This window comes from Gordionus sp. m RMFG-2023, chromosome 1 (genome assembly GCF_954871325.1).
Source record: "Gordionus sp. m RMFG-2023 chromosome 1, tfGorSpeb1-WG-v2, whole genome shotgun sequence".
Classification (NCBI taxonomy): domain Eukaryota; kingdom Metazoa; phylum Nematomorpha; class Gordioida; order Chordodea; family Parachordodidae; genus Gordionus; species Gordionus sp. m RMFG-2023.
The window spans coordinates 22,471,165-22,543,253 of record NC_088775.1 but is presented as its reverse complement, the minus strand read 5'-3'; the positions used below and the strand labels follow the sequence as shown (position 1 = coordinate 22,543,253).

The window sequence follows — 72,089 nt, the reverse complement described above, 5'->3', positions numbered from 1 at the left end:
AAAGATATATATAGAGATTGTTTTTGTTAAAAAAGGGAGCATAGAAAAAATGTAATTCATCTTTTTTTTGAGAAAATAAAAATGTAATTAGAATGAAAATTTAAATTATTATAAGAAAATAAAATAAAATTATAACTTATATAAAATGATTTTCAAATAATAATTTGGATATGAACTCAATTAAAAAAAACATAAAAAGCGTCCTGATTTTCTTATGCTACTGGTGGCAGTGTCTACGTAACCGGGAGGGGGGATAGAGACAAATGGGGGGGGGGGGGGTAAGTATTAATTTTTATGGTAGATATTGAAGGATGGGGGGGGGTGGTAGTTTTTGACTTGATTTATAACCTTTTTAAATCAATTGATACGATCATGATTATCGTTGATCTTATTGATAAATCTAAATTAAACAGATCTGTTATTTAATAAATAATAATAAACTAGAAATAATTATTTTTACCATTAAATTAATATTTTACAATTTCACAAGTAAAGTATTATATTGTTTTTATTTGGTAATTTCCTAAAAGTATAGAGATTAACATATATTATTAATTTTAATAATAAATTTCTATATTTTTTTAGAAGAATAAATTTTAATATTTAAATAAATATACAATTGTTTCTATCACTATTTACACATTTTACTAGTATAGAGGCATTTTTTAGGAGAATAATATTTTACACTGTTATATTTTATAAATAATACATATATAAAACTTATAAATGCAAGTCACGCATAAAAACTTATCTCTCAAAATATTAGGCATGAAAAATGATAAGAAACATAATATTATGTAATAAGTATATATTAATATTTATTTCAATCTAGATGCCAAATAACAGGACCTTATTTAAAGTATGTAAGCATATTAATTGAAAACCAAAATAAGGAAGAGAGCCATCAAAAAAGATAATGATAATTTGGTATTAAATAAAGATATTCAATACAATATCCCAAATGAAGTTTAGACCCAGTTGTAGTAATATTAACTACTATTTATAAACAATACGACTACTAATTTATATTTCAATTTATTTCAAACATCAAATTTTTATTTATTAATTTTCGAATATTCTATTCTATTTTTATATATAATATCTATACATTTCCTTCAAACATTTTAAAGTTAGATTTCTTCAGTAAACCTCTTTGTATGTATACGGTTTCTTGATGAACAACGTAATGTGGTATTTGTATTTGTGTTTGTATTAGCTTCATTCACTGGCACAACCATTTATGTAACTTCCAAAGAATTTTCATGATTTGGGATAACTAAACGATTTCTTAACTGATCTGCATGCTTCCGTAATGTTTTCCCGGAAGATTCAACAATATAAGAATAAAGTCCTATTCTTTCTTTAATTACTCCCTCTCTCCAACCATTGGTATTTCATTATTTAACCATATAGGTTGTGAGATTTCAAATTCTCTTTCCTTTGAATGAAAATCATGATGAAGGCTTTGTCTATCATTGGCCCTTACTATTTCGTGTTCGGCATTTGGTCGGATCCAATCCAGACTTGTTTTTAATTGCCTCCCAAATAGGCCTACAAAAAAACGAATCGAATAATTGCGCTATTCGTATTCGTACGAATAATAAAATCATTATTCGTTTCGATTCGTCGAATATTCGATTCGATTCGAAAATTTTTCTAAAGCTTATAAAATATTTTGCAAAAAAAATTTTACAGATGTTTAAAGATGACATTTTTAAGGATTCTCTAAACTAATTGTCATTTTTGCATATAAAATATAACAAAATTTTAGAAAGTATTTCATTATAGATTTTATTTATTAAAAATACTTTAGTAGCATAAATTTCCTTTATTTAATTATTAATATAATTTTTAGAGGTGATTATGACAATATAATAGAGGATGAAGATATTATAATGCACTATCTGAATTAGATTGTCTTTAAAATTTGCCAAAAATAAGGTTACTAAATGGGAAAAGGATTTTCCTAATCAAATAATAAGAACTAGTCAAAAAATTTAGTTATTTATCTGCCAGGAGCTCGAGAATATGGGAAAGAGGCACACTCTATAAAAATGTTTTGACTTGTTCATAACATCAAAAATGATTAAAGAGAAACAATCAAAATAAAATAATTATATTTTACTTTGAAGCTTTTCCTTTTCTTCCATTAAACTTTTTCAGCAAATATAACTTGTTATGATTTGATATTTGATAATAGGAAATAAAATAAAACGAAATGATATCCACTAGAAAAATTTAATTACTTCTTTTTATTTTACTTGAAATAAAATATTTGCGAATAATTATGAATATTTATATATAAATAATTTCGAATAATACGAATAATTTTCCTCATTATTCATATTCGATTCGAAATTTCGAATCGAATCGAATATCAAATAATTCGTTTTAGGCCTACTCCCAAACATAATTTTAGCAGGAGATCTCCCTGTGGAGCTATGCTCTCCCAATCGGTAGGTTGTTAAAACCTGTGTCCTCTCGTCGCATAATACTGACCTTTCAAAGTTCGTACTGTACGTTCAGCTAATCCATTAGTTTTTGGATGATAGGGTGCCGAACGTATATGACGTATGTTATTTAAATCACAATACCTACGGAATTGCCCAGATAAGAATTGTGGTCCTTTGACTGACACAATGTACTTGGGTATTCCAAGCCTAGCAAACCATTTATTTAGTCGTTTTATCATAGCATCAGCAGAGGTATTCTGCATTAGATCAACTTCTAACCATGGTCTATTTTTCTGGAATCCAGAACATATTTTGATAAAATTTTCTATATCAACATCACATCTGGGCCACCAGCAATACAATCTAAATTAGATTTCATTACATTTTCCCCAGGATGTCCCCGATGAATCATTCCTAACACTGCATTTCTTAATTTATTAGGAATAACCAATCTCCCATTCCATTCTATAATATCACGATCGACAGAAAGCTCTTCCCGTCGATTATAAAAATTAACTATTTCTTTATCTTTATGACGATCAAAGTTTCGCCAACTTTGCTGAATATGTATTGCTACTTTTTTTAATATTAAATATTGCATCGACTCTTTTCGTAGAATATTATCTGACAATTGCATATCATCCAAATTAATACTTCGAATATCCAAAGCATGTTTAGAATCTTGATTCTCTTCCGAAATTTCTTGGTGTTTATTAATCAAATCTTGAATTCTAGAATCTAGTGTTATGCAACATTTTTCTTTTTCAATATTGTTGACCAAATTGCCTACTTGTTTAATCATAACCTGACGAGGCATTTCTAAATTGAATGCTATAATCCATGGTTATCCGAAAAGAGGCATCCCAGTTGTATTCATTATTACCACTGATAGAGTCCTTGTCTGTGATCCAATCCTAACATTGACTTGGGTCTCGCCCTTAACGTCTAACGGATGATTGCAGTCAATGGACTGGTTGGCCTAATTTTTGGTCTCCCAATACTTGTCCATATATCAATTCCTATCAATGACGCTTGTGCACCAGTGTCAAAATCAAATTCAACATCTAACCCATTTATCTCTGCAGTTAGTTTTGCTCGATTCTCTCGATTTTGTTGAATCTTCCAAATATTATGAATAGAATCACTTGATGATACTCTTATATAATTTAAATTCTTTGATTTACAGCAAACTGCAAAATGACCAATTTTTTTACATTTTTACATGCCACATTTGTAGCTGGACATCTCACTTCTCGGTTATAAATAAAACCACATTTATAACATTTAAGTTTATTATAATCTTTATCATTATTATATTTGTATTTATTATTCTCTTTATCAAATTTATTATTATACTTGACTTTATTATAGCCTTTATCAAATGTAGTCGTCGTTTTAATTGATTGTATATAATTATTATAATTATCATTTCTTTTGTTATTATCATTTATCTTATTAACAACAGGCATATTTTTATTTGTATTTCTTTATCTGCTCGCTCAGAAGCTAATGCCAGATCAAGAATAAATTGAAAAGTCAGTACATTATTATCTCTATCAAGACCGTCGGGATATAGAGCTCTAAGATCTCTTTCCAATCCCGGTATTTCCATGCCAACCATAAACTGATCACGTAAACGCTCGTCAATATCATTAAGATAATGACCACGCTTGCCAATTGTTCAAATTTTATCTGCAAATTCAGTTATGGTATCAGTTGTTCTCTGTAATCTAACGAAATCAAATCTAGAAGCAAAAGCTGTTGACGTCAGTTTAAATAGTTTAAAAAATATTAGCTTAATTTCCTTAAAAGATAAAGTTTCGATCGAATCAGGATAACAAAAACGGTCCACCAACTCAATATTCTTATTGCCAAAAAATGTTAAAAATATATCTTTATATTGACATTCAGATGGGCTTACGTTTTTTAATCGAAAACTGGCTTCCCATTGAGAAAAATATCTATGGATTGAAGTGTCCAACTCGAATTTATCAAATTTAATCGTTGCTAAATCCGCTATTTTTTTTGAATCTCCATTTATGGAATTATTTTCTCCATTTAAAGAATTATTATCTCCATTTAGGAATTATTTTCTCCATTTATCGTCGCCATTTGTAGTAATACCAACTAATATGCCATTTGTAGTAATACCGACTACTAATTTATAAACAATACGACTACTAATTTATAATTCAATTTATTTCAAACATCAAATTTTTATTTATTAATTTTCGATTATTCTATTCTATTTTTACATATAATATCTATAAATAATATTTTACTAATTTATTACACCAGTTATAAATAAATCAATAACATCTTACTTCCAAAAAGTATAATCTTTATTGTAATTATAGAAAATTACTATAATTGATATAATAAATCCTTTATTTAAAATTTTTGCAAAGTTGTGGAGACCGGGGTAAAATAATTGGTATTTTACATTTTTGCCATAAAATTTTAAATATAAAAAAACAGAGCAATTATAGATTATATGTAGCCAGTGGCGTAGCCAGGATTTATCCATGGGGGGGGGGGGGGGGTTAAAATTTTTTTGGAGGGCCAAGCCTTCAAACTCTACTTTTAAATATTAGCAATATTATGTGCTTTATTAGTGTCTAATCACTATAGTAACAAGCATGAATAAAAAAAATATTAGTAACAATTTTGGCTAAATTAATGATTAATAAGCGACTGAACACTGAAAACATTATTCTAAAAATTTAATCTATGTTTAGTCAATTGTAAATTAATCCATATAGTTTAGAAAGAAAAAAATTTGCTCCCCGAACCTTACATTTTTTAAGATCACTCAATATACCTGATTGAGTTTTAAAAATAATTCTTTTTTAAATTTTAGATATAGATTTTATTTATTATTAAAATACTTTAGTATAAATAAAATCTCTTTATTTAACTATGCGTTTATTTTAATGATAATATACAATAAAATAAATTTCAAAATATAGAAATTTTTATGTAGATTATTATATTAAAAATTTATTGTAAATAACTATATTTAAAAAATATATTCAATAAAATATAAGTAATTCTTGTACAGTATTTTAAAAAATATAATTTAATAAACAAAATAATCTATAAATATTTCTTATTGCAAAAGCAATACTTTTATTAAAAATACATAAATATTATGACTAAGAATTCACTATAATTAAGTTTTGCATATAAAAATTTTATGACTAAGAAAATATGATAATCATAGATTTGAATTTATAAAGAGAGGTCTACTTTTCTCTGAGATTTGGCTAATTCATCTAGAATCAAATTTTTATCTAGAATAATCTCCTTATAAATATTTAAAAGGGCTAATCCATTTAAACGGTTTTCACCGGTGCTATTACTTAAATAGGTTTTTAACCTTTTCAAAGTTGAAAAAGACCTTTCATTGGTGCAGGTACTAATCGGTAAAGTAGCTAAAATAAAAAGTAATGTTTTGAAATTTGGCAGGGAATCTAAAATGCAATTACACATGGAAAGAGCCTGCAAAGCATTTTTAGGTCTCAAAGAGTACTCTATTCTGTCGAGATTTTTATACCAAAATTCGACATCACAAAGTAACTTATCATACGATCCTGATAAATCATCAGAATAAAACTCTGAGATTTTCTTAATATCCTCTCGCGTTTCATGTGTAATCAACAATTCAGACTCAACCGGCAGAAGAAAATAAAAACTTTTTAAAATAAAATTATGACTAATAAATCTTTCTTTTAATTGAAATAAAAATGTGTTAATAAGGGGAATAAAAATATTTATTTTATAAAAATCCTCAATCGAAGAGGCATCAATATTTAAGCGATTTGACTGTCTAGAAACTACTCTAGGTTTAAAAATTTCAATCCCAAACAAATTAGCGATCTACTTTACTTTCTTGTAAATATCATGAAATTTTTCATCCACATTTTCTCTGATATTTGTTAATATTTCAACAATATCCTTTGCCCTATTCATAACCTCTCTTAAATCCAAATTAATTTTTTGAAGTATTTTGCTAAAATCATAAGTATAATTAAATAAAAAATATACACATTGAATTGATATTAAAAATTGTGGCTTCGTAATCGCCTGTAAAAAATTTTCAGCATCTGAGGAATCCTTTTCTTTGCTGGATACATAGGATTCGAGTGCTGCAAAAATAACTTCATATAATTCTATAAAGAGTCTCACTGATTGTTGTCTTTCGATAAACCTAATTGGGCAAAATCGTTTTAGTTTTTTTTTTGGATTATTTGAATCAATATCATCAAATGTTCGGATAAATAACTGTCTCTTTTTGGGTGTTGTGAAAAAGTCACAAACCGACGATATTGTTTCTAAATTTTGAAAAATATATTAAATTATAAAAAGATATCTATAATACATAATAAAATCTAATAAATTCCAATTAAATTAAAAAAAATTTACGTAAACTGTTCCGGATGTCTCGAATTTCACATGCCTCGGATATCATCAAATTTAGGCAATGTGAGCTGCAGTGAACATATAAAGCGGTGCTATAAAGCTCTATAATTCTTGACTGCACTCCCTTAACATGTCCACTCATTGAGGGAGCTCCATCATATTCCTGGCCTCTCGTTAGATTTAAATTTAAATCTAGATCTTGAAGGGATGCTAAAATTTCTTTGGCTATCGTCTCTGATTTAGTGTCATGTAAATCAATAAATTGAACAAAGAGTTCCTTCATTTTATAATGACCTGATTCCATATCAATAAACTTATTGCTATGGATAATTGCTCTATGTTACCAACATCCGATGTCTCATCCGCCAGAACACTAGAAAATGGTGACACTTTTGTAGAAATTTCTTTCAATATAAACTTATTGCATATGGATATAATTTTTTGAATGCATGGACTAAGGTAGGTGGCATTTTTAGCCGAGCTTTCAAAAAGCTTTATATAATTATCATTATTGTTGCATAAAAGTTTCAGCAATTCCTTAAATTTCCCTTCATTATGAGAAGATGAAAGTGTTAAGGGGCCAGCTGATACTCTATGAGATATTAATGCTAAGCCCTGCCTCCCTAGCCAAATGATTGCATCAATTATTATAATTATTCTGGCTCTGTTGGTTGTAACAATATCAAATTTTTTTTTATTCAATACATTAGATATTGATATCTTTTGATTCATAGAGATGGCTTTTAAAGCGTCAGATATCTCACAAGAATTGAGATGATATTTATTTTGTTGATGATAATTAAAATTTCCAAGAGCATCTTTCCATCTTGTATATACTTGACTTACCAATGTTTTGAGTTTTTGTAACCCGGGTCCAGCATATCTTGGTGAAAAAATGACGCACACTTTACAAAAAGCTCCCTTTTCATTAGCTGAATAAGCGAGCCACTTATATTTGTTAAGCCACCATGTTGAAATGTTAAATCCAAAGATAACGGAAATATATAGCATTTGTCAGGTGCCCAAATATTTTCCACAGCCAACAATTTTTCATTATCATTTTTAAACTGAAACTTTAAGTATAATGAAATATCTTTTTGAGGACATTGATTTTCTATATTTTTTTTTAAATTTTAAAATATATATTTATTTAATTGTTATTTAATATTTTATTAGTTCATAAAAATATATTTCATTTTAATATCGTATATATTATTTATTTTATTTCTAAATTGAAACAGTTTTTTAAATAAAATTAAAAAAAAAGAAAAATTTTTTTTTTGATGGGTGATAGGGGGGTTTCAACCCCAAAATCCCCCCTTGTCTACGCCACTGTATGTAGCCAAATCCCTCATCTACAAAATAGAAAAATTTGTCTCTCCTTATAACTTTAGGAGTTGTGATTAATTATGCGAAATGTGCCATTTTGCCATTTTATCCCATACCCAGGGTAAAATAGCTAAGAATCAGGGTTATTAAATAGTTAAGATAAAATTGAACATAACTATATTGGTTAATTGAACAAAATATTGCAATTTTGGCATTTATTCATCACTTTGTAGAATAATCAATGCAATACTGGAGTGTAAAAAATTATATCAATAGCACATTTTTAGAGTGCTCATTTTAGGTACATTGTACATTTCAATTATTCTTTCCCTTTACGACTATTCTCTAAATTTTATTCCAAATATGATAAAACATTTAAAAATAATTTTCACTCAAAGACATCTTTTTATATGGTGTAGACGTTAATTTAAATTTTCTTTTTACATCTTAAAACAGGTGGAACATTTTAGCATTTTTCCTCATGATAACTTTACCTCAAGGTTATATATATTGTATAAATCGTCATTAGGTGACTACTAGTTAAGCTACTTCCGATAAATTTTATTTTATAACTAGACATAGATGCAAATTTTTAGTTATGAGCCTCAATACATTTTAATAAAAGCAAAATTAATTAGAGGGTAATTTTTATAATTTTTGGGCTAAAAATGGTTACTTGACAAAAAATGTCAAACAAGGAAAGTTTTTCAAAAGATGAAGATAGGTAAGTAACTAGATATAAAAATATATCCTCACATCAAATATAAAATAATTTTGTTCTGGAGTAAACTTTATGCCGGTCTCCTTTACTCTGAATATTATTAAAAATAAGATTTTCAATAGATAAACACATTTTAAATATGCCCTTTATCTAATAATAAGCAAATATCCAAAGTTATTGAAGATTCTCAATTTATATTCTCATCCAACAATTCCAGTGATATGTTGATGAGATAATTTAAATCAGATCTTTATAATAACTAGAATGAATTATGATGATAGGATATTGAAATATTGCCAACATTTGATAAAGTAATTTATATATTGCAGTTGAGAAAAAATTAAATATTTTTAAAATCCCAAAAATCTAAATATTTTTGACTAAACTGAGAATTGACATCATAACAGGGATGTAAGACAGGGGAAATTTCCCCTATAGTTTCCCCAATTTTTATAATAGGCTTTTTTGCCTAAATCAACATGATTTTTATAATATTAACAGTTTCCCAATTTTGAAAATGATCTTATGATAAAATAAATACGATTTTTATTAGATTTTATAAAATCATTTTTTCCTCGTGGTTCATATCATAAATTATAATTGTGTTTTGTTTTTGAATTATGTCAATTTCCCTATTTACATTTGCAAAATTTTAAGATACTTGTTAAAATTAAATAGCTAGTCTGAAAAGTATATTTATATTATAAATAAATACCAATGAAATTTATAAATAATATATGAAATTTTAAGTTATGTTAATAGAGAATATTTATAGTAATTTATTTCACAGTTTTTAAATTTAGTTGAAAATTTTTAGTATTAATTAATGTATTTACAGTCATCTTAGACAGTGAGTTTAAGAGGATTGAACATATAGTCAATGAAAAATTAAGCAAAAGTAAAAATTTGACTCTAATTAGTAGTGTTGTTAAACGGCTCGTTTTGAGCCGATTTTTAAAAACGGCTAACTCAATACCTCATCCAGAAAAATATTACCCAAGCCTGAAGATTTTGCTCATAGAAGGAACAAATGTCTAGACATACATTTTCGAAATCTTGAGGCTTAAGCAATATTTTTCTGGTTAAAATATTGAGTTAGCCGTTTTTAAAAATCGGCTCAAAACGAGCCTTTTAACAACACTACTTATTAGTGATGGATGGACAAATATAAAAGGGGAATCCATTATCAACTTTATTCTAGCAACCCCCTGTCCCATTTTTTATAAATCGATTCACACAGGATCTAACATGCACACAGGTGAATATATATCAAACGAAATTATTAAAGTAATTGAAGAAGTAGGAATTTTGAAAATCAACACCATAATAACTGACAATGCAAGCAATATGAAAAAAGCATGGGCCCTTGTAAAACTGAAATACCCAACTATTGAATGCATTGGATGTGCCGCTCATGGATTAAATCTACTTGTAAAGGAAGCTAAAAATATCATAAAATATTTAAAATCTAACAAAATTCTTTTATCAACGTTAAAAGAAAAACAACTCCTATGAAATAATAATAAAATTGTTTCCCTAAAGTTGCCTAGCCCAACTCGTTGGGCAGGCATAGTTTTGATGATAAATAGCTTGTTAAAAAATAAAGATATTTTACAGGAAATGGCTATTCTTGATATATTTACTGATCGAGATAAGAGACTTAGGTTTTTAAATGATCTAATGCAACTATATAATTTTATTAAAGTCATATTTACGCAAATAGAGATAGTGGAAGGAGATAAAGCCAATTTATCTGATGTCCCTCAAGCGTTTATTCATATCAGGGAGACATTTAACGCTTATAAAACAATATCAAATATATTGTCGCAGAGCGAGATTTTAGAAATAGAGCAGTTTATCAAAAGCCGAAAAAATTTTTGTTGTCGGGACATTCATTATGCTGCTCATATATTTGACCCAAGGTTTTGTGGATTTAATTTAAGAGACAATGAAGTTGCAAAGGGGTTGGATATTATTAACCGATTTTATGGATATCTAGATTTAGATATTGCAAGAGTAATAGGAAACCTATCCAAATTTCGTGCAAGGGAAGATTTTTAATATAGCAAGTCTTTGGCAAGGCGCATCATTTATAGATCCAGTGAGTTGGTGGAAAGGTTAAATACTTTTATATTTCTGTAAACAATAACTTAACTCTTTTTCTAATATTAAAATTGTGTTATTCAATATTTTATTAGGTCTATGTTGCAATCAATATATATCGACCCTAGCCATACAAATTTTATCACTACCACCAACAAGTGCAGCATCCGAAAGAATATGGTCCTCCTTTGGAAATATTCATTCTAAATCTAGAAATAGATAAAATGACAAAGTTCGCAAATTAGTTTATATAAGAGCCAATCTACATTTTATGGGAAAGGAAATTTCAGAAAAAACAAATTGCTGGATTCCAGAATTTCAAGCTCTGATCTGGAATCATTTTCAACTTCAAACGAAGATAATTAACTATTCAAAATTAATTGTTTAAATATTATTTAGTCTATATATAATATTTCAAATAAAACATGTAAAGTAATTGCAAATTAGTTGAAAATAATTTACATTTGTTTAATTATAATGTTTATAATCTATATATTTTCAATAAAACATAAAAAAAATCAATATTGACCTGTAAAGTATTATAAAAAAGATAGTTTCCCGTTATTTTCCTATTTTTCCATTATTTCCCGTTTTTTCCCCAAATTTCCCCGAAATATAGTTTCCCGGGAAATTTACATCCCTAATCATAACTCAAAAAATAATGATGGAAACTTAAAATTTTTTCCATTTTATGGTTATATAGCTTGTACCAAATAAATTAATCCAAAATAAAAAATTATGCTCCCCAAAAACTAAATTTTTAGTTTATTACGTCATCTAACGGGAATATATTTATGATTTTTTAAATTTATTATGGGTATTATATTTTTGTAACGTATCTGTTCTATACATATTTTAAATTTATGAACTACTCTTTGTCACAATGTGAATTTGACATTGGAAATCAAAACCTAAATATAAAAAGAAATATATATATATAAAAAAGAAATTAATAATAATTAGGAATCACGAAATCAATTTATCTCTTTATTCAAAATTATAACATTATCAAATTAACAAATTTATAAAAGTAAAAATAATAAAAAAGATTAATAAAAAATAAAATTAAAAAATAAAATACAAAAAGTTAATAATTATAAAAAAAGATCTTTTTGTATGGTAAAAATTGGCCTTTTTATACTCTTTTCAATCTTCTTATAACTAATATTCATAACTATTCAAATATAATATTTTTATCACGCGTTATAATAATAAAATAATAAATCCAAAAGAATTCTTTATGCAAATTAAATATAAAGTACAACAAAATCCAAAAGAATTCTTTATACAAATTAAATCTAACATTTACAACACCTCCCTACTTAAATTAGACCCAACATTCTGCGAATGATCTATCTTCTTTCGATCTCGACTTATTCTTCTTAATCTTTGCTGTCTTCTAAGTTCTAACGAAGGCTGACTCTTGTCTAGTATTCTTAGTTTCGAACGACCGTTTGTATCCGATTGTCGCTTGAAATTTTTGGATTCTATCTTCTGTCGCTTGTCACCCTGTGAAACGATCAGCTTTTTATAGGCCACTGACGAACTTGATACACGCCTGTTTTCTACTATCCACGATTGATGAACGATTATCGATGACATCCAGTTTCTTTTCCTCTCTTGTTTTTTGCTAGTCTGTCTTAATCTTTTTTACAATTTATCGTAGCTTGTTTCCTATCATTCTCTTGTAATTGATTGGTTGTTGCCTCTAATTCTTGTAATCGTATCTATCTTTTAGACTTCCGGGTCTTCTACGACAGTTTGCCCTTGCTGAGATATCGGGTAATCACATCTAATCTACTTCTACCTAAAATAATCTATTTAAATAACTTCTGAAATATTTTATCACTCTTTATATTTATTCTCAAATATAAACTATCTAATACAATTATACTAATAAAATATATAAATATACCAACTTCATCCTAATGTCTACATTTATCTCCTCTAATCTAATTCTGCCTTTAATAAATGGCGTAAATTATACTAAATCTTACATTTATAATACGTAACAAAAATATATATAATAAATTATAAAAATATATCAAATTCTATCACCCCTCTCCCCTTAATGAAGCCTAGACCCATATTTTCATTGAAAAATTTACTTGTACTCATCCTTTAGCTATTGATCCTCATCTTCTTTTCAGCCATGTCTATACTAAATTTATATCTAAAAATCCTATTCTAAAATATATATCAAAATCTATCTTTTAAAAAAATCATCATTGTGTATTTATTTCCTCATGTACTCTTTGACACTCAAGTCTTTAAAAAAAACTGCTGAAATATATAAATCTCTTTTCATACATACGTTGTTGAGAAATCAATGACATCTTATCATAAAAGTTTTCATACTAACGTTTATGAACAACCCTTTAACTCTAATCACTATGGTTTTCACCCCACGTCTTTGAAGAACTTATGAACTCTAATCATTATAATTTTTTGCACAACCGTTGTTAAAAACTGATATGTATATTTCTAAAGCATGTTTTTCTTTCTGTTATTATTAGAATAATGTTGCATAATTGATCTCAAATATTATTTATGATTCAAAAAAATAAAAATCCGATCTATAATTGAGCTCGATTGCGGTATAAATTTTCTAATGACGAAAGCCGTTTCTCTTTATGAAGATTTTTGGTTAATCTACAACCTAATATACTATATTCACATTAATCCTTAAGGCTGTTTTATCTCTCGCAGCCCTTAAAATAAAAGTTAAACGTAAATCTTCAATCAACTATTTCCTAACAATAAAGTTATATTCTAATCTTATTCACCGAATTTTTTAATTATTATATCTTAGCAAATTATTAGTTTAATATTAACTTTCGCAATTTATGTTACTTTTTCTTTGTCATAATTATTTCTAGTGATCAATTAATGATAATTCTAAAATCTAAAATATCATAGTCTTTATTAATTTCAAAATTCCAATGGTTTTAGTTTACCAGTAACTTCTAAATATAAAATTCCTAATTATCACATTTAAATAACTAAACACAAACTTCTTTATATCATATCTAATATGAATGTTACCTATATAATTCTTTGTTTTTAATTTTAGATTTTATATTCTACATAAACATAATCTTAACAACATAATTTTTCCTTTTCACCTTTATTTACATATTTTTCTTACGTTCTTCTGGAATTTTTTTTTGTATTAGAATACAGTTTGACACATCTCCTTGTTGTCCCACCGGTCACAATGTGTGATATGCATTAGACTGAAAGTTGTAAAGGGCCGGTCTCCTCCGCTCTCCAACACCATTGTCACAATGCGAATTTGACATTGGAAATCAAAACCTAAATATAAAAAGAAATATATATATAAAAAAGAAATTAATAATAATTAGGAATCACGAAATCATGAAATCAATTTATCTCTTTATTCAAAATTATAACATTATCAAATTAACAAATTTATAAAAGTAAAAATAATAAAAAACATTAATAAAAAATAAAATTAAAAAATAAAATACAAAAAGTTAATAATTATAAAAAAAAGATCTTTTTTATGGTAAAAATTGGCCTTTTTATACTCTTTTCAATCTTCTTATAACTAATATCATAACTATTCAAATATAATATTTTTATCACGCGTTATAATAATAAATCCAAAAGAATTCTTTATGCAAATTAAATATAAAGTACAACAAAATCCAAAAGAATTCTTTATGCAAATTAAATCTAACATTTACAACACTCTTTCTACCATATTCTATTTTATTTATTTAGATAATTTTAATTTTGAAAATAAATTTGATCTACATAATACATTATATTTTTAAAATATAATTGATAGGCCATAAATAAATTTATACCTGTCTATTCTCAAGTACCTGTCCATTCGCAGTTTACCTGTCAATTCTCAGTTTAGTTACACCCTATTAAAGGTATTGCAAATGATCAAACTACAGAAGAAAATATTAACAAGGAAAATATAAAACAAAAAAATGTCTAAAGTATTCATCTATATTACCACCGACATTTAAATAAATTAAATTCTTATTATAATTTAAATTTATTATATAAATATTTATTAACCCTTCCTTCTACTTCCTATTCAGCCGAGAGAGTTAAAATTTTAGTTAAATTTAGAATTAGGAGATTAGAACCGTTGTCAAATAAAGAAAAGTTAGAACTAAAATGATAGTAAATCTTTATTAAATACTTAAATATAAGGTGAAAACATAATCAAAATAAAAGAAAAATAAAATTAATATAAATTAAAATTAAAAATTAAGTTCGTAAAATCATGATCATTTTCTTATTCCCGATTATATATACTTTTCTTTCCCATTCATTTGCATCGTCTTTACTCAAATAATCTAATAAATCTTCGCTTTTCTGTTAAACAATCGATTTGAATATTACTTCTTTTGAATATTACTTCTTTTGAATATTACTTCTTTTGAATATTACTTCTTTTGAATATTATTTCTTTTGAATATTATTTCTTTTGAATATTACTTCTTTTGAATATTACTTCTTTTGAATATTACTTCTTTTGAATATTACTTCTTTTGAATATTACTTCTTTTGAATATTATTTCTTTTGAATATTACTTCTTTTGAATATTACTTCTTTTGAATATTACTTCTTTTGAATATTATTTCTTTTTTCTCTAATTTAATTCATTACAACAATGAACAGGAAAATAAACAAAACTCAAATGAGGAATAAAATTTCGTATCTTTTTTAGTAAATTTACTATTAATATCCAGTGAAATTGATGTATTTGAAAAATTTATGATTGATGATTTTATAACACACTTTTCCTTAACATCGTAATCCAAATTATTTATAAAATAAACAATTTAATTTTTTCGCAGCTCATATATACGCTTTTTTTAAAATGTAAATTTGATTTCATAATAATTTGTTATAATTAGTTACTTATAATTCCAGTATATACAGTACTAATTTTATTCTAATATTTTATATAATAGTTCTGTATCAAATTTTTCATTAATTAATATATAATATTATAGATTTTTAGAATTGAGCCAAATATACCTCTTTAAAACTATAGGGTGCGTCTAAATTCAAAAAATAACTCGCATATATACATTATGTGTCTAAACTTGAAAAAATAAAGTTTTTAACTCTTAGATCGCTCTTCAATAAAATATATTCATGTATTTAATACATTTATATTTATTTTTATAAAAATAAAGTGATTATCAACTAAATTATGAAAAGATTGCATTACCTTAAATATATGTAAGTTCGTGGCTTATTTTTAGAAACACATTAATTATCACCAGCAAATTTTTAATTGTTTTTTCTAGCCTAAATAGGCTTAAAAGATTTATAAATATAATTTTTTGTGAGGTTATAAATTTGGCGAGTATTGTGGCAGATTGTTAAGGAATCTTTCGTCGATATATCCAATTTATAAATAACCTCAGCCTTTTGTTTAAGTTTTAATGTTTTATATTTATTCTAATAATTATTAATAACATTTTAAGCATTAAATAATAATTCACTACTATCATTAATTCTTTATAATAATATTTATCATTGTCATATTCGAATCAAACTCTGATAAAGGTATATTTTTTATTTATATACCAATATCAATATCCATCCAAATCTTTTATTATACTAATATCATAACTTACTAAATCTCTTATACAAAAACAAAGGAAAATCAGGTGATATTAAATAATAATTAAAAAGAATATATTCCTCTTGAAAATATATTTACAAAACGTCAGAGTTGGGCAGGTCCTCCGAAAAAAGAATCTAGATATAGATACATATTCTTTGGGGAAAAATCAATCTTAGATACAGATACTGTATCTTTTTTAAAATATCAAAAAGATACAAGATAAAAGATACTTGTATATTTTGCCTAATTAGAGTACCTTGAATATAAAATACTTCTAAATTATCATTACCAATTAAATTAGAATAGTATAAAATACAGTTTTTATTATTTATTTATGAACATAACATAAGCATATAATAAGAATGGATATTTTAAAATATTTAATGATATGTTAATTATAATAATCTCGCATTATAATATTATTATCAGCCCATTCTTAGCAAAGATAGTGAAGAGTAACTAGTATATTTAATGAGAGTTGAAATATATTCGCAAAAGAGTATTTAAAATAGATTCATTATTTTATAAGATAATCAAATTTTCAAATAATTTATCATTAGATCTTTGCCGTTTCAGCGTACTTAACATTTTGCCAAATAAATAACCTTTCAATTGGAGCTGATCAAGGTATTACATTACAGTATTTTTAAAACATTTCCTTAATGGAAGGATAATAATTTAGCATTTATATGTATTTCTGCTTTCTTTAATATAATTTAAAACCTCCAGTTTAATGTTATTTGTATTATTGAACTCAGCAACATTTGTTTCACCAAAAGAAAAATAATCATCATTCTCTTTATTAGATGTTAAATCTACTAATGTAATCAGTTTGAGCCTGATTATATACTCTGGTAATAGATATAGGGCTTTTAATAATATATTTTAAAAGTATTTTTTCAACTCAATCCATAAGTTCTTAATCACAAAACCTCATTATATTCATATTATAGGAAAATATTTTATCAAAATCCTTTGCCCATACCATCTGGGGCATTAATAAAGGTAGACAATATTGTAAACTTAAATTTTTAAGATAACCTATGTCCCTTTTAACCATATATAAATAATATACTTTAATATGTTTAACAAAATTTGTAACCCTTTATCATTTTTTTGTTTATTCAGGTTTTACATCTAGCCTGATTGTCTTTTTTAACTTTTATTTTAAAAATTTCCATATAAAATCTTAAGATTTGGATTTGATTCACGGGAACTTATTTCTATAATTTAAATTTAATTACCTTCTCCTTCACTACTATATGTGTTAATCATCCTACAAATTAAAAAATATTACATAAAATATTGGTAATGATATTATATCGAGTTACATTTATATATAAAATATAATCTGTACTTATTTCGTTTAGGTGTTGTTAGTATTTATCTATTTAACCTTAATATGATTTGTAAATTTTCCATCTAATAGGGATTGTGATTGTCATCATATTTAAAATATGGCGGAAAAAAATAAGGAAATTTATACAAGATCTCGTAGAAAACAAGATATATACTATAATATGTTTTAACATGAATATTAAAAAGAATCTATATAGTATCTATCAAGAAAATGAAAATGAAAAGACATGAGATTCCTTTCAGAATAAAGGATCTTAGATACAAATATTAGTATCTTATTAATAATGTCAAAAACACTAAGTACAAGATACAAAAGGATCTTGTATCTTAGTTACAAGTATTCGCGGTACTGCCCAACTTTGCAAAACGTCCATAAATCAATTACAAATTTATAAGATACAACAGTTATCATTTTGTATTAAAATCATGTTTTAATAATAGAAGGTAAAATGTTATTCCAATGTTAAATTCAAAAATGATTTTAAAATTATTTAGAGATAATCTCCAGAGAGTCACTAGCCTTTATGATCTCAGGAAGCTCAAAATTTTTTTAAAAATAATATTAGCCAAGATTACCTTCTATTTTTTAAGCTAGATTATATAAATATATCTACTTTTTTTAGTTAGATTATCCACAATTACATCTTTTTTGCTAAAATTATCCATTTTTTTAGCTAAAATTATTTAAAATAACATTCTTTTTTAGCTAACATTATCCAAAATTACCTTTTTTTAGTGGTATAAAAAAATTTCAAAATTTTGAGAGGCTCATCAAATTTTTCAGAGCTCAAGACGCCTCTTTCCCCTAGTGACGCTACTACTAATCCCCAATTGAAAAATCGCCGCTTCGGACATTCTGATAAAAATAGCTTTGTTAACATACAAATGGGACTTAATAAATTTCGCATTTAACCGATTTGTATTTAAAAATATTTTTTAACATTATGCCATTGTAGATTTTAATAAATATCAGATATTTGCATTTGAATGTATTTGCAAATAAGCTATATACAACAATTCCTATTTTACTGTATTCTTTATTCAAAAATAAAATTGACCTAAAAATCTAGATGCGCTATTAAAGCAAATAAAGAATCTGCCAAAGATTCAAATTAAATAAGAAAAAAAAAAGTTTACTTGGCTTCTGCAATATATTAATTAAGTTCATAATGAAAATTTTTAAAAACCCCTTAAATATGGATTCTTTATCCTGAAATACTGCCGAGTGTGGGCTTTCATCATACGAATTCGATTAAAGACAATCGAGCTAGTTTAAGAGTAAATAAGTCAAATTTGATGTTCATAAATATTAATGGACCTTTGCCATCGGAGTATATTTCAGGCCCATTTCAGAATATAGAAAAGTAATCATACCGGGGCGAATGAATTTTTCAGAAAAATACCAAAAAATGAAAAAGTGAAGATTTATGGAAATTTTTTTAATGAATAGTTAATAAAGAATTTTTTCATAAACGTGGTCAAATCTGACAGGTGATGTGATTAAAAATGAATTCCTTGAGTTGATCCAAAATAACATCACAGTATTTATTATAAAGTTACATATTTTTTATTGATAATTTTAAAAAAATTATAAGGGAAGCAATGCTTCTCTTTTACTGGGGAAGTTTGTATATAAATAAATAAATAATTAAAATTTAAAATAAAAACACTCCGATTAATTTTTATAAAATTTGAATATGATATACCTCAATAAATGTCATGTTTTTAGGAACCAATTTGTGAAAAATCTATATATTTTTTTAATAATATGTTTCGAAGAATTTTACGACTTTTACGTTATCGTAAATTAATTATAACTTCTGCACTTGGCTATTCTGGATATAATATATATAATAATCACACATTTTTACCATCTTTTAAATATTTCAAAGATATTAGAGATTTTTTTGATTCTGATTATGACCAAATAATAAAGAGAATCCATGATCAAGAAAAAGTTTTAAAAGCAAATTTCAATAAAACTTTACAAAACTTTTATAAAAAATATGATGAATATTTGAATACTACTTTCGAACCTATTTCATATGATGGAGATATATATGAAGGTACTTAATTAATTATTATTGATATTATTGGTTTATTAGATTATTCATCTCTCAAAATGTCTCTCCTTCCTTTCAGTCTATACAATACATTTGGTAATGATAAGACTTTAGAAATGGATAAAAATGAAATAGTTGATATTCAAATGAAATATCAAAGAGAAATTGAAAAGCTAGAAGAAGAAAATAGGGAATTACGCAAACGACTTTTGATTTGCAATAAAGGCCATAAAAAAAATAAGGATAATAATATTAAATTACCTTTGATTGATTTATATTCTGAAATACTTGATGATTTAAATGATTGCCAACAATCAGAAAATCACATGCCAAAGTATTAATTAAATCTGTACTCACCTTATAATTTTTTTAACATTTTCAACTTATAATAATGTTTTTTTACATCCCTTTGTTTTACTGATCAGGAGAAGCTTTTATACCTATTTTAATATATGAGTCATTCCATTTCAAATGAGAAAGAAAATCAAGATTTTCCACAACCCCTTTCAATTTTGATAAAAAATTGTAGCCTAATTTTATATGTTCTAATTATATCAAAATAGCAAAATAATGCAGATTAAAGGTTCAACAATTCTTTTTTTAAAGAACCTTTTACAGATGTTATTAGTCTTATTAAAAGCTAAAATAGTTTAAATAATGAATATAACATTAATAACTTATTCAATAATTTACAGTTATTAGAGAAACATAAAATTAAATTTTTTAAACATTGATTTGAAGACTTAAAATTAATATTTCAAATATATTATGTGCTCTAATGTTTTGAATTTTTATTTTCAATAATTAGCATGGCTGGGTATTTATAAATGATGTGAATAATGAATTAAATATATATATGGTGCTATTTTGATACTATATAGGCTTTTTTATGTTTTAAAATCATTTTAAGGGCATTATAATAGATTTACGAATATTATGAATATTGAAGTAAAAAATTTTTAATAAAATTTATTTATTCATGACTAAAAAATATTTTTTTTTCTTTGCTTTAAAAAGATTTTAAACAATAAACAAAAGCATTTTATTGCTTTGAAATGTTCACATATAACTCCATCCTATACTTTATAGATTATTAGCAACATTTTTTTAAAATAATTACCTAGCTGCTCTAATTAAAATTTGAAAAATTGGAGCTCATTATATTTTTGAAATATTTAAGATGGAAATAAGTTGACCAATATTTAAAAAAAAATTATTTTGATGTTTCCTTCATAATTATTAACTAGTTATTAATATTAAATTCAATATTCGAAGTAAATACATATGCAAATATCAAACACAATTAATTTATAAAATGGTTGTAGAAAGAAATAGATAGGGATATGGGAAGAGCCTTAATTGACACTGGGAAAAATTTGGATATATATATTAAAAATGTGATGGCTGGAAAATTTGTACAAAAAAATCTAACATGTCAGGACAAACATTTTGTAAACTTTTAATGGGCTGGGTTGAGTATGACTTTCTGTAAAATTCTAATGGGCTTGAATTTGTGCAAAATTTTTAACAGGTTGTGCTATGTAGATATAATCCAAGATGCCTATAATTTTTAAGGGGGGGGGGCTGGTATTTATTTTTGATATAACTCATAAAAAAGCTCTGTTTAACATGTATTGGGCACTTTTTTTAGAAATACCACTAACAGTATTTTATATTTTGATACCTATGATATTTCATATCCATACTTTAAAATAGTAAAGTAATTTTTGTACATGGATTTTTAAAATAAATTCATAGCCTTATTATAAGCTAAAAAATTTAATATCATCTTTGAGTTTTATTGGTCAAAATAGAAAGTATTGGTTGATACCAATGACTTAAGATTTTTTGCAATAATTATACCAAATATTGTTATTGACACACCACTAAATAATTGCTGAAATATACTTTGTGTTGTGTTAATTAATAGTAAATTAAACTTCTTAGCTGAAAGCCTTGGTTATATGTTTTACCATTAATCAACCAAATATTTATTTTTTTACTAATTTTTTTGAATACAAATCATTAAATAAATCAATTCTCTCTTTTGTTTATAGTTTAATTTTTATAGTTTTCCTTTCAATAAAAACATTTAGTATGCCTCATTTTATTATATTAAGTTTTAATTAATTATTAAATTTTATTATTAGAAATGATTTTGAATGTTGTATTAATCCTGAAATTTTTTCCTTATAAATAATATACTCTTATAAAGTACTATCATAATGTCTAATTATTGCTACTCTGTTTGATAAATGATTCAATACTCTGTTTAAGGTTAATTTAGATGTAAATAGCTTGCAAATATTAATGAAAATAAAATAAAATAATACAAGTTTTCCAAATAATATTTTTGATTTTTGACATAATTCGCTAAAAAAATTTATGAATTCTTTCTTTGGTATTGTAGATGGATTGGGTAGTTGATTTGGCAAGTCAAAAATGATTATTCGATTCGATTCAATTCGAAAATTTTATTTAACCATAAATTAAAAAAGATAGAATATTAAATTTATTTTGTATGGATAAAAGACAAACAAATTTTATTAGTAAGATAGTATAGAAGCATATATATATAGTATTTTTGTATATAATGTAGTAAAAAGCATATATATATATAGTATTTTTATATATAATGTAGTAAAATTATATAATCATGTAGATGGAAAATATACCAACAACAAATTTTATAAACAAAAAGTTTTTGCAAAAATAAAATTTATGATTTCTCCATTACCAAACGACGGAGAAATATCTGGTTCGCTCGTCATTCTTGACGGGATAGTTACTAGATTATTATAATTGTATATGTGTTATAAATTGCATATAAAAATAAATACTTTCTTCGTCCATCATAAAACAATTTTCCGAAGTTAATTTTGTATTATGAAGTTATTCGAATAAAGACAGCCGTTAACAACAATTTTAGAAATATAAAATGTTTCTTCATTATTCCACTAGGAAATTTTATTAAATAGGAATCATTGCAAATAATTCCTACTAATAATATGATTATTTTTCAATATTTATTAATATAAATTATTTTAATCGAATAATTCGATCGAATAATAGATAAAAAATTATTCGACAAATAATATATTTTCCTTATTCCGAATCGAATAATTGTGATATTCGTATTCTTAAAATACGAATCAAATCGAATATCGAATAACAAATAATTCGTTTTAGGTATAGATATAAAATGGCAAAAAAATATATACATATATTAGACAGATTTAATTCTTATAAACCCCTTACAATTTTTCTGGATCCAAGGAAAAAATAAATTATTCTCGGTTTTCCTGGGCTTGGGAAATATTTTTCACAATTAATATGTACTTGGAAGGTGCATTTTTCAAAATTAATATAGTCTTAGATTTCTGAAAATTTTTTAATTTTAAATATGGGCTAGAAATTGGCCTGAAAATTTCTTTTGAAGACATGGCCAGGCCTGATCAAAAACCAAGGCCCATGCAACTTTCATATTCTGATTGTATTTTTAAATGCATTGTGACTTTTTATATATTTTATTTCAGTTCTCAACTCCCAAAATTATTATGGTCTTTGGCAGGTTTGAGAAAATTTTCCCAGGTGCTTGGACCTGGCTTGGGAATTTTTTTTAATATTAGGCATTGATATAATATTTAACACAGAATATCTATATGGCCCTCAGGTAAAAGCTAATTTAAATATATTTTTATTTAAAAAAATAGTATTTACTCTTAGTCTAAATGGGTTGGCCTTGCTTTGAAGTAGGTGTGAGCTGGGTTATAATAGAATAAAAAATAGATATGGTTTTTAGAGATTTACCTATCTCCAGGTTTGGGAAAAAATTTTGAAAATTACTATGGGTTGGCCAGGCTTGAGAAAATTTTTTATAAAATTATTTTGAGTTATCCAGGGCTTGGAAAATATTTTTATAAATTATATTGGGCTGGGCTTTGGAAAAATTTTTCAAAATTATTATGAGCTTGGACGTTTGATAATTTTTTTATTATTAACTATGGGTCAGACATTTGCCTAAAACAAGTTATTTTGCATGGGCTCGGCCTGATCAACCAAGGCCCATGAAAATCTGATTTTTATTGTATTTTTAAATTCATTATGATTATTTAAATATTTTAATTCAGTTCTCAACTACAAAAATTATTATGATCTTTCATTGGGCTTGGAAGTATTTTTCAAAATTATTATGGCTTTGTACTTTGCCTGGAAATTTTTTTTAATATTAAATATTAGGTATAAGTGATCAGTAATATTTAACAATAATATTGGTATTATCAAGTCAAAGCTTTAAATTTATTTTTACTCAAACCATAGTATTTACACTTAGTTTTAATAAATTAAACCTGGCCTGAAGGATGGAGGGAGTAAAAATAATAAAAATTGGATATTATTTTCAAATAACAGGTAACAACTAGCATAGAATAAGAAGAAAATTTTTATTCCCCGGCATTTTTGACGGGTTATCTACTAGTAATATATATAAAAGCCGTGTCACAGTCACAATTTCACTGTCTCAGTGTCACAATTTATAATATATTTTAAAAATTCACAATTTTTTAAAAGCGTCTGAGGCCTAATTGGCAAAAGCGTCGCTCACAAATGTGAAGGTCATGGGGTTCAAATCCCAGTAAAGATTTTTTTTTACTTAATCTGGCAAAATTAATTAAATAGAAAATAAAATAATCATATTCATATACGATTCAAAGTTTGTTGTTATTTTAAAATTCAAACTATTAAATAGGTATTCTTATATTTTTAAATTTTTCACAACGTAATAACCAATAGTATTCTTATAGCATCATACCATATCAAACACTTATTCATCAAAGCATCCATAAAAATATTGAATATAGCCAGAGAAAAAATATTTTTCTTAGACGAGACATACATAAATTTACATGTTGTACCTGTTTACGCCTGGGCACCATACAATGTTATGCCAACTGTTAAAGTCCCACCATCTAATGGTAAAAATTTAAGTATATTATGTACTATGGGAATCGAAGGTGTCATACTTTATCGCATCATCGAGGGAGCTTATAATAGTCTACTATTTCGAGAATATATGATAGAACTAATTAATATCATACCAAGGGATGCAGTTATTGTTATGGACAATGCATCCATCCTCATTGATAGTTTAAAGTGCGAGTAGAATTTTGCTCCCCTATTCGCCTCAACTTAATCCAATAGAGATTTTCTTTGGCGTATTATAAAACAAATATAGGTCAATGAATCCCCGACCAAATACAAGAAACGAAATCGTTCATAATGTAACATCAATTCTTAATGAATTTACTATTCCTTATGACTTTTCAAGTTATTATAATAAAATGCATCAATATTTGGAGAATGGTTATCGAGGACAACCATTGAATTAAGGTAAATTTATTAAAATATAATTTATATTAAAATATATTTTAAAGGAATATAGAAAATCGGAACACATAAAAAAAAACGAAAATTAAAATATCCAATTTTTTATATTTTAATGCATTTTTTAAACCTGTTTTGTCATACATTATATATTTGATCGTCATTTATTTTTTGAGTATTATATAAAAATAAAAAAACATATGGTTAAATCTTTAATTTTTTGCTTTTATTATATTAATTTACCATGTAATAATGAAAAAATTCTCAAGCGTCCAAGCTCATAATAATTTTGAAAAATTTTCCCCAATCCCAGCTCAATATAATTTATAAAAATATTTCCCAAGCCCAGCCCAACCCATAATAATTTTATAAAAAAAATTTCTGAAACCTGGCCAACCGATAGTAATAAATATTTTTTCCAAGCCTGGAGATAGGTAAATCTCTAAAAACCATTAGTCTATTTTAACCCAGCTCACCCCAACCAAGGCCAACCCATTAAGACTAAGAGTGAATACTATTTTTTTGAATAAAAATATATTTAAATTAGATTTTACCTGAGGGCTATATAAATATTCTGTGTTAAATATTACACCTATGCCTAATATTAAAAAAATTCCCAAATCAGGTCCTCACACTTGAATAATTTTGATAGTTAAGGACTGAAATAAAATATATAAAAAGTCACAATGCATTTAAAAATACAATCAGAATATGAAAGTTGCATGGGCCTTGGTTGATCAGGCCTTGCCATGTCTTCAAAAGAAATTTTCAGGCCAATTTCTAACCCATATTTAAAATTAACAAATTTACAGGAATCTTAGACTATAATAATTATGATATATGTTTCTCAAGCTATGTCCAAGTCCATATTAATTTTGAAAAATATTTCCCAAGCCCAGGAAAACCCAAATAATTTATTTTGATCTAGAAAAATAAGTCTGATGTAAGGGGTTTATAAGAATTAAATCTGTCTAATTTCAAAATTATCATCAAATGAAGGGTAAATATCTGATTTACCTATGATTCTACTGATGAGCTCCTGGTATTTATATGAAATACATGAATACATATCATTCTGAAAATATGTTCATCTTAATTTAAATTTTAAACAAACCAATTGATTTATTACCTATTTACAAAATATAAAATTAAATTTAAGAAATTGTTATTAAATTACAATAGAAGAAATAAAAAGATATGTCTAAGTTAACAAATAATAGGAGGTAAACTTCAATCATAGTCAAATTATATATAAGTAAAGGTTATACATTTAATCAAAAGTGTTATAATAAGTTATGAATAACATACATTCTACAATTATGAAGTTATGAGTAAATATACAAAATTTTCCTAACTTATGAGGTTTTATTTAAAAATTTATATTTATTTTGGGGTTATTCCACTATTTTTATAAAATATGTTAATGATTTATTTAGTAATTTTATTCATGTTATTTATTTGTATTTTTAATTTATAATCTAAAAATTTATTCTTGCTAGATAAGAGTTTTGTGTTACCAAAGTGTGCTTTGTCCCTTCCATATCTCTTATCTTTTCTGAAACCCCAATTATAAAATCCTAAATTATACATAAATTCAAGAATTAAAATAGTATTTAAATAAATCTCTTATTACTATTGAATGGGTACTTGCCATTTAAAGTTCTACCTTATTCCTATTAAATTGGTACTTGATGCATTTAAAGTTTTATTTACCCCTAAATATTCAGAAATATGTCAACTATTAATTAATTTATGAAAGTTGCATGGGACATGGTTTTTTGATCAGGTCTGGCTATGTCTGCAAAAAAAATTTCAGACCAATCTATAACCCATATTTAAAATTCAAAAATCTTAAAGCACCTCTATTTTAAATTTTATCCAATATGATTTCATTTTAAATTTTGATATTTCTAATACATGCTCACAGTATACATTGCAACAATTTTACCTCTTTTACTCTTAAATTTTAATATTTATATAAAATTTATTAATACAGTATATTTAATACCATACACACAAACTAAATAATTACCCTTCAACCCATGGTTTTTTGATCAGGCCTGGCTATGTCTGCAAAAAAAATTTCAGACCAATTTATAACCCATAATTAAAATTCAAAAATCTTAAAGCACCTCTATTTTAAATTTTATTCAATATGATTTCCATCACATTTTTAAATTTTGATATTTCTAATACATGCTCACAGTACATTGCACCAATTTTACCTCTTTTACTCTTTTACTCTTAAATTTTAATATTTATATAAAATTTATTAATAAAGTATATTTATTACCATACACACAAAACTAAATAATTACCCTTCAACATCTATATAATTAATATTTTAAATTTAATTATATTCAAGTTGGTGCATGCGTGAAACTGTAATATATATATAATTAATATTTTAAATTTATTTATATAGTTGGCGCAAAAAATTAACATTACACTATACAGTCTCCTTAAATTTAAAATATATTAGGGAGATACGAAAACGATCATGTTTTGATTATGGAGATAAAATTAACATTACACTATATAGTCTCCTTAAATTTAAAATACATTAGGGAGATACGAAAACGATCGTATTATGATTATGGAGATTATATATATTAGATGGGTAGATTGAAATAGTTATATAGATTTTACGGTATCTCTTTAAATTTAAACAATATTAAAATGATTTTTTATAAGAGTTTCTATATTAAGGAAATTTCACGATTAATCCAGTCTATAAAATCATTTTGATTATTAAATTTGATTTAAGCTTATATGCAAAATATAGTTAAATGAGGTATAATAAAATATGTTTTAAAAAAAGTAAATATTAAGATTCAAACAAAAAAATAAATGAATTAAATGGTGATTTTAAAATTGCGATTTTAATCAATTTGACATATCAACGCTATTTTCTAAACAAGTCAAAAATTAATTTTTAATACGAGATGCTCTCAAGCCTATTTGGAGTTCAAGTTTTTAAAGCGTAATCTTTCAAACTTTACTTGAATTGGTTAATGGTTAAATTAATTAGGCCTTTGGATCAATCCAAAAATGTGAATTGATTAATTTTTGAAATTAATTAATCATTTTTATAGCTTGGAATGGGCCTTTCAAAACTTGTTATTAGGGGCAAAAAATATTGATTTTAAGTATGATTTTCATAATTAATTGATTTACACATTAAGGCAAAGTTTCTTCAATCAATCAATTGTACCTTAAAATATTTAATGACATAGAATAGTTGTTGTGGGCGATCAAAGCTCAGGTAAAACGAGCGTCCTTGAAATGATAGCTCAATCGCGCATATTTCCTAGAGGGTCTGGCGAAATGATGACGCGTTCTCCAGTCAAGGTTACCTTGAGTGAAAGTCCTTACCATGTAGCTCAATTTAAAGGTTTTTTAAAATTTAAATTACCCCGTGGTCGAAATGTAAAATGTAACACAGATAGCGAAAAAGAATTCGATTTGGGTAAAGAGAAGGATCTAATAGCATTGCGGAAAGAAATCGAACTAAGAATGAAAAAAGGCATTAAAAATGGTAAAACCATATCGAATGACATTGTATCCCTTACTGTTAAAGGACCTGGCTTGCCAAGAATGATACTTATTGACCTACCAGGTTAAATGATAAATTAATAAATTTTATCGAATTAGTTTTATATATATTTAATATGGTTATTAATTATCAGAATTAAATCAGTAAGTTTTACTACTAGGCTATTGATTTTAAAAAAGGATCGATCCGTTGCTATTTTAAGAATATCGTTTATTGGCCCTATATAGTTAAATGGGTTGATCCGATTTATTCAAATGGCGGATAAAGAAATGATTTATGAGCATTTTTATAATTAAACAATTTTCTAAAAAAAAATTGTAATTTTTCTTTTTAACCCGAAATAATCTATTTGCTTTAAATTTATTGTTTTCGATATGCATCTTCCCAAAATGTTATTAAAATCCATATCAACTTTATAATCCGTAAAATTGGATTCAATCTGATCGGCCTATAAAAATCTGTATCCCTATACAATATATTTGCTACCCTATAAAATATAACCATCTTTACTATTAATGTATTGAAATCAACTTTAATTAAACATCTAGGCCTCATAACGTATCGAATAAAAAGTATTTTATTTTAGTTTAAGAAAAATTAAATTTTTGGGTGATTAAACGTGCCGACCAAACCTGCCACTGAACAAAATATAGAAACAATTTAATTAATAGATATAGTTTTTTTATTTACCAAAAAAGACGAGGCCCGTTAAAGTTCTACGAAAAGTTCGCCCCTGCCCGTTAAATTTTTCTGCACTAAATTTTTAGCCATCACATAATTATTTTTTTGCAAATGTCAATTAAGACTTTTAAATATTTCCTCTTTGGTTATCTACTTCTACAACAACCATTTTATAAATCAATTGTGTTTTTATCAGGGATGTGAACCCGGACCTGGACCCTCCTGAACCCTCGTATTTTGGCTGAACCCGGACCCCTTTTAAAGTGGAGGGTCCAAGGGTTCTAGGTGTCATAAAAAATTTTTAAAATAAAAATATTTTTTTAAAAATTAATATATATTTTCTTAACTTTTTTTTGTGGAATCATTGATTTTATTTTCGCGTATTTCTTTCAGTTTTCTTCCTGGACTTCCATTTTATTTAGAGATTGATATCATTAGTGTAGGCGATAATATTTTATTATGAAAATTTTTTAATAGGCTATGTTATAGAAATACTTTGATTATTTTTAAAGTGAATTGTGTAATAATATTTTAATTTAAATGATAATGCACAACACGTTGGTCCTCATTTTGTATGATGCTAGAACGATTATTAAGTTTTAAAGATTTCTGTAATGATTTTATTATAGGAGCATGTGAAGTCATTTTGTCGGAAGATGATTGGTGCCAAATAAATGACCTTACTAGTAGTGTATTAGTTCCTTTAAAAATAACAAAATTAAGATTACAATCAGAACAATTATGTTTATATGATTTTTATGGCATATGGATTAGATGCCGATTAGATTCAGAATTTACAGTCCATTTATAAGAAATATTAGAAAACATGAAAATTCGAGAGCAACAAAATTTGCAAAATAGTGTTGTATACGCTTCTATATATGTAGGCCCTCGATATCAAGTTTTATTGAGTATTGAACAAAAACAAATGGCTAAAGACCATCTTAAGGATATGGCATACGCATTCCATTATTTACAATATATTGGAGGCTACGACAATACCTACTGGTTGTAGTGATAATAATAATAATAATGGTAGCAACATTGATGATCTTAAAATTTTACTTTTGAAAAAAATATCAAATTATCATCAGATTGAAAGGAGGATCAAAAAATGCCTATTGCATCTTTAATAGTAAAGTTCTCTAAAGTTAAGAGAATAAATAAGGATATAAATATTTTAAAATTCTTGGAAGAAAATTCTTCAATATAATATACAGAATTTCGTTCATGACTGTACCGGCGACACAGTAACAATAATTTTATAAAGATAACTATCTATTTTAACCCATTAATGGTCAAGATTTTTCTAGTGGATAAAAATGCTCAATTTTTTCAAATTATATTGATTAATGCTCAAATATGATATTCTAAAAAAATCAGCCAAAAAAAATAATCCTAAATAGAAAATCTAGCCTGGTGCATATATGCACCGTTAACCATTAAGAGGTTAAAAAAGATAAAAATTATATAAAATACTATAAGATCAAAAAACAACAAATATCTTTATTCTTTTTTTGTAATTTATAATAAAAACGAGAAAATGTTTATATATTATGAAAATCCTTGAAACATTTAATATGGAGTGCGATTTGACATGTTTGGCACATATATCTTGAGTGCGTATGGCAATATCTGCATCTTCGTCTTTTTCCATCTATAATTTTGGATAAATAATGTCTAGATGAATCAATAGGGTTTTCACACTGTAATGCAAACTGGCTGGCGTGACCTGTACTTGAATTTTTTTCAATTTTTACTGGCGTTCGAAGGAGGTAGTTAGTAACTTCTCGTCTAAATGCAAGCAAACTCTTCTTGTCATCTCGATTCACGAATTTCCAGATTTTCCATGAATTTACCAAAGCTACATCAATAAAATTGGTGAAATTGGCCACCACCATTTTTTTCCTCTTATTTTTATTCTATATGTAGATATTAGATTATCACATAGATCAACTCTGTTTGTTATAAGAAGTTACCATATTTGGCTGAGGAATTTTTATTTTAGAAGATATTTTCTTAGAATACCTTGAAACATTAGATAGCAAAGAGATAGTGTGGCATGTCGATGCAACGGTCACCACCGAATTATCATTCCAACGAACTATAAATATTTCGTTTAATTTTTCAAACCTATAATCATAATATCCTCTTTCTTTTTTTGCTACAACCTTTATAGATTCAACTGGGCAATGCTCTATTCTATTGTCCCTCACAGTTCCAGTTGCAAAATATCCCATTTGTTATAAGTATGACAAGAGTTTAAATGATGTAAATAAATTATCAAAATATTTTTTATGATAATTTGGTTTTTGCAAAGCCTTTAATAATTTTATGATTACATTTCCACCATATCCATATTCATATTTATTTTCGCTTTTTCCTTGATATATATCAAATGAGAATACGTAACTGTCGGAAGAAGCCAATATCCAAGACTTGTATCCAAATCTAATTGGTTTTCCTTTTATGAACATTTTGCAAGAATGTCTTCCACGATATGGTATCATCTGTTCATCTATTGATAAATGATGTTTGAAAATTCCGAATTTCTGAAATTTATTATTCAATATATTAATGTAAGGCCTAACTTTATAAAATCTATCATGTATATCTATTTTAGTATTGTCTGCCAAATGGATATTATATTTCAAATTTCGAAATTGTAATTGGGTCATTGTATCCCGGATTATTGGAATAAATATCGCTATCATTAGACCAGTACATTCTTTCTTGTGGGAGAGAATGATATCCAGTAAATAATAGAATTCCAATAAATCTCTGAATATCTTGGATGGTTATGCATATGTTAGGTCTATTCATTTGTTTTGCATAAATATTACTTTGTTCTACAATTAGGGAATATAAGTCTTCGTCGAAAATTAAAGAAAATATATCTGATGGACTTTTACCATGTAAATCATTTTCAAGTTTTATTACATCTTCCTTTTCTCCATTGAAAGGGCTTGAAGAATATATTGCATCCGTTTTTCTCCATTTTAAATTGTGAGAAATTCGAGAATAGCTTCTTGTAGAATATGGTTCTGGAAGGTCGTCATCAACTGAATTATGAATCTCCAATTCTCCAGCTGTATCTGAAGGCAAAACTCCGACATTTGTTAAGTCATTTTCATCGAAATCTTCTTCATCACTAACTGCAGAGGGGTTTGGCGGAATTATAACCATATCTCTTTCTTCAATTGGTTCCTCTTCAAAAAGTTGAGCAAGCGCTTGTTCAATTGTTAGAAAACGTTTCATTAAAAAAATTTATTAAAAATTAAATATCTAGACAAATTATTTTCGTAGAATCTTGATTTTTTTATTAGTCATCTATTATTTTGATAATTTTGATTGAATTGACAAAACAGGTGCATAATATTTTATATAAATAAAATAAAATCTTCAGAAAGGAAGAGGCTAAAAATAATTTTAAACTTTTGAATATTTATGAACCTAATAATTTCATATAATTTGATCGGGATAAAAAATTATAATAGGAACAATATATTATTCGATTTAATCTCAGGGGGCTAAAAAAAATTTTTAAATTATTTTCAAAAGGTCTTTTTTTGGGTATAAAATTTTTAAAAAAAAATTCTTAGGGGGCTCGAGCTACCCACCCCTCCTCCCCCCAACCTTAGTGACGGTAGTGGTTTTAAGTATAATATAAAAAATTATAATTCATTATGTTAAATTTCATTTGTTTGAATTTTTTTAAATAATTTATACTGCTAGATGGTTAACGGTGCATATATGCACCTGTCAACTTTATGTGGTTACCTATTAAAATTTTAATTATTTAAAAATTCAAAAATGATTGATAAATATTGATATATCTATAAAGAATATATACACACTAGTTTTCATCGAAATAATTTTATAATATGCTTGTGAGATAACTTAGAAAATTTTGCATTTTAGACCTCATAAATTCGCAAAGTTTGAGGGTTTCTTAGGGACATAAAAAAATATTTTTTTCATATTTTTCTTTTCCAGTTTTGAAGTACAATGTCTGAACTATATAAAAATCTTTTTTATTATTTTATAAAATAAAAACTACTATGTTAAAATAAGGTATATAGGAGGTGGTGCATATATGCACCGTTAACCAGTAACGGGGGTAGAACGTGAATTTTCATCTTTGAAATATATATTGTCTACTTTACGTGGAAATCTCAAGGATGATATTTTAGAAGATATTATTATTGTGCGATTGAATAACATTTAAAATATAAATTATTTCATTTTAAAATTTTTCATTTGTAAATCACGAATATGTATATATTGAAGTTTAATAATAAATGAATGAAAAAAAATCTTATTTTGAGTCATTATTTTTATGGTCCCTGGACCCGGGTCATTTTCAAATTTATTCCCGAACTTGGACCTTTTTTTTTGTTGAAGGGTTCACATCCCGGGTTTTTATATTTAGTGTATTTTGCATTTTATAATTGGGTCCATCCATTGCAAATAAACCAATGTTTCTGACAACCATCTCAAAAAATGAATGAAACTTGGCATGTTAATTATTTATGTTGTATTTTAATAAAATCAAAATTTAGAGCACTAGCTCAACCAGATCAAAGATATATGTCTTTTAATTCGAAAATCACACAATGCGTGATTTCATTAAATCTTATTTAAATTTAAATACTTAGAGTTATAAATTATATTATTTTATAACCTTTAAAATTCTACATTGGAAAATATAAAAAATTCTAAGTTTTTCCTTATTTACGGTGAAAATAAAAAAATTAACAGTATTGGGAAGAGAATTATTTTGGGGTATGATATTCGCCAGGAATGTTTATTACCTTTATAGTTAACTGTTTAATAAAAGAATTGAGTTTCTGTTTTGCGTGATACGTGATTTCAGCGCTAGGCCCTATAGTGTTGACAAGCAACAGAGCTAAGCTAGGTTTTCCTTATTCAAATCAAACTGGATATTTAATTTATGGGGAAAGAAAAAATGAGGAGCCCTTCACACATTCGTAGGCAAGCCGCACATGATTATACGCTTAATAGTCTTGTAGCAATTACTTAAACGTCTGTGGGCTGATTGAAAAAGGGGGCTGGGCAATATTAATATTTAAAAAAATAAAAATATAAAATATAGATGGCGTTATTAAAAATTATTATAATATAATATATTTAATTAAAATATGTTTTGTATTGGTATTAAAAAAAATCTATTGAGTACAACCAATATGATATGAAGCGATATCTAACCCTGCATTTACAGTTAGCGTGAATTCGCAGCGGAGAATACAAAATTGCAGTGTATTTGTATATGAATGCTAACTAGGAATGAGGGATAAGCAAGCAGCCCATACGCATATGGTTATTATTAAATAGCTATATTTTATAGCTTTATAAACCAACTATTATTAAAAAATGTATTTATCGTATTCTATCTTACGTTTATTATTAGTTTCTTGCTTATGATCGTTATTATTCGATATTGGTGAGCCATATCTTTTCCTCAATTGTTGGGTAAAAGAAAAATGGTAAGGTGATGGTGCATTGAAAAAAAGAAATATTTATCTCTTCAGTTTCTATTTTTATTGATATTGTATTTTTTATTTATAAATTTAAAAAACGCTATACTTTTTTGGATTAATCAGTTAAATATAAACGTAATAAACATTCCTGGCCAACACCCATAAAATTCCCTTCTCAACAATGTTTTTTATTTTTACCGGAAATGGTCTTGTAATTCAAAAATTTTTTTTTGTATTTTTCAATGTAGAATTTAAAAATGATATGTAATTGTAACACTTTTTTATGCATTTTTAAAAAAATGTGATTTAATGAAATCATGCATTCCACGATTTTCGACTTTGAAGACGTATATCTTTAGATCTGATTGACTATCGCTCTAAATTTTGATTTTACTAAAATATACAACATAGATAACTATCTTGATAAGTTTCGTTCACTTTAGAAATGATTGTCAGAAAATTTCATTTTTTGGTCGATTTGACAAAAATATATCATATAAAAATTTTTATGAATTTAGTATATTATTTATTTAGTATTTTATTAAATATCTTTTAAAATAATACAAAGAAATTAGCATATTATAATTTATTTCCAAATAGTTTTAAAATAAATTTTAGTTCACGGCTGGTCTATTAAAATTTTACGAAAAATCGGAGATTTGTGAGGCTCTGCCTGATATTTTATATATAAATTAACCGGTACGGCCCGTTATATTTTTTGCCCGGCCTGTTATAACCCGGACTTTTAATCTTCATATCAAGTAATAATGAGATAAAATTAATCTGATTGCTATATTTTTTTAAATTATGTTACAATATTTTTTCGAAATCATCAATCTAAAAATGTAACTACCACCAAAAATAAAAGACTGACCCGGTATCAAAATATAATTAATAAACTTTCGTAACTTTAACAAAAAAAGAAAAAAAGCTATACTTAAATCATTTTTTCGAATTTACGAAAGTTTATTAATTTTTTAAAGTTAGAGAAATTATAAAATTTTATAAAGTTGGGAAATTAACAGGTTTATTAATCTGAAATATCTTAATCTCTAATTTTAAATCTTCACTAATATTTCACAATGATATCCATTAATTAATTTAAGATCCAAGTCTTGATATTTTTATAACAAAATTATTATACTATATCCAAGCAATTTAAAAAACTAACAATGACATTATCTTACTTAGGTATCATATCCACGGTTACGAATGACATGTCTCCAGATACAAAAGACAATATTACACAACTAGTCAAATCCTACATGGTCAACCCAAATTCTATTATAATGTGCATTCAAGTTATTAATTCTTTTAGTTTTTTATGTAGTCATGCTATTTATTAATTTCGAGGGAAGAACACCTAAGATTTTGTAGAGTTGAAAGTATCCTGATTATAACATCTTCTTCGTCATGTTAATCCCATATCTGGGTTTTTTAAAACGCATTCTATCCTTCCATATGGCTCAGCTTTAGGCCTTTCTTATCCAACATGTCCTTGGGATTTGAGAATCCTAGTCGTGGCCTGCCTTTAGTTCGTTGGCCCATAACCTCAAGATCTAGAACTTGCCGATTTACGTTAGTTAAAATAGCTTTTGCAGCTGTCCATACTATCTCAATCTGTTCTCTATTCTCTTTACCGATAAGAGAGTTACCCCATCTTCTTTCTTATGCTAACATTGCTCATATGATCCAGCTTAGTGTATCCTAAGTTCCAGCGGATCATTCACATTTCGGTTGCATCCAACATCGCTCACAGTGCCCAAGTTTCATACTCATATAACACAACCGGTTTGACGATAATACGATACACCTTACTTTTAAACCCCAGCAACATCTTACTGTCACAAATCACCCTTGATATGCTTCCCCATTCCATCCAACCCTTCTGTGAGCAAATGATATACTGTTCTGACGCGGTGGCCCTATTTCTCCAACCTAACGGCCCAAACACTGGACCGATGCTACTATCACTTCGGTTTCCTCGCATATCGGATGTCACCTGCATATAACATTGACCATGGTGGTGTGCCCTCTGCAAGTCTTCGGTTGACTATAAAGAGAAAGGTGCTTAACATTGACCCATGTAGCCTGAATTCTATTAGTCCCCAGGGATACCTCTTTTGCCCATACACCATACCAGATTTTTGGGTATGATATCGTATATAGGTTAATGAACACCATATTCAGCTTCTTCCTCATCTCTCAATATTTTTCTATCAGTTTTCGTAGGGCATAAAATCGGATCAATGGCCGAACAGCTTGCACAAATTTCCGAATACCTGCACCTCGGTAGTTTCCTATTTTTCTAAAATCTTCATAGTATGGCTTATCAACTTTATACCCCTATAATTCTACTATTCTTGCGGATCACCTTAACCTTTATAGATAGGTATGAAGATGCTATATTCCAATCCTAGTCTTCCATCATGATTTTACTAAACAATTGCGCCAAGATTTTACCCCTTCCCCTGCACCCAACCATGCTTCAACAAGTAGCCCATCTGCCATAGCTTTTTTTCTTCATCTTTTGGATTTCAGACTCTAATTCTTTGGCCGTAAAACAGTTGATCTTCGTTGTCATTAAAACAGCAGAAAATTTTAACAAACCTTGGGATTGGAACTAACTGATCCCTTAGATTTTCAACGTTGAAGACTTTGAAAGTACTGTCGCCACCTTTCGATAACCTCGTGCTGTCGATATAAACTTATGCCATCTTCCTCTTTGACGCTGCTCATGGTCCCTATCTACGGATATTTTTACCTCTGCATTTTGCCAATTTGCATTACTTTATTCCTTTTTTCAAGTTCAATTTCTAAGCCATTTCCTCATACTTCCTGCCCTTTGTCATCGCCACTTCTTTCTTTGCTACCCTTTTGCACTCTAAACTTTTCTATCTTTAGGGTCTAGAAAAATATACCATACCTTGTAACATATTTTCTTCTCGCTGATTCAATTTTGCACCCCTTTTCCGAAAAACGGCACTACCTTATTTTTCTGATGCCATCTTGCTCCAGGAATTGTTGCCAGTCCGTTTTTCCTAACAATACTCTTGCTGCCAACTTATCGTCCTTTAACCATCCGAATCTTCGGGGCTTAAACGATCTTCTTTTTGCGGTAAAACCATCTTTACATACTCTAACACTACTGTTAAGCTGTCTAGCGATTTCGCCCCCCTATATAACTTTGCAATCCTCAATCCTCCAAAGATCACTCATACTGTCGGAAGATAATCAACTTTACTTTGATGAAACCCACTTTTATGTTACCAAAGTGTTTGCCTTTTTTTAGAAAAAGGTGTTGCATACTGCCATATCATATGCCTGGACTAGTTACAACAGTTTTTTTTCTTCCTTATTCTGACTCTTGCCATGTCCACCATGATTTCCTTAAAATCGACTTTTCATCTCTCACATGTCAATTAATATCGACCTCCAGCATCAACTTTTCCTCTTTTGAAATCTTTTGCATCACCGCCTCCAGCTCTGTTAGAAAAGTTCCCTTCTCTACTCCCTGTCTGCGGAGCGTAGGCACTTATGATAAATCAGACCTTTATCATCTGCGAGCTTGACCCACATAATACTCATTTCATTCCTTTTTGCCGCCTTTCCATTGTAGTACAACTTATACCCCTCTCCAAGCTCTTTCGCCTTTGATACATATACCACATAATCTTCTATTCGTTATTGTGTTCCACCAACTTGATATTCTTGCCAATCAGTTTTCCCACATTCCAACGTACTACCCGCAATTTTTAACATTTTTCCCACAGCTAACTTCTTCTCCGCTGTGAAATAGGCGGAAGCCTTAATTCATTTTTCGTTTGCATGCGCGAATGCACTGTGCGTTGCTTGATGGATGGGTTCTAGTTTTCTTGTTTGAAATATATAGGACTTGTTTTTTGGCGGCAAGGGTTTTTACTTCAGACTATCAACCTGACGCAATCCTTCCTCTTTTCTCAATCGGGTTTAGAGCCAGCCAATATAACATATAGAAAAAATCATAAAAGTTAATTTAAGCTTCGGTTTTACTATAACTATTCAAGTTATTCCTTTTTTATGTTACAATATATGCAGGATGGATCTATTGATGCCGAAAGAAGTAATGTTACGGATTTAGTTAGTTGCATAGATCCTAATGGAGAAAGGACCATTTTTGTTTTGACAAAAATTGACATGGCCGAAAAAAATTCGTTTAACCCCGACAGATTAAAGAAGATTTTAGAGGGAAAACTGTTTCCAATGAAGGCTTTAGGTGAGGCAATCGTATACATATAATATAGTAAAACTCATTTCAAGAAATCGGACTTGAACATTTTTTTTTATAAAAAAATATTCGAACTGAACGATTTGACTTAAAAATAATAATTTCGGACTATTTTAAAAAAAAGATCGCATAAACTTCAGGAATAAATAAATCTGATAATATTCCGGATGAGCCGGACCGCTAAAAACAGGTCTGGTCTATGTATTTTTACTTTCAAATAATTAAAATCTAAAACTGTATATATACAATAGATGCAATCATTTTATTGTTAAAAGTACTACTTATATACTCGATGCGTGTATTCATTATGGTTAACAAAAAGTTTCTGCAAATAATAGAAAATTTATATAGGAATATAATATTTACAAAATTATTTTCTTATTTTCTTATATATAAAAAAATGCATATTAGGATATTTTGCAGTTATAACTGGTTCCGGCAAGGTTAACGAGAGCATAGAAGAGATTAAAAAATACGAAGAAGAATATTTCCTAAATTCTAAATTGTTTAAAGCTGGAGCTTTTAAGCCAAATCAAATGACGACCGCGAATATGAGTATAGCCGTGTCTAATTGCTTTTGGAATATGGTTTACAATATTTCACATTTATTTTGCCTTGATAATGATTTTGACAACTATTATATTTAATCGTTAATGTAAATATATAATAACAGTAAGAGATGCACTAATACTTGCGATATTGGTATTGGTGATACGTGGCAAATTCCCCAAAACTTTTACAATTATTTTTAAATTAATTTTTATAAAGATTCAAATATATTTTTTATAAATGTATATAAAAAGCATACGTATAAAATATATTTTATAAAAAGAACATTAAAATATTTCAAAAGAGAGAAAAAAAAATTTTTTTTAAAGAAAACAATAAAAAAGACCATAAATAAAATTGATTTATTAGATCATGCCACTCATTGAACCATTAAATGAATAAAGATGAGGTTGTATTTGCATATAGCTATGGATATTTGATAGACAAAAGTATTACTATTTTTGATAAGATGCTTCAGGCCAAAACTTTGAAAATTTTCTAGCTTCAGGACAAAAATTGCCTAAAATGGTCGTGACGAAAAGAATAAGAATGAAATTAGCTATTATAATAGTATTTATTTATTGTATCTTCATATCGCCGTTTGGATAATGGAATCCAGAAGGGAATTGATGGCAAAAATAGCAATTAATATATAAGCCCAAGATAATTTCCTGAATGATATAAATGTTATGCCGACTGGTCTCTTTTCATCTGCTGAATTAAGCCATAAGAATTCTAGGGTAGGTGATAGCCCTGCTTTATTGAACCTTACCTAATAATATATTAATTTTTATATCTCGGATGCCCCTCCCTACAAATCACAAATGAAAGGAAAACAATTTGGCATCTTAAACGTAAACCTACAGCCATGCACAGTTCTTCCGCACTTAGATAAAGTTCCAAAATCGCGCAAGTCACTCTTAGCCATTATCCAAGCTGGTTAACTTTAAATAAGGCTTCGTTTCAGAGAGAACTAGGCCAATGGCGCGTAATAAAAATGATATGGTATGCGCTATTTTGGAAAAACGTATCAGTGCATCTCCCTTATAAGAATTTATTTGATGATAATAATGATCCTGAATTATCTTTAAATTTTATATCAAATTTAGAACTCGCTTCTTGTTCTATTTTAATTAAACGACTTTTATTTTTAAGTTTGATTTTTTTTTTGTGATCTTATTTATAGGTTAAGGAGACTATAGAGCAGCAATCGGACGAGTTTAGGGCAATGAGATTTAATTTAGAAACTGAATGGAAAAATTCGTTTCCCAAATCTAGAGAATTAGATCGTGAAGAACTTTTTGAAAAAGCAAGAAGTTATTTATAATATACTATATATGGCAAAGCCTTCAAATGTTACCACTTCTTACCGTTCCTTGAAATACTAATTATTTTTAAAAAAAATTCTATAATTTGATCACTTCTATAATACTTACAATGAATAGTCTTGAGTGGTCATTATATGTAGGTTCTACTGTATATCATAAACATTTATAGAATCATTTTGACCCTGATATTTTAATTTCTATAGTTACAATTTTTTAAAAGTAACTTGTGTTAATTAATTTAATAAATATCCAATATTCTATATTACTATTTTTTTGACTTGATAGTTTAATATGATTCCTAAAAAAACTCCAGACTTATGAAAAAAAACCCCGGAAATTAAATTAAAAGCACGTATAGCCAATTTTTAATGAATTTTTAGTTTAAATTTCTTCGAGCACATTATTAATTTTATATAATAACTTAATTGTAAGTTAGTTAATATTTTTTTAAGTTCTCTATAATAAAGAAATATACTTTTCACATATTATAATTTTATAAAAAATATACATGGCATCTATATAAATTTCCGGTAGCTCTTCGCAATGTTCCAAACAATGTTTCCTTATAGCTTATGTTATTATCTTCCTAGATACCATATTAGACGAAATATCACGCGTGAACGGGATCACACCCAAACAATGGGAGGATTTTATAATGCATTCTTTGTGGAAGGATGTAAAAGATGACGTTATCCAAAATATCTACTTACCAATTTTCATCTCTTCAAAAATTAGAGATATACAGATTGTAAATACTTCAATTGATATTATGCTAAAAAAATGGGCCGATACGATTTTACCCCATAAAAGTGCTGACTGTGCCTGGAAGAGTCTTGTATTGTTCGTTCAAAATTTTCTGGATAAAGGTTGTTGATATCTTAAATTATAATTTATTTTACAACCTCACTAAGCCATTTAATGATAAAATAATCAATCGCTGCTTTAATTAAATAGAAATTATGAATAATGGCTATTTAAAATTAATCATTTTTTAATTAATTCTTTTTGGCTGTTATTTTTTTCCTTTAGTAGTTTTATTCGTAATTTAATATTTGAAAAAGTTTTTTTCTGTATAATAACAAAATTGTTCATTTTATCAATTTTATTACTATAAATATTAATTAATGTCAACATATTAAGGTTAAGTATAAATTTTTTCCATAAACATATATTTTTTATTTTAATAGATTTACCAGTAAATACATATATTTATTTTTCCCAATATTTTAATTGATGTTTGTAAATATATTTTTCCTCCATATTTTAAGTATATTAACAGTAACATTATTTAAATCAATTTACCAGTAAAATAAATAAATTATTTAGTTAATTATATCTAAATTTTGAGATTTTTGATGTGAAAATATAAATTACGATAACTATTAAATATTAATTTTTTGAAATTAACCAAAATTTATTAGCCTTTTGATCAGGAATCCAAACCGAACCTGAACCAAACCGTTAAAAACCGGTATTTTTTATTAAACCGAACCTAAACCGCTAAAAAATTCTAGCCGAACCTGAACCAAACCGCTAAAATGCCTCTGAACCGGTTCGAGCCTCATGATTTTATGTGTAAGTTATTACTAGTATATTGCAAAATTTTTAAATCAAATTGTTTCAAACATTATTATCAATCACATTTGATTGATTAGTGTCAGTCATAATTTTTATAAACTTTAGTATATTGCCATTTTACGGCATTTTTTAAATATTTTAAGCTTATAAATTATAATGCCTAGAGAAAATTAAATCCAATACCTAAATTATTTACATATAGTATTATAAATGACACATCAAAATGTAATATTACTGATTGTCAAATAAATATGAAAGGCCCTTATAAATCTTGAGCGTCACCTAAAAAAACCAACTTGGAAATCGATAAAATTAACAAAATATTACAACAAAAGCCTAATAAAATAAAAAGGGTTATGATGTCACTATGCCAACAGACGATAGAAAAAGCTTTAAAGGAACAAACAATATCAGTAAAACTAAATAAAATCAATAATAATCGATGCTTGTACTGAGTTGGTCACTTTTAATGGCAGATCATTCAAATTAATTAAAAAAATTCTTGATCCTATATTAGAAGACGTGGGTAATATTAAAATTAATTCTCAAATATTTTCTAATGCTGCAGAATAAGCCTTAAGTATTTGGCAAAATATAATCAAAGAAATAAATGGTAAGTTATTATCTCTAAAAATTGACTGTTACTCGTCTAGACAGGTCCGTTATTAGGATTAATCTTCATTATATTCAAAAAGCAAATATTTTGAGAATACTATAGCAATTAAATAAATTTTGAACGCCAACTGCAGAAAATTTACAAATACTTTAAATTTTATTTTTTCCTTTTAGCTTTCACCTTTTCTAGTGGTAAGCTCCTTTACTATCTATCTCCACTTTATTATTACTCATGCTATCTATTTTTATCTAATTTATATTTGTATATCTGATCAATTTCATTTGTATCGTTCACCGGTGTATCGCTATCGAAGCCAAAGTATCTTGATCTCCCATCGGTGTATCAAATCAATATCGACCAGATATCCCACCGGAATATTCCTCACACCGAATTATCAAATCGACAGATATCCCAATCCTGATCTCCCACTGGAGTATCAATCCCGATGGATCTCCCATCGGAGTATCGTTATCAAGTCCATTGTATTGGTAGATGTTGAGCTTAAGTCCCCGAGGTCACCATCATCCTAGCGCTGGCCAAGAAATCGTTATCATCTGACCCACGAATTTAGCTGGCCGTCTTTTTTGGTTTATTGGACAAGTATCCTAGCACCTGGCTGTCCAAGCCTGTCGGTGACCGGGGTGACATTTCTCGGCTCAGAAATTTATCATATGTCTAAAGCCATCCATCATCGAAGAAAAACCCGAAATTTTTTAGTTCCTTACCAGGATTGAACCTGGGACCTTCAGTTAACATGCATACATCTCAACACCACTGGATCACTCCAGCGATTATAGATACTTTTAATAAAAGTATTAAATGATTATGAAATCAAAAAATCACAAATATACACTACAACAACTGACAATGGGGCAATTTTTGGAGGATAGTGATGAAGACAATCAAATGTCAGAAAATGATGTAGAAGAACAAATACAAAATATAGATAATTTGAATGATGTTTCTACTAGTTTCACAAATGTATCTGATGAATTAACAATCAATCTTAATGATTATCAACATAATATTATAAATATAAGATGTGCATCTCATACCTTATAACTTGAAGTAGATCATGCATTAAAAAATTGCTCAGTTTCTAATATTATTATTAATGCTCGTTCTGCATCCAAGAAGCTAAGGAGACAAAATCGATCAAACTAAAAAAATTTAACTTAAAAAGATCTATATTGGATTATCATCGATTGTTATCAACCTATGGCATGCAAGAGAGATTTGAATTAAAAGATATGTGTGAGGAATTATCAGTATCATACATGAACTTTATTTTTCAGTTTTGGAGTGGGAAGCAATTATAAGGTTGATAAATATCCTAAAACCAATTAAAGTAGCTACCAAAAACTTACAACTTAGGCAGATAACCTTGGGGGATTTTTATGGCATATGTCTAAAAGTTAAAATAGACATTTATATTTTACTTAACCCTTTGCCGGTTCAATAATAGATGCTATGAATTTTAGAGAGAAACAACTTTTAAACAACAATGCCTTTTGTCATGCCTATATCTATATTTAAGCTATGTTTTAAAAATATATTATATCTTATATAAATTTAATTAATAATTTTATTTACCTTAATTCATAATTTTTCTATCTATTCATAAAAAATAATAAGATTTTTTTAATGATATTTTTATTATTATATATATATATCAAGTGCTTCCGACTAATAAGAAAAACCAAGTCTATGGCATTTGGAATTAAACTATGTTATAAGAGTGGAGGATTCTAGTAAAGGTGAATCAATGCCGGTTAATGTATCTTCATCTGAAGAGGATTTAGTAGAAAGTCTTTTTTTAAAAAAAGATGGTAACAAACAAAATCTGTTAAAAAATCGGAGAATATTAGAAATATTTTAGTTAATTTTTCTACAGAACCTAGGTCAAATAAAACTATGAATATTTTAAACTATTGGAGAAATCAGAGTAATCGATACCCAGAATTATGTAAATTGTTTCATGCTGGCAGTGCCAGCTACCCAAATTAATGTGGAAAGATGGTTTTCAACAATTAAATTTATACCATCTCTTTATAGATGTAATTTGAGTGAGACAAATCTTGAAAATATATTAATTGTGCTGCCTAATAAAAAATTTTTAAGTAAATAAAGTTAAATATTGTTCATATTAAAATTAATCATTGATATTTATTTGTATTATTTATAATTTAAATATTATTTTATAATGTGCATTAATAAAAATGAAAGTTTTATGTATGTGTTTTTTATTTTATGATGAAATAAAAAAAATATAACTTCCTATACATAATTCGAATGTAGATTTGAATACAAAAATGTTCAAACCGGTTTTTAGAAGTTCAAACCGAACCGATATTTTAATTTTTTACGAACCGAACTTGAACATTGAACCGTTATTTTTATCCGAACCTGAACCGAACCAATATTTGTTTTGGTTTGGATCCCTGCTTTTGATACTATCTTATATCATACATAATATTAGTTAATAATAAATGGCACATTGCTTATTAAATTATTAGATTAAATGAAATATAAATATTAATCGATATTACCATACAATTGAATATATCGTAGTTTTATTATGAAGACTTGTTTATAGCAGATATGCACTGATGCCGCAAATAATAACAAAACCATATTTTAAAAAAATTTGAAAAAGATTGCGCTATTGCCCTTAATTTATAAGAAAAATAATTTAAATACAAATTTTTAAACAGGTAAGAAAGAAAACGTTTAATTAAAATATTCCATCATAAAACCGATATTGATAATGAAGGCATTGCTAATTCTTTTGATATTTCTTCTTAATTTTAAAATTTTGATTGCAGAATTAACTTTATGACGAAGAATAAACACGCAAGTAAATAATTCATGACTAAAAGTTTCAAAAATATTTTTGGAGACTTGAAGACTGGGAAAAATCTTATAACATATCATTTTAAAATATCGGTAATGTACATCTCTGATTAAAATAATTAATAGAATATGTAAATAATTTTTGCCAGCAGAATTTGCAGTTTACCAACGGGTCTAATCTTATTTGCCCTTGTCTAGTCCAAGGTGAAGTCTTGATTTTTTTTCAATGATAGGGACAGATCTCTAATCCTCTGAGCATCAACCTACTAGGACATTTAATGACCTCTAAATTTTTTACATATCAAAAAAGACTGAACCAATCTAAAATTATACTGATGAAATTTTAATTTTTCACTGACAAAAATGAAAAATTTTATTGATCGAAAAATACTGAAAATTTTATAAAAAATATTGGAAGTTTTAATTATTCATCATTCCATTCTTTTTTTATCGTAAAAAATTAATTTGTTTTTTTAAGTCATCCACCTCATTTTCTAAGAAAAAGTATAAAATTTTGGATTGTTACAATAAATGTGAGATACTTTTATCATTAACACACATAATCATAATAAAAATATTATATATCTTAATAGATAACCTAAATCACGATGAATATTTATTCAAGGATTTAAAAAAGTCAGTGTTAAATAATGCAATAAATATACATGAATGGGACAAAAAATCCTTTGATATGCTACGTCTCTTACAAGTATACATATTTAATTAAAATACAATCTAGATCTATATATTAGATTAATGCCTTGGAGGATATATTAATTGATAATAAATCACAATGGGATACCGGTGTTAAATTTATGGAATCCGCTATTCAAGAAACAATTGATGACATTAAAATAAAATTAAAAGTTTACCGAATTTAAATAGCATGTTTAAATTGCTATCAATTAACATAAACATTAATTCCCTTTGTTAAATGGGTAGGTCTATGATATGTAACAAGAAATCACGCAAATTTTTAAGATAATTTTTTAATGTAATTATAGTACGATTTAAATTTGGAATTAGGCTTATTGAGCCGGACTTATGACATTAACAATAATCTATCATTTAAATAAGGACATTAACATAAATTTTAATCAATCTGATAAGATTCCTAAATAATAGAAGGATAGTTTTACAGTATTTTTTATTATCTACGGCTTTTCTAGGGAAATTATTTCTTCTAAATCATCCATTTTGTAAAAATTAATAAATAAAACATGTTAATTTTATATATTATTTTTATTCTCTATAATTAAAATGTTGATAATTATTATACGCTAAGTTAATTTTTGTATTATATAACATATGTTCTACATTAAATAAAAATAGGATTATCAAGGCAAAACATGGTTTGAAAAATGGGTAAATTGGAGTAATAACAATACAACTAAATATTCACGATATTTTACAATCATTCAAGAAGAAGTTGACCAGATATTGAAGTCTAGTGTTACTAATAAAGCTAAACTTAATGAAGATATGATGCTTGATAAGGTTAAATACAATCTTTCAAATCGTGGTATCGATTTTGGCGATGATAAAAACATCGATGAAAAATACATTTCAACAGTTGCCAATTATTTATTTAAGTTATAAATTTATCTTATAATTTATAATTTAATTTAATTAATTTAGAAAACATTTCTTACAAGAGTCATTACAAAATGCGAAGGAATGCAAAAAAGCGTTTTATTATTATCAACAGCAAAGCCTTAGCAAGAATATAGATAATAATAAATTAACAGTTTTTCATTGTGACGATGTCGTTTTATTTTGGCGTATCTATAAAATGCTGCAATCAACAACTCATTTTTTAAGACAACAAGTAAACCCCGACTACATTACTTTTTAATATTTTGTATGCTTATATATATTTAACATTGTATTGTAAGAACTTTTAAAATTGATAATTTGAAAAAATAAATGAACTATAAATATAAACAATTTTGGAGACCTGCAGAGATACGATTTTAAAGTCCAGGTTAAGAAAAATTCTTATCAAGGCCCATTTTTTAAATAAATATTTTTTTTGGCCCGCCTTCTATTCGAATTTTATAATGTAATTTTAAGTAATTTTGTAAATATTGCGGGCAATTGCAGGGGCGGACTGGCCATAATATCAGATGGGCATTTTGCCCACGAGGCCGCGAGAAAATGTTGATTTTTGAGGCCGATCAGAGGAAAATATCAAAAAAGAGGCCGATTTAAAAAAAAATTTATTATGTTCACATTATTTTTTCTTATCATTTATTTATTTTTAATAATATCGTTATTATTTGGATATCACATTCCTTTTAAATATCAATAACGTCGCTTGACGCTAAACATCATTACCACATGCTTTTTTTTGTTTTTTTTTAAATCAAGTTAAAACGCTTCCGTTTGAGTTTGAGTAGATTGAAAGCTAAATTTGATTAATATATTGATTTATTTTAGGAATAATATAGCCAACATTTGTGATTGTATTTCTTGTTCTTAATTCATTGAAATTAAATAAAACCCAGGTATAATAATTTTAATGAAATAATTTTTCATCAATTTGATTTTCTAATGTTTCTTTTTAATATTAATTAATTGATTGTTAATTTATGTTATATTATTACTAACTTAACGAACACAAATAGTTAAAATACCTAATGATTACAACAATTTACTTCTCATTTGCAAAAATTTTCAGTAAAATTTATTGTACAAACCAAATATAATAATCAACTTTATATAGCTATTTTTACACTTATTTATATAATAATTGAATTGAAATGTATGTAAAAAGTCAAAAGTAAACAACTTATTCATATTTCATAACCCATAAATAGTGATGTTTTTTTTATTATTACTGGTTGGTTCATCAGATTTTCATAAAAATATGCAATTGAAATATGTATTTTATTTGAATTTCCAGTTCACATCTTGAGATATTTTTTTAGCCTTAAGTTATAAATTAATAATAGTTAATTTTTTTTTATGCATCATCTTATGAAAGTATAACCTAACATTATGACTTTATTGTCTTATATTAAAATACAATTCTTTATAAATTATATTAAATTTAATTTTACCTTGTTTATATTTACCATGGGTAGTCTACACAATATATTATTTTTGGTTAAATTGATATATTTTTAAATATCATGCATGGAAATGCCAAAAGGAAATTTAAAGGTGGAGCTAAAAAATTTAGAGAAAAAAATGCTACTGGTCTCAAAGCAGCTGCTGATCCAAAACAACTTAAATTATCTTTCTTTGATAAATCAATACCAGATATTTCTAATACTATTACTTCATGTAACAAAACTATTTTTTTAGGAATATCAACAACTGCCTCCCGTTCGTATCTATCTGAAACAACTACATTTTCTGCAACATCTTCATTTATTATTGCATTAGTTTAATAATTGCCACACCCACTTAAAACTATATTATCCACCATTACAGCAGATAAATCATTCATACTCTAAAAATACATTATCTACAATTATAGCAATTCCATCCTTAATATCCTCACACTTGTTAGAAGCAACTACATCAATAATGTCTTCAGATATTACATAAAGTGGATTATTGATATCGGAAACAATTTCACCATGTATAGGATTATTTACGTTACATTCATCTGTAATAATTTCATCATCTTATCTTTTAAAGAGCTCCTTCCCAGATAAGCCAAAATCGATTCAGGGTATCTCTTTCAGAATTGGATACACATACACATAAAATTTTTAAGTTGCAATTAACAGCTATACCTTAAAAACTTACATTTTTAATCTAATATCCAATACAACCAATAAATAGTAATATGATAAATTATATTATGAGTGAAAAAATGCCTAGAAAATTACAATTAAACTAATATGCAATAAAGCCAAAACTGTTTACTGCTCAATCTACCTGGAATTTACAGTATGCGAAAACACTTTCACATCAGACTCAACAAATTTTCGACATATGCATTCTAATTAAAATACATGAAGATTCAAGAGTACATATTAGTACAGTCTAGGCCTACCTCAGAGCATCAAAAAACAAGTCATTTGATAATTCAAGTAGTGTTAAAATATTAAATGAAAAAAATCGACAAATTTATAACAATTTCCACATAATAAAACATATATACGAGATAATAAAGTTTTTAACCTACGGAGGATCAAATGCTACTTAAACACTTAGCCACTTTGAAGATAAAAATTTGAATCATGGGAATTTCTTAAAAAGATTCTTATTATATCAAAGAATGATCAAATACTCAGAGATCGTTTAGAGAAGGCTATTTTAAAGATCAAACATAGAAAAGAAAAGCTTAAACTCTCTGACAAATGAATATTGAAGGAAAGAAGTTCTCTCATAACCTTGTTAAAAACAACTGTTTACAAAGTTATTGATATTTTTCTTGATCAAATCAGGAATTTAATAAAAAAGGAGATTAGTAACAAACGGTTTAGTTTGCAAATGGATAGTACTCAAGACATTATTGTTTATGATCAAGAAACCATTTGCCTACGATACATATATAATGGCAAAACAACAGAAAGGCTTTTCGCAGTTGCAAAAGTTACAAAATCTTTTGGTAAAGGATTCTTTGATATCTTGAGTGAATGCTTTTTAAAACATGAAATTCAAATGACAAATATAATTGGAGAATCATTTGATGGTGCTGCAAATATGCGGGGTGAATTTGTTGGGTTGCATGCTCTTATTAGACTAGAGGCTCCAGGTAGTTTTTTATATTTGGTGTTAGTCACATATTAAATCTATGTATATGTGATTCATGCGATAATATTGAAGGCAAAAATTTATTTGGATTATTGAACAGACTAGCAACTTTCTTTAGTGAATCATATAAAAGGATGCATACTTGAGTGAAACAGAATAATTCATCTGGCCAAAATAAGTTGAGAAGGCTGCAAAAAATAGGTGAGACAAGGTGGTGGGCACGTGAAAAAGCCCTTAGATTGCTAAATGGTAATGAGAGCTTGCTATAGATAATAAATCATTTGAGACAAAAACCTCATCAGAAGCAGTCTTTAATCGATAATTTATATAAATTTAAGACTATGTACAGCTATAATAATAATATATTTGGAAATTTTTGAAATAATGGGGCCACTGTAATTATATCTTCAAACTAAAAATTTAGATATTTTGTCAGCATGGAAAATGATAGAAGATGCTAAGTCTTCTGTATTATCGATAACTATTACTTCGATTCAAAATAAAGCAATAAAAATGGCTTTTAATTTAAATGAAACACTTTCATATTTAAAGCTCCCTAAGAGTATCTGGGTACAGAATGCTCTGCCAAAAAATTGAATAGGACGAGTGAAGAAAATATATAGGAACGAAGGCATGAACGTCCTTAAGAATCGATTGATTTATAGAGTCGAAGCATTTCGTCCTGTAATTGATCAAATTATAAATAGCTTGTACGGTTTTATGCGAATAGAGAGCTTATTTTGAATGTGCAATATTTGCATCCAAAGCATTTTGATGAAATAAATAGTAAAGGTATTTCTGAAAAGGTTTTGGAAAAACTGGCACATTTGGCAAATATATTTAAATTACGTAACGAATTGTGTTCATTTGCCAGTGTATTCAAAGATTTAATAGCAGAATTAAGTGAAACGGACTATGATATCGTATGTACAAGTGAGAAGTTATATGAAGAAGTTGGAATATTACGATATGATAATAACTCAGAGTGTGATAATAAATGTAACAATTGTTTAATATGCCTGTATGAAATTCTTAAAAGATAGAATATGCATACAAGTAGTGTTGCGTAATCGGCTAAAAACTACGCCTAAGCCTAAAAATCAGCTAAGCCTAAAAATCGGCTAAGCCTATATAAATCTGCTAAAATTAAATTAGTCAAAATTCTGCAGTATTAATTATTATTTATTTATTTTAGTAAAATAATTTATTTTATTTATATTTAATGTAAATATTTAATTATTATCAACAAATAAACATGATATGATTTAATATTTTTTATTTATATTACTATATTTTGAAATGAAAATAAATTTATTTATTTGATGTTTTTTTAATAAAAAAAATAATATGCTGCTATTAGAGAACTGCAAAGTAATTTTTTCGCAACCCGAGCCCGACCCGAGCCCGAATTTAAAAAATTTTTTTGTCCGAGCCCGAGCACACATTTTTTAGTCCAACCCGACCCGAATAAAATTTTGCAATTTAAGTTTTAATATTATAATAACCAAAAAAAATTTATGTGTATTTATTCAGTTCAGCCACCTTAAATAAAAGTTTATTTGACGGCCATAATCTATTCAAGATATATATTAAGTTGCACTTTATTAAATTTGTAAAAAATATTATAAAACGATTAATATACAAGCGAATTTAAAAATTATAACGATTATATAAATACAATAAACATCATTTATGCAAATATAGATATGATATAATAATAAATATATAAAAAATATAATGAACATATTATATTATATTGACCTCATCAATATCATTATCAAAATTATCACAAAGTGAATAATTATGATATATAAATAAAGAGGTGTCCAGTTTATCTGGCTTTAAACGAGTCCTTCTCTCCTCAAAGACCCTACCAGCAGCTGAAAACGCCCTTTCACTGCTAGCCGGCGAAGCAGGGATAGCCAGGAATTTAAGAGCTAAAATACTTTTGGCAAAATATTGGCAACAATTAACAAAGCCTTCCCCATGAATTGTATCAAATGATCTCAAATCACGTCTACAAAACTTAGTAAGCACCTTTGTGCACTCTTTTTTCAATTTTGTACAACTTTTGAGTTTTTTCGGATCAGTACCAAAAAGACTATCAATTGTTAATTGTGTCTTTTTACTCTCTGCTGTTGTACTTGTATATACACATTTATGTCTTTTAAAGTTGATTTGTGCCTAAAATAATTTTATAAGATCATATTTTATGTATAAATATCTAACCTGTTGTTATTGAATTATATACATAAATAAATTTGCATATAATACAAATGACATAATTAAGTTTTTCTTTATTTTCATCATATATAAATGAAAATTTCTTCCATACATCGGATTTTCCATTAAGATTCTCCCTTACTTCATACTCTTTTGTCTTAATCTTTTCACCAATTCTTTTTAATTTTGCATCCATTGAGATAATTTTTTTTATATGGCTGTGTCTAAAATCTAAAAAAAATATTTAAAATGACTTTAATCAATTAGATTGAAATAAACAGAGTTGGGCAGTACTGTGAATACTTGTATCTAAGATACATGATACAAGATCCCTTTATATCTTGTACTCAGTATATTTTGACATTTTTAATAAGATACTAATATCTGTATCTAAGATCCTTAATTCTGAAAAGAATCTTGTATCCTTTATATTTTCTTGACAAAAGATACAGATACAGATTCTTTTTAATATTCATGTTTTAAATTTTACATATCACAGTATACATCTTATTTTCTTTGAGAATCTTGTATTAATTTCCTATTTTTTTTCTGCTATATTTTAAAATATTGACAACCAAAATTAGCTGGAAAATTTACAACTCATATTAAGGTAGATAGATAAAAAAATAATAATACCAAAACGAAATAAGTAAAGATTATATTTTATATATAAATGTAACTTAGAATATCATTACCAATTTTATATAATATTTTTTAATTTCTAAAACAAATGTTAAAAAAGACAATGTATAGGCTAGATAAATAATAAATAATGAATAAAACTTATCTTTAGTACATAAAATATGTCTTATCTTGTAATTCACGGGAAACACACAATTTAGTGATAAAATAGTTTGGTATCCGGTTGTTAGGTTTATAAAATAATAATTAATAATGACATGACATGTTAATATGATTGACATTTTAATCCTAAAATGTGATAAATATTAAATAATATGATTTTATAATTAATATTATAAATTATATTGACTATTTGAGATATTAATATTATTATTTATTTTCGGGTCGGACAGTTTGTACAACCCTACCCGAGCCCGAGTAATTATTTTTTTAATGTCGGACAGCCCGTGCAGTTCTCTAGCTGCTATATTGTAAAAATGTAATATTCTTTTTAATATAATTTATTAGTGATTTTAGCAATCTTCTTTGCAAATGCATCTTTTATTGAGGAATTATATTGTAAATTTTATTAGATAAATAAACAATCTTTTAGGTGAAATCTTTTATCATTTTTTTTATCATTTTTTTAAAATTATCTATTTATTATTAAATGAGGTGGATTTTATGAAACTTTTTTGAAGATTTTATATGATCTTTTTAAGGATAATATTTTAATGTGACAATTGTCATAATCGTTATTTTATAAGTTTTTTGAAGAAAATAGGTTAAAATAAGTATTAATAACATGTGTAAATATAAATTTAGTGAAGATGTACCAATGAAAAGTGACAATTGTCATAATCGTTATTTTTTTTGACTACAATATGTTAAAATAAGTATTAATAACATGTTTAAATAAAAATTTAGTGAAGATGTACCATAGAAAATTGACAATTGTCATAATCGTTATTTTATAAGTTTTTTGAATTTTTTTGAAGAAAATATGTTAAAATAAGTATTAATAAGATGTTTAAATAAAAATTTAGTGAAGATGTACCATAGAAAAGTGACAATTGTCATAATCGTTATTTTATAAGTTTTTTAAATTTTTTTGAAGAAAATATGTTAAAATAAGTATTAAAAACATGTTTAAATAAAAATTTAGTGAAGATGTACCATAGAAAAGTGACAATTGTCATAATTCTTATTTTATCAGTTTTTGAATTTTTTTGAAGAAAATATGTTAAATTAAGTATTAAAAACATGTTTAAATAAAAATTTAGTGAAGATGTACCATAGAAAAGTGACAATTGTCATAATTCTTATTTTATCAGTTTTTGAATTTTTTTGAAGAAAATATGTTAAATTAAGTATTAAAAACATGTTTAAATAAAAATTTAATTAAGATGTACCATAGAAAAGTGACAATTGTCATAATCGTTATTTTATAAGTTTTTTGAATTTTTTTGAAGAAAATATGTTAAATTAAGTATTAAACATGTTTAAATAAAAATTTAGTGAAGATGTATTATAGAAAAGTGACAATTGTCATAATCGTTATTTTATAAGTTTTTTGAATTTTTTGAAGAAAATATGTTAAAATAAGTATTAAAAACATGTTTAAATAAAAATTTAGTGAAGATGTACCATAGAAAAGTGACAATTGTCATAATCGTTATTTTATAAGTTTTTTGAATTTTTTTGAAGAAAACATATTAAAATAAGTATTAAAAACATGTTTAAATAAAAATTTAGTGAAGATGTACCATAGAAAAGTGACAATTGTCATAATCGTTATTTTATAAGTTTTTTGAATTTTTTTGAAGAAAATATATTAAAATAAGTATTAAAAACATGTTTAAATAAAAATTTAGTGAAGATGTACCATAGAAAAGTGACAATTGTCATAACCGTTATTTTATAAGTTTTTTGAATTTTTTTGAAGAAAATATGTTAAAATAAGTATTGATAACATGTTTAAATAAAATTTAGTGAAGATGTACCATAGAAAATTGACATTGTCATAATCGTTATTTTTAAAGTTATTTGAATTTTTTTGACGAAAATATGTTAAAATAAGTATTAAAAACATGTTTAAATAAAAATTTAGTGAAGATGTACCATAGAAAAGTGACAATTGTCATAATCGTTATTTTATAAGTTTTTTGAAGAAAATATGTTAAAATAAGTATTAAAAACATGTTTAAATAAAAATTTAGTGAAGATGTACCATAGAAAAGTGACAATTGTCATAACCGTTATTTTATAAGTTTTTGAATTTTTTTGACGACAAAATAAATATTAATAACATGTGTAAATAAAAATTTAGTGAAGATGTACCATAGAAAAGTGACAATTGTCATAATCGTTATTTTATAAGTTTTTTGAATTTTTTTGAAGAAAATATGTTAAAATAAGTATTAAAAACATGTTTAGTGAAAATGTACCATAGAAAAGTGACAATTGCCATAATCATTATTTTATAAGTTTTTTGAATTTTTTTGAAGAAAATATGTTAAAATAAGTATTGATAACATGTTTAAATAAAATTTAGTGAAGATGTACCATAGAAAATTGACATTGTCATAATGGTTATTTTTAAAGTTTTTTGAATTTTCTTAGCGAAAATATGTTAAAATAAGTATTAATAACATGTGTAAATATAAATTTAATGAAGACAATGAAAAGTGACAATTGTCATAATCGTTATTTTTAAAGTTTTTTGAATTTTTTTGACGAAAATATGTTAAAATAAGTATTAATAACATGTGTAAATATAAATTTAGTGAAGATGTACCAATGAAAAGTGACAATTGTCATAATCGTTATTCTTAAAGTTTTTTGAATTTTTTTGACGAAAATATAAGTATTGATAACATGTTTAAATAAAAATTTAGTGAAGATGTACTCTAGATAAGCGACAATTGTCATAATCATTATTTTTTAAGTTTTTGGATTTTTGTTGACGAAAATATGTTAAAATTAGTAATAATAACATGTTTAAATAAAAATTTAGTGAAGATGTACCATAGAAAAGTGACAATTGTCATAATCTTATTTTTAAAATTTCTTTGATGTAAATGGGTAAAAATATAGATTGTAAAATTAAAATTGCCTGAGTATATGCCATAGAAAAAACATATGGTAATAATAGATTCTTCCCCAAAAACAGGAGCAAATTGGCATTTTATTACATCCGTTCATCGGGTCAGAAATTAATATGCAAAATTTATATCATAATATCTAATCCTAAGTTAGAAATTATTATTTTTTTACAAATTTTCACCAGACAATCTTGTTTAAAATTTGGGTAAACTTTTTTTTCTATTTTAAAATCAATATCGATGCACGTCAAAAAAAATCAAAAAACTTTAAAAATAACGATTATTACAATTGTCGCTTATCTAGAGTACATCATCTTCACTAAATTTTTATTAAAACATGTTATCAATACTTATTTTAAAATATCTTTGTCAATAAAATTCAAAAAACTTTAAAAATAACGATTATGACAATTGTCACTTTTCATTGGTACATCTTCACTAAATTTATATTTACACATGTTATTAATACTTATTTAAACATATTTTCGTCAAAAAAATATAAAAAACTTTAAAAATAACGATTATGACAATTGTCACTTTTCATTGGTACATCTTCACTAAATTTATATTTACACATGTTATTAATACTTGTTTTAACATACTTTCTTCAAAAAAATTTAAAAAACTTATAAAAGAACGATTATGACAATTGTCACATTAAAATATTATCCTTAAAAAGATCATATAAAATAACATCAAAAAAGTTTCATAAAATCCACCTCATTTAATAATAATAGATAATTTAAAAAAAATGATAAAAGATTTCACCTAAAAGATTGTTTATTTATCTAATAAAATTTACAATATAATTCCTCAATAAAAGATGCATTTAGAAAGAAGATTGTGAAAATCACTAATAAATTATATTAAAAAGAATATTACATTTTTTCAATATAGCAGCATATTATTTTATTTATTAAAAAAATATTAAATCATATCATGTTTATTTGTTGATAATAATAAAATATTTACATTAAATATAAATAATAATAATTAATTCTAAGCATCGATGCAGAATTTTGACTAATTTATTTTAGCCAATTTTTAGGCTTAGCCCATTTTTAGGCTTAGCCAATTATTAGGCTTAGCCTTAAGCTTAGCCGATTTTTCCACCTAAAATCTCGGCTAAGCCGTTTTGTAGTCGGCTAAAATAAGCCGATTACGCAATACATACAAGTGCATACATTAATTTATTTTTGGCATATGAATTCTTTTTAACTTCGTCATTTATGCAAGTTAAATGCAAGAGAACATTTAGTAAATTAAAAATTATAAAAAATGTTGAGAGCTAATATAGGCCAAGAAAAATTAGAAGCGTTATTAACGATGCCAGTTGAACGAGAACTATTAGCGCAGATTGAACTAGAAGATATTCTTTTTTATTTAAGCAAAGGTTCAAAGTTATGAGAGATTTATTAACGTAAAAATTATATATTCTCTTAATTCTTTTATTTAAATCTTATTTATATCTATTTACAATATGATCGGTGCCTGTTTATAAGTGCAACAATTTTATTCTCTGTGCAATATTGTATAATTGCAGTAATTTTATATAGTGCAATATCTTTGTAAATCTAATATAAAATTTATATGTGCAATGAATATGATTTTAGATGTGCAATTTTTTAAAATAGAATAAATGATTATCGTTTCATAATATTATTTTTTTAATAAAAATGTAAATTGCTTGGACTTATTTTCTAAAATAAGAAGTAATAAAAATCATGTAATTCGAAGAAGCTATTTAAGGGAACCCAGCCGAAGGCCGGGCAAAAGCGGGCTGAAGGTCTCCAAAATGGGAGTATGGGACACGAAGTCCTCATAAGGAGGCCGCTATAAAAAAATTGCCCACGATGCTGGAGCTTCGCCAGTCCGCCCCTGGGCAATTGAAAATATGGAAGTCAATAAATTTTAAATAATCTACATCTTATTTTTGAATTGGTTAATTTAATTTAAATATTTTAAAAAATCGACCCGCATTATATATTTATTTAGATTCTCTTGACCACTTTAAATTATATCCATCGCCAGGTGTGTGGGTCTTTGATAATAATAAATCTGAAAGATAATAGGTAAAATAAAAAGAATTTTAAAACTCATTTATATCATTATCTGAATAAACATGGATTTTCCGTTATTAAATTGTTGAGCAATACTGACAATTCATAAGGCATCATTTGTTTATTATTTAATAATTTCATTTTTACACATGTGATATCATAATAATATTTCTGAATTCCAATTTACTTCATGTTATGTTTTTACGGCATGCTCTGAAGTGATTCATGGACGTTACAAATGCTGCAAAATTGCTTCATTTGAGTCAGTTTTAAAACGACTGACTCAGTATTTCATCTAGAAAAATATTACGCAAATCTAAAGATTTGCTCATAGATGACACTACGGTTTAATCATCTATTAACGAAATCTCGATACTTAGGCTTTTTCTAGCTAAAATATTGAGTTAGCCGTTTTTAAAAATCGGCTCAGTTGGAGCAATTTTGTATCAATAGATTAACATTCATTGATTTAGAATTTTTTACTGTTAATCAAGTATATTGACTCAACACTACATATATCTCTACGGATTATATCTTAATTTAATTCTTATGTTCTCATTTTAGTTTGACCTTCCTAATTTTTTATCTAGGATATTATCTTCCTTTTCCTTTGGGATTTGGAAAAACATAGAACCGTTGACAATAATCTCACCTGACCCCTTATACTTGCTTTTATTTTCATAAATCTTAAATATTTAAAACAATCTCCTTTTGAATTGGTTTTATGAGGATTTTACTAAAGTTTGTTTCCATATTTATTACAGTTACAGGATAATATATGATTTTTATAATAGACAATTTAAAATAAGACAATCTATGTTTATATTTTTGCATATTACAAAATAGATGATGATTCTTATATAATATATAACAAAAGAGATGAAAAACTACTTAATCTAAAAATATTTACTTTAATTATATAGATAAATTTAATATTTTTTTCAAATGTTTAATATACGACAGATTTTATCCAGTAACACCAATGAATAAAACAATAAATTCATTTTCATCAATTCTTGATTCATTTTTTAAAATCTAATTCAATACCTAATTTAGCATCTACAAATAATTTCCATATCATCAATCCCCCCCTCTTTAAAAGGTGATTGATTCTATTGTCGATTCAACAAATTTGATCTCGACATTATCAAGAAGAAAATATAAAACTGGAATGAGAAAAAAAATAGACATAGTGAAAAGGTTATTATCTGTATCTAAGAGAGAGCAAATGAAAATGAAAGATACCGCAAAGTATATCGACATGTCTTTATCATCTGCAAATAAATACGCGAAACCTTTCCCGAAATCATAGGAGGCCCTGAAAGATTATGTAAAATAGAGGTAAAAAAATATGCCTATTACAGGAAAAAAAATAATGGATCATTTAATGGCTAATAATACTTTTACAATTAAATTGAAAATTTACCTCCGGGATTTCCTAAAAATGAAAGAACTATACGAAAATATATTCTAAAAATGAGGTGGTCTAAAAAACTTGCAGAAAAACAACCTTATAGGAGCAACACCACGGTTGCTATCAACATACGCCAAATTTATTGTGAAAAATGTTGAATATAGCCAAAGAAAGAATATTTTTCTTAGGCGAGATGGTGTAAATTTACATGTTGTGTCTGTTTACGCCTGGGCACCATATAACGTTACGCCAACCGTGAAAGTCCCGAGATCGAAAGGTAAATTATTAGTCCTAATTTTAAGTCCCGAGATCGAAAGGTAAATTATTAGTCCTAATTTTTCAGGCCCGGCGCGAAATTTTTTTTAAAAAAGTTTGCCTGCCGACCCGAATTTATTTAAATATAGATTCATTTTTATAATAACTCAAAATTAAATATATATCTTATATAAGCGTCTAGATTCTAGAAATATAATCAAATTTTTTATTTTACATAAAAATTTCTCTACTATATTGGAATCGAAAATGTGATATTTTATCTCATTATTAAAGGGCATGATAGTTTTATTATTTCGATATTATATCAAAGAACTTATTAATATCTTACTAAGCGCTTATTGTTATGGACAATGTTTCGATTCATATTGTAAGTAATATGCAAAAATATAATGGACAATGTTTCGATTCATATTGTAAGTAATATGCAAAAATATACACACATTGTCTTATTTTTTATTACAAAAATCATATCTTTCCCTTAAAAATAAATTAATATATAAACCATATATTAAACTCTCCTAACAAAAAAAATTGCTTCGATTCTTTATGATTATCAAACAAGTTGCCTAGTGTACGGTAACGAAATTTCAAATCATTACAGTATTTCTCTTAGAAAGGCGCACCCTCTAATTCTTCGGCCATTTTATATGAAATAAACCATATCATAAATAATTATGTTCTCTATAATCTTATATATGCCAAATGAATGTATTCAAGCTACATAAATATATTAAATTCATCTTATCCTCCAACGAAGAAATATATTTCATAGCCATAAATAAAGTTATATAACTAAACCACTGGCGTATTCAGGATTGGGTGATTCTTCACATTAAATTTTATTGGTAGGTCCCCTCTTCTAAGACATTTGACCAAATCACATTTTTAAAAATATAAATTTGTTTTTCATTTTTTTTCTCTATCTAGTCATTACGTTTACTATTTTTAATATTATTTATGGCATATTATACTCATTTTGGAGGGGGGGGGGAATGCGAAGAAATTTTTTTTATTAGCTTAAAATAATATTTAGAAAACTGTTAATTTGCAAGGGAAATTTCTCACTCTCTGGTTACCTCTACTTACTAAACGACTATAAATTCAAGCAAAAATGATGATATTCATTAAACCTCGAATTACCGCTTCCTTACCACACATGCATATTTCTGCCTTCTGCAACCATTGCCACATATATTTTGCTTAGGTTACATTTAATATCGAGACTCCATAAAATTGGTTATCGAAAAACTTGATTGAAGGTATTTTGCAAAATTTCCCTCTAAATTTTCATACTGCATTCATAAAACTGTCGATTCTCCTTTTAATTGATTTAACCTTACGAAATTCTTTAAATCATCTTTGTGGTAGCCATATTATTCAATGTCCATGTGAAAACTTTGGAATGCTATTTGACCCCAGCCCATCACCTTTCCATTTCAAATCATATTTTGTTTTTTATGATCTATCTACTATATGCATTCATATTTTTTAAAGTTATATATATCCAATGCTAAATTTAGTTTACGTTTGAACGACGATTCAAATTTATAGATAGAATAAATATAAATATAATGAATGCCTCTTAATTTACTATATGCATATTTTATGAAATAGATAACAAATACCGAGGCTAAAAGATTTATTAAAGAAATTAAAGATGTTTTAGTAGAGTACGGTGAAAATAAAGAGCAATTGGAAAGTTTGTTTGTTGGAAGGCAAGTTACATTAGCAGAAGAACTTAAAAAAATTCGATCGATTCAAGAGAAAATGGATATTTTTATTCAAACTCTAAATAAAGAAAAAAATTAATTATATTGATCATAATTTATATAAAAATATAAAGTTGTCAACTTCATTTTATAATGCTTAAAATCGAAATCACAATTTTATAATCTGTATAAAAATTATGGATTTATTTATTGAAAATTTTTTAAAAATCATTTTTTGAGCATTATATATTTTGCTTGCATTTGACAAAAGTACAATATTCTCATTTAGCTCTCTATGATCTCACTTCTCAAGCATAGCAGATTAAATTTCTAATGCTAAATCATTTAATTTTGAAATATTTTTTACAAAAAAAAACTATTAATTCATTTAAAATTAAAAGAATTCACATTCAGACCTAATGATGTAAGCATAAGGTAAATTCCCGAGATTTTCCCTTGGAATATTCTCCATTTTAAATATATGGGATATTTTTTTATTGTCGTTTTTTATCTATTATAATTTTTAACTTCAGCCAAATTTTGAATAACTTTTTCCTAGGTTTATGACCAAAAATTATCACATTCTCATTTCATCAACTTACTGTTAGTATACGTTATTTTCTGTTATATAACGTAAGTTCGTTATATTGCAAAATATGATAATATTTTTTAGGGATGTACCGATATTTCACCCATTTTAAAATATCGGTTAATTATAAAATTTTCCGATCCGATATAAAATGGCGTCTTTAACAAAAATAAAATGTTATAATAAAAAAAATTATATCTAAAATCATTTATTTTTATAAATAAATCGAAATCCATTTTATGTATATTTTTTTAATAATAATTAATTAAACATTCTGCCATATTGTTATTTTTTTGCGCATTCTGTATAAAAGTGTGCAATAATCTCTTCAGAATGTTTTTAGTGAAGCTGGTGATATTGACAGTTACCATCCCCTCAGGCTGACCTCTGATAAATTGGTAATTTTGGTATTTCTAAATAAAAATCTTCGATATATTAATGTTAAATATTTATTTCAAATTTCATAATATATTTGTTTATTGCTTATTATGTATATAGATTAATGTTATTACTTATTATATAAAACTGATTTAACAATAAAAATATTTTATATACTTTTAGAATTGCAATTGAATATAAACTATAACTGATCATTATAATATACTTAAATGTAGTGTTGTGAACGAAGTTGGTTTTTTTTGAAAAAAATGATGAACGGCGTTCCTTTTATTTTTGACGAACTTTGAACGTGAATGCGTTCATTTTTTATGACGAACGCGTTCGAATTTAACGTTCGTTCAATTTTAAAATTACTTTTTATTTTTATTTATTTGAAAAATTTAATATTCATCCGAATTTTTTTAAAAAAATATTATTTATATTTTTTAATCGGCTGTATTTCCTTTTCACATTTTAATTTTTTTTAACACGCCATTATTATAGTTTATTAATTTGAATATTATTGTTTATATTTTAATTTAATAGATTAGCAAAAGCATGGATATTATTATTTAATCCTCATCATCTGATTCTGAAAATCCAAAATCAGATGAATTATCATTACCATGGCCAATTATGATAAATGTTTTACAGTAACATCCTATATTGAAGGAACTAATTCAATGCTTACCAAGTGTCAAATGTGGCCAAAAATATTGTCAAAATCTTCCGGTTCCAATTTAAAACGACATTTGATTGAATATTAATTATTTTATTTTATATAATATAACTAAGTAAAATCATTAAATTTGAAGAAAAAATGCATTTGGGATATTTGACCCCAATAATAACGATAGTTATTTTAAAATTAAAAAAAAATTAGTGGCCTCAAATTTGGCCAACCATTGATAGACGCCGTATTAAATGGGATTAATAAAAGTTATTAACCCAATCAATCTCAATTAATTACATATATTTTATTTTTTTTTAAGATTTGAACATATATATGAAGATCAATATGTTCTTTCTGCAATTATACATCCAGTATTCAAGCTTCAATGGCCATGGATACAACTTCCACAGAACGAACCTATTAAAAATAAACTTATAGCGTTATTGAAAAATTTGAAAATCCTAGAAATGATAATGCAAGAACTGTTAATTTCGAGATATCCTTTTTTTTTGTTGAGGAAGTAGAGAATGGATTGGAGGAGGATAACTTAACTCAATTTTTTAAGCAAATAACAAAACAATATGTGTTTTTAATAAATTCCCCACGTTAAAAGAGTTATTTATTAAGTAAAACCGCAATCCTTTCATCTACTCTTGAGCGCGTTTTTAGTATAGCTAGTAAGAAAATCACGCCGACATCCGGCGCAGAAATTTCTTTCTACCCTTTTGGTCAACATCACTCTTGTAATTTTTTAATGTCAACCAGGATTTTAATGAATTTTATTATTTTAAAATCTTAATTATATTGACGTCATTATAGAATTCAATCAATCAAAATCTAAAATTCCAAAAGTTACCATAATTTTACATATTTTTAAAATGGATGCATCTACTTTAATAATTTAAATAATTTTAGTATCCTAACTCTGGATAATGAAAAACCCAAAGTCTGGAAATTTTTTGCAAAAAAATTAAAGAAATTATTACTGCTCTAAGATATAAAACTGCAGAGGTTGAATTTGAATTCGAGGAATGAAAATGCCTAAGTACAATAGATTTAACATTAGATATGTTAGATCTTAACAGCATTGATCCATGCCCGGATACCCGGTTTCAAATTGGCAATTCCAATGATAATAATAATAATTCCACGCATATGAAAACCTTAAAATTAAATATCCCAACACGTTGGCATAGTATATTAATTATGCTAGAAAGCATATCTGGATTAAATAAGAATTTAATTAATAATGTTTTGAAAAGAATTGGGAAGCACTTTCTCAAATTATGAATCTGATCTGGTAGAAGAACTATTAGCATTTCTTTCAAAATTTATGAAATTGAAACACATTTAATAGTAAATGATAGTGATAGTTCTGAAATTATTTCACTTAAGGAAAATATGCTAAAAAAACTTGCGTTATGATTTCCGGTTTGTAATCTGCAAGTAATATTATATAATTATATTTTATTTTTTATTTAAAATTATCTAGGTATTGGCTTCTCTTTTAGATCCAAGATTAAAATTGACTGTCAAAGTATTTAGTAGAGCAAAATTGCTCAGCTTCAGAATTAATATTAAAACATCTTAAACTTATAGAGAATGATGATAATCAGGTAGTAAATAGAGCTAATGAGGATGAATTATTAAATTCAAGTTATTTGACAAAATTGGCAAATAAACATGCAACAAATATAAATTATTATTCCAAGTTAGGTGACTTAGAACAAGAATGCCACAGTTTTCTTGGAAAACGACATTCACAAGATATGGACGTTCTAAATTTTTGGAGAGAAAAAAAGAGTGAACTTCCTAATCTTTCCAGGCTCGCCAAAAATATTCTTTGCATTCCGGCGACTAGCACACCTAGTGAAAAAGTTTTCTCTACCGCTGGATTGACGTTAAATTCAAGGAGATCATCAATAAAGTAATTTTTATACATGATAATTAAATTACGAAATCGATTTTGGATATAATAAGTTTCCTATTAAATGAATATTAAAAAATATGCCGAGATATCTGTAGAATAGTGTATATTTATTTGTTTTTTTTTTAAATTAATAAGCAATTAAAAAAATTTAGCCGGCCGTCGATTAGATTTTTAAAAAATTGCGCCGGCCGCCGATATTTCGTCGGCGCACAGAAGTATAGCTAATGCCGTATTAACTGCCAAGCGTTCCTGTCTATCAGATGAAAATTTTGAAAAATATTGTTAAAAATTAATAAGAAAATATTTTTATAAATAAAAATATCTTTTTATTTGATATATTATATCGAATTTATAATTATATTATCAAAATAAAACTATATTATTTTTAACATCGCTAATATTATGTATATAAATATAAGACATTTATTTATATTAGATTAAATTTTAAAAAATATTTATCGTAAAATTTTGAACGGTTTATGAACGTTAACGTGTTCCATTTTTTTTAACTTGAACGTAAACGCGTTCGATTTTTAAGTTATGGTATAGTTAAATTACAGATGTTATACTAATAAAAAGTATATTAAAAATTAAACCCATTGGTATCTTTACAGATTACAAAATTAGATATGATATCAGATCGGTAATAGGCCGATATCAATTTAATATCGGATCGGCCTCCAAAAAGTGGTATCGGTGCACCCCTAATATTTTTTATCAGTTTTACCATTTTCCGATCGTTATATTATAAATATATATTTTAGAGATAAATATAAGGAATAGGCAAAAAGTGAATTTCATATTTTTCAACCATTTTTTTTATTTATTATGGTTTAAATATGCTAGTTTGTTATTTCTTATATTTGTTGATATGATTCCCTATAAGTTGACTATAATAAAAAATATGAGATATTTATTTAGCCTAAAAATTTGGAATGAGTGAAGAAGTTTTTATCAATGATTCTGAGATATGTTTTTATATCCATTATAATCAACATCTACATGATGAAATTTTCCCAGAATCAATAAAATAGGAGCAACCAATGAAAAGAAACATATTTTCTAGTGAATGTATTTCTGATTCTGGGGATGATTTTTAAACCATTTTATCTTATATTACTATTTTAAAATATTCATTTCTATTTGGACTTATATTGTTTATACAATATATATATATATATATATCAGAGACCTGCAGAGGTATCATATGCACAGCCCAACTACGATTTTTTTTAAAAAATTGTCCGCCCGGGTTTTATATTTTTCGGCTCGGATTTTTTAAATATATTATATTTAGTTAATGACTTAAAATACGTGTACCGGGTTTAGGACTGGACCTGCAGATCTATGATATACACTACTGGCCATAAATGATTGCCAACCCTGCATTTTCTTAAAATAAGAAAAATAAAACACAATATGAGGTTTATCAAATTTATTTATAAGTTTACATATTGCATAAAATTACAGAAAATAAAAGACATAGCAATTAATTAAGATCAAATTTTGGTCTCATCAATATGACCACCTTTATTCTTAATAATTGCTACACAAATTTTTGGTAATCTTTCAATGAGATTTTTTAAATATTCGGAAGTGATATTGTTCCATTCTCTCTGTAATACTTCCCAAAGGTGCGAATGAGAGGTTAGAAGGCTTTTTCGCGCTTGTCGATCAAGGTGATCCCATAAAAATTCGATTGAATTGAGATCGGGAAACTGGGATGGCAAGTCATCAACTCGAGAATACCGTGTTGTAGATTTTGTTAATAATCTTTGCATAGCCTGGATGTATGCTTTGGGTCATTATCTTGTTGAAATAAAGTTATTCCTGATGAAATCACATGGTCCTCAATGATTTGCCGGTATCACTCCTTGTTAAGGATTCCTTTAATTTTGACAATGTCGCCGGTTGCCCCGGCACGAAAGCACCCCCACACTATAACAGACCCTCCCCCGAATTTGACTGTAGAAATTATGCAGTCTCTCCAGCTGAGCGGCTGATATATTGCCTTCTTTTAGAACCGAAGCTTTCGAATTTTGACTCATCACTCCATAAGATCTGATACCATGGCAGATGTCCAAAATTGATGTTTTCGTGTCTTGTCTAATCGATTGAGTTTATTTTTTTGCTCAAGAGTGGCTTTTTGACCACTACCCTACCATAAAGTTCAAAGCTCCTAAGGCGCCTTTTCACAGCTGTGACACTTATCGGGTTTTCCCGAGTCCGATTAATCTCCGTAGCTATCTCTGAGGCGACAAGGTTTCGATTGCGTTTACTGATCCTTGCTATATACCTATCATCTCTTAAAGTCGTTTTGCGAGGTCTTCCAGGCCTCTTTGGATTAGATATTGTATTATTGTTGCGTAATCTTTTAAGTATACAATCGACTGTTCGTCGAGCTAGGGTTAATTCTCTGGCAATTCGGCGCTACTTTTGCCACTTATGTTTAATATTTTGCATTTAGTTGGAATAGAAATTTCTTTTCTTTTAATCATTTTGGTAGAATGTCCGTTAAAATTTATAAAGACTTCTTTAAACAATGATTTAAAACAAAAAAAATCTAAAATAATTAAAAATGGGTATTAATAAGCAGATTAGAATGTGATTAATGACTTTCTTCCAAAAAACAATGGGCACCATAAAATTGTTGCTGAAAAAAACTAATGAACCCTATTTAACAAATTGATCATTTTTGACATGTTGTTTTCAAAGGCTAAAATTTCATAGAAAAATTTATAGAAATTCCGAGTTTTTTATTTCTAAATATGTCTAGACATCTTAAATTAATTAATCAATTCGCTTTTACCCAAATAGGTTAAAAAGTTTTAAGTTATTAATTTTTTATGTAAAAATGCAGGGTGGACAGTCATTTATGGCCGGTAGTGTATATATAAAACATTTTGAATGTATAGCTTCTTTTCCCATAATGTCATCTCTAGTCTTAGACTTGACAGTCATTTGTATATTTTTTTGTCATATCCATAAAAAATATATTAGCAGAAAATATAAATTATATAATAAAATTCAAAATTATTTTCAGGAAATTCAAAAAAAAATCATGCGAATTGAATACATTTATCCAAACTATACAAGAATCTTTAAATTATTCCAATCATGAGACTACAAGTTCCCCCAAAACACAAATAATATATTTTAAAATAACTTAGAATTTTTGTTTTAAAAATAAAACTTCTTGGGTTTAATTATTTTTAAATATATGAGAATTTAGATCCTAGAATCTAGCAACTGGTACAAATAAAATCGGAAGCCTCTTTTTTTTTAGATAACCAGTCCATTTTAAAATTTCCAGGAACTGGAATTAACAAAATTTATAAATATATGGTTCAAAATGTTGTAAAATTAATTTTGGAAGGTTTATTTGTTTAATTTTTTTATTTCTTTAAAAGTTTGGAGCCAGCAAACCTGAAAAACCAGAACCTACTTTTTAAAATATTAGGAACCAGAACCACTTTTTTAAAAATACTCTGCACCGGAATTTTCTATGATCTTTCCAGTTTTGAGTTTGTCATTTTTAATCTTTAAAGCCCCATATAACTAGAGATAAGGAATGGAGATTGTTTTCGCCTTATATCATATTTTGCACTCACATTTTTCATAATTTAGTGATGGAGGCCATATATAATGATGTTCCATAGCCATGCATGAATTTACCTACCAGTATATTTTCGTAATCATTTTTCTAAATTTTTTTTTTGCAAATTTTATCGAAATTTATGAAGAAGCTAAATCTAAAAATTTAAACTAATCTTATTCTTCGAACAAAAATATTCGTCAATGGATATTAATGGAACCATAGCCAACTCACAGACTAAACATCAGACCTTAGTCCAAATCTAAATTAAGTAAAATCATGTATATAAGTTAATGCTCAAATTAAGATTACCGAAAAAGTTCAGATGATATAATTTTTATTTTTCGGCGAGAAATAAATAATATATATCAAAATTATTATGAACCATTTTTAATACAATAAATTAATTTAATTAATAGTTAAAGCATAATACATAATAATTGGCATTTTACAATCATAAAAATTAAGTTGAACTTCCTCAAGAGTTGAATGAGGTTCTAAAGATATTAACCGATCATTTTTATCCAGTATAGATATAGAGAAATTAGACAGGGAGCTTGATATTCCAGGATTTATGATATTTTCTATTGATATTCGCATTGATAAATATTTGGCTAAATGTTCGACTAGATTATAAAAACATGTATTAATATTAACATATATCTTTTTACTATAAATAGTTCTTGAGATATAAGCTTTTTAAAAATTTTACAGATTCCAAAGTGGCTCTTTTTTGTACCTATGAGCCCCTATATCTCGAGAACCATGTGTGATAGAGCTAAAATAAACGGCTTTCTCATTTATTTACCCTTCTAAATAATTCCAGAAATTTTTAACAATTTTAAAAGAGGTCGGTCAAATCGTGATCGATTTGACGTGGAATGGCCCGTATACATAAATTTTAAAATATTATTTCCCGAAATTGGTCCTGACCCTAGATGAGGTGTATGAAATATTTTTGAAAAATTTCGAAAACAAACTCCCTTTTTTGCTTAAAAATACAGGTAAAGCATTATAGGTAAACCGGAAGTTAAAGACTCAAATTGGCTCAATTTTTATTTTATTTTGATAGTCCTTTAGAGATTTTATTTACCTACAATATGATATATTATATTATATTTTACTATAAATAGTTCTTGAGATATAAGCATTTTAAAAATTTTACAGATTCCAAATTGGCTCTTTTTTGTACCTATAAGCCCCTATATCTCAAGAACCAGGTGTGCTAGCGAGCTAAAATAAACGGCTTTCTCTTTTATTTCCCCTTCTAAATAATTCCAGAAATTTTTAACAATTTTAAAAGGGGTCGGTCGAAAATGGGCCTTTTTTGATCGATTTGACATGGAATGGCCCATACATAAGATATAGATATGCAAAATCGTGTGTTTCAGCCAGAATAACGGTCGAAAAAAAACTTTCAGATCTAAATCAGGCTATTTTCGACTTTGTAAATGTAATTAGGAAATATATTTAAGACTAGTGTTGTTAAACATTCGATTTTTAAAAACGTCTAACCCAAGCTTGGATATTTTGCTCATAGATGACAAAAAGGCTTAGATATCTATTAATGAAATCTCGAGGTGTGCGCAATATCAATTTGGCTTTTAATGCTAAATAGGGCCACTTAACAACATAATTTCAAACTATAATTTATTTGATATCAATCAGGAAATAAACAATCGTATTTATTTGATTAACATATTATAAAATAGGGGAAATTTCTCTTGTGTTACATCCCTAAGCATTAAATTCAATTTTTTTTTTTAAAAATTCAGAATTTGAACAATCAAATCAAATGACTAATATAGGTTTCTTCTCCTCAAAATATGCTAACTATTAATCCCAGAAAAATTTGCTTAATAAAAAATGAAAGTTATAAATCTAAAACTATGCTAAAACAATTTCAAATAAAGTAAAATTGCTTTACATAAAAATCTATTTACATGCAATAAATTTTTTATTTAATTAATATTTAAATATTAGTAAACGTGTTTTCAAATATTGGTGTATTTTAATTTTTTTTAAATAAGAAATAATTGTTTTTAAAAATGTCTATATCTAAAAAATAAAATCAAAGATTTAAAGCCCACGAGACCGAATAATGTTAAAAATTAATTCTATGAGCGAGATATATTTTAAAACTCAGCTCTACCGGCACGGGTAGAGGAAAGTTAGCCAACATGGCCCGGGCCCTGAAGGTCTCTGAAATGTTATTTTTTAGGACAATATTTATTAAAAAAGTAGTGTTTTGAAACTTGTGTTTATATTGAAAAAAAATAAACGATTAAGAAAAAACACTAGCAGATGAAGGAGAAGTGGGGTGAGGTTAAAAATTTCGAAAAAGGTTTACCAAATACAACAATAAATATTTTTTAGCAAATTCCATGCCTGGGAAAAGGGAACCAGGGCTTAGCAA

At 26.4% G+C, this 72,089-nt stretch overlaps 3 protein-coding genes across 3 annotated transcripts; 1 reads left to right on the top strand and 2 right to left on the bottom strand.

Moving 5' to 3' along the window:
* Nucleotides 1–1,366: 1,366 nt before the first annotated feature.
* On the bottom strand, nucleotides 1,367–2,716 carry LOC135923052 (igE-binding protein-like). The gene is made up of 2 exons (XM_065457654.1): nucleotides 2,500–2,716; nucleotides 1,367–1,551 (listed from the first exon to the last, which is right to left on the bottom strand). The coding sequence occupies exons 1-2, from the start codon at nucleotides 2,714–2,716 to the stop codon at nucleotides 1,367–1,369; spliced, it is 402 nt and encodes a 133-aa protein (XP_065313726.1).
* Nucleotides 2,717–3,900: 1,184 nt separating this feature from the next.
* LOC135923041 (zinc finger MYM-type protein 1-like) lies at nucleotides 3,901–7,886 on the bottom strand. Its single transcript, XM_065457649.1, has 5 exons — nucleotides 7,190–7,886; nucleotides 6,879–7,109; nucleotides 6,664–6,787; nucleotides 6,342–6,465; nucleotides 3,901–4,122 (listed from the first exon to the last, which is right to left on the bottom strand). Exons 1-5 carry the CDS (start codon nucleotides 7,884–7,886, stop codon nucleotides 3,901–3,903), a joined length of 1,398 nt encoding a protein of 465 aa, XP_065313721.1.
* Nucleotides 7,887–19,797: 11,911 nt separating this feature from the next.
* LOC135922660 (dynamin-like 120 kDa protein, mitochondrial) lies at nucleotides 19,798–62,763 on the top strand. Its single transcript, XM_065457089.1, has 14 exons — nucleotides 19,798–20,080; nucleotides 20,120–20,411; nucleotides 28,696–28,853; nucleotides 28,905–29,078; nucleotides 36,389–36,498; nucleotides 39,275–39,452; nucleotides 39,876–40,051; nucleotides 41,200–41,329; nucleotides 41,932–42,207; nucleotides 46,982–47,097; nucleotides 47,141–47,254; nucleotides 47,721–47,980; nucleotides 48,027–48,216; nucleotides 62,414–62,763. The coding sequence occupies exons 2-14, from the start codon at nucleotides 20,137–20,139 to the stop codon at nucleotides 62,606–62,608; spliced, it is 2,352 nt and encodes a 783-aa protein (XP_065313161.1). The 5' UTR covers nucleotides 19,798–20,080; nucleotides 20,120–20,136; the 3' UTR covers nucleotides 62,609–62,763.
* The last annotated feature ends 9,326 nt before the right edge of the window (nucleotides 62,764–72,089 follow it).

Coding starts and splice junctions, on each gene's coding strand:
- LOC135923052 (XM_065457654.1), bottom strand. CDS start 2,716: ATGCAGAATACCTCTGCTGATGCTATGATAAAACGACTAAATAAATGG. Junction 1,552..2,499: donor TACAGTACGAACTTTGAAAG/GTCAGTATTATG, acceptor GTTTTTTTGTAG/GCCTATTTGGGAGGCAATTA.
- LOC135923041 (XM_065457649.1), bottom strand. CDS start 7,886: ATGCTATATATTTCCGTTATCTTTGGATTTAACATTTCAACATGGTGG. Junction 7,110..7,189: donor GCAATTATCCATAGCAATAA/GTTTATTGATAT, acceptor ACACTAAATCAG/AGACGATAGCCAAAGAAATT. Junction 4,123..6,341: donor TTCATGATATTTACAAGAAA/GTAAAGTAGATC, acceptor ACAATTGGCAAG/CGTGGTCATTATCTTAATGA.
- LOC135922660 (XM_065457089.1), top strand. CDS start 20,137: ATGTCTCTCCTTCCTTTCAGTCTATACAATACATTTGGTAATGATAAG. Junction 47,098..47,140: donor ATATGCTACGTCTCTTACAA/GTATACATATTT, acceptor TCTATATATTAG/ATTAATGCCTTGGAGGATAT. Junction 47,981..48,026: donor GTTGCCAATTATTTATTTAA/GTTATAAATTTA, acceptor TAATTAATTTAG/AAAACATTTCTTACAAGAGT.